Source organism: Oncorhynchus mykiss, chromosome 11 (genome assembly GCF_013265735.2).
Source record: "Oncorhynchus mykiss isolate Arlee chromosome 11, USDA_OmykA_1.1, whole genome shotgun sequence".
Taxonomy (NCBI): Eukaryota; Metazoa; Chordata; class Actinopteri; order Salmoniformes; family Salmonidae; genus Oncorhynchus; species Oncorhynchus mykiss.
The window spans coordinates 35,396,824-35,468,912 of record NC_048575.1 but is presented as its reverse complement, the minus strand read 5'-3'; the positions used below and the strand labels follow the sequence as shown (position 1 = coordinate 35,468,912).

The 72,089-nt window shown below is 43.3% G+C and overlaps 3 protein-coding genes across 3 annotated transcripts in view; 2 read left to right on the top strand and 1 right to left on the bottom strand.

Moving 5' to 3' along the window:
- Positions 1–24,814, top strand: part of LOC110535009 (collectin-12) — a 48,892-nt gene extending 24,078 nt beyond the window's left edge. Inside the window, exons 3-10 of the mRNA XM_036935355.1 lie at positions 9,017–9,139; positions 20,817–20,903; positions 21,134–22,177; positions 22,286–22,783; positions 22,913–23,049; positions 23,155–23,264; positions 23,415–23,560; positions 23,713–24,814. Of these exons, the coding sequence (XP_036791250.1) occupies positions 9,017–9,139; positions 20,817–20,903; positions 21,134–22,177; positions 22,286–22,783; positions 22,913–23,049; positions 23,155–23,264; positions 23,415–23,560; positions 23,713–23,732 (2,165 nt within the window). The 3' untranslated portion in view covers positions 23,733–24,814. The remainder of the gene's footprint in view (positions 1–9,016; positions 9,140–20,816; positions 20,904–21,133; positions 22,178–22,285; positions 22,784–22,912; positions 23,050–23,154; positions 23,265–23,414; positions 23,561–23,712) is intronic.
- A 1,862-nt stretch (positions 24,815–26,676) lies between these two features.
- LOC110535618 (very-long-chain (3R)-3-hydroxyacyl-CoA dehydratase 1) lies at positions 26,677–40,892 on the bottom strand. Its single transcript, XM_021620727.2, has 7 exons — positions 40,470–40,892; positions 34,693–34,810; positions 34,482–34,500; positions 33,838–33,926; positions 33,409–33,530; positions 27,422–27,600; positions 26,677–27,037 (listed from the first exon to the last, which is right to left on the bottom strand). Exons 1-7 carry the CDS (start codon positions 40,586–40,588, stop codon positions 26,955–26,957), a joined length of 729 nt encoding a protein of 242 aa, XP_021476402.1. The 5' UTR covers positions 40,589–40,892; the 3' UTR covers positions 26,677–26,954.
- A 3,376-nt stretch (positions 40,893–44,268) lies between these two features.
- On the top strand, positions 44,269–51,438 carry LOC110535008 (transmembrane protein 236-like). The gene is made up of 4 exons (XM_036936615.1): positions 44,269–45,213; positions 45,651–45,723; positions 48,971–49,094; positions 49,611–51,438. The coding sequence occupies exons 1-4, from the start codon at positions 44,804–44,806 to the stop codon at positions 50,357–50,359; spliced, it is 1,356 nt and encodes a 451-aa protein (XP_036792510.1). The 5' UTR covers positions 44,269–44,803; the 3' UTR covers positions 50,360–51,438.
- Positions 51,439–72,089: the final 20,651 nt, after the last annotated feature.

The following is a 72,089-nucleotide window of genomic DNA, read 5'->3' as shown; positions in this document are numbered from 1 at the left end:
TCTCGGTTCATTTTGATTGGCCCTTGAAGGACCCAGTACGAGATGAGACCCAGGGGGACGGAGACCAATGAGATGAGTCAATTTTAAAGAGGCAGAGACATAGACCCGGTTCCAAGCATTACAACAACACTAAGCGGAGCATAGAGACACTGCAGGAAGGCTTTGGAACTCAGCGTGCTGGTTACGAAAGAGAAGGGGAAAGAGAGACATTTCTGCCAAATATTACTGTTGAAAACGATGACTTTAAGTGGATCACTGATTCTCACTTTTTCAGATTGAGCTCTTTCTCTCTAGGCCTTTATTTAAGAAGATGCTGAATCAAGTGTGGACATACAGTATGCATTTGACTTTTGCTGTCGTTTAGCAGACGTCTTTTTAGACCACAGTTGTATGGCGACACATTTTTTTAGGCTCAGCCAAGGACTTCTTAACTTTCCTGTTGAAATTCATGGCAGGTTTCTGTGCGTCAGTCCATGTTACCTCTGGCTATGTATTATTATAGTCATCAACACCACTTCCACTCGTTCTTTCTGCTAATGTTAGGTATTTCTGCTTCTTAGAGAGTATGATATTAAGCTCCTACCAGTGATGGTGACAGGAGTTTAATATCGCAAGCACGCGCGCACACACACACACACACACACACACGCGCAGCATCAGGTCTTAAAAACCAAGTCGTTCCTTGGATCTCAAATCCCAAAGCTGAAGGGGCCTTTCCACCCCCCACTCCACACCTTTCTTGATAGTTTTATGGAAAGATGACCTGTTTTTGTAACTGCTGCAAAAAAAGTTGAGTCTGTACAGACCCAGGGAGGGCCTCTGATGAGGTTGGGGTGGGGAAGGGGTTAGCTAAGCAGGAACCCAGTATGTACTGCTGCCTGCCTCCCTTCCTCTCTGCCTGCCTGCCTCCTTTGCATGCCTTCCTGCTTGCCTGCCCTCCCTGCCTGCATGGCTTAATGAACTCATCTGAGAACCATTTTGTACATGTTTATTTACCTCTACTGGACAATGAGGCACGGTAAAGAGTGAAGAATTTGACCACCTTTATATCTACAGTAGAGGCACCATTTATGTTTCTCTCTCTCGTTCATTTTTTTTTCTGTGAGGGAGTTTGAGCAGCCCAGATATGTTTCTGTCCCCTACACTCCCTTTTCCTGTTTGACATTACTCAGGAGATCAGAGAAGGGTGTCTGAGAGATTGACAGATTATTGCAGCATGTAAAAGACATGTGCCTGACTCCCTTTATGAGAACAGAACCTGGGAAATAGCATGAGAGAATATAAGCTTGGCGTATGGGAACATGAAGTATGGTGGAATGTAGGCATTTGAATGATTGTGAGTATGTATTTTTTGGTCATATCCCAACATTTGAGGATCCTCTTAGAAAACCAGTAGAGACAGGTATATGCCGGTACGTGACCCATATAAATTAGTAAACCAGTACATGACCCATAGAGACCAGTAGGCAAACAGTAGAGACCAGAAGAGACCAATATGTGACCAGTAGAAACCAATAGAGACCATTAGATGACTAGTGGAGACCAGTAGAGACCAGTATAAACCAGTAAACCAGTATGTGACCAGTAGAGACCAGTAGGTAAACAGTAGAAACCAGAAGAGACCAGTAGTTGACCAGTAGAGACGAGTAGGTAAACAGTAGAGACCAGAAGAAACCAGTATGTGACCAGTAGAAACCAGTATAGACCAGTAGGTGACCAGTAGACCAGTAAAGACCAGTATATGACCAGTCTGAACCAGTAGAGACCATTAGACCAGTAGAGACCAGCATGTGACCAGTAGAGACCAGTAGACCAGTATGTGGCCAGTATGTGACCAGTAGAAACCAGTAGATATGTGATAGAATGGCTTTGTGTGTTGGTAGGAGAAGCAGTGGTTTCATCTATGGGGACGTGGCAGATCCCTGTCTCAGACTCTCCTAAGCTTTCTGTCACAGTGTCACACGTTGTCACGCTTCCTGCTTGGCTCCTCATACTGTCCTTTGGCGTGGCAGGAGTTACTGTCTGTGTTCTTTACTGTCACTGCTCCAGCCGCTCTGCTTTCTCTCCACCTCTCCCCATGTTCCCCCCACTCTGTTCCCCTCTATCCTCCCTCTCCACATTTCTCATTCCCCATTTCTCTCCCTGTCCAATTCTTTCTCTTCCCTCATCGTCTGTATGTCAATCCCTCCCTCCCTCCCTCCCTCCCTCCCTCCTCTCCTCTCCACACATAACCGCTCGCATCACGTCCGCCTGTCTCGTGTGGTGGATGCGAATGGTTTCCATCACATGCAATAAAAGAGATGGAGCCTAAATCAGGCCACACATGGTGTCAGAGGTGGTGTCAGTTTCCTAGAGGCCCCAAGAGACACCGCATGAACTCAGAGCCCCCTGGCCGCTTGGTTTCTCCACTCCCTATGTATTACGTCATTCACAGGTAGAAACTAAGTGAACACAGGGGGCATGTTTTGGATCACATTCAATCCAAGCTGTTAAAAGTCCGTCATTAGGCAGGCCGTACTGCCAGGACCTCCCCTGTAGTAGGGAGAGCTGGACTGAATTGTATTTTGAGCACATTAAGCTCATTTAGCTTGAAGGCTCAGTTTGGAGCCTGGGCATAAACCTAAGGCACGGTGGGTCACCTCCCCCTGCCCACAGAGCAGCATCCTGGTAATGGGAAGCAGAGCTGAGTCTCTGCTGTGCCAACCCCAGTGATACCTCCCAGTCAGTCACACACAGATACATTGGCTGAGTCTTTTATTGCATTTTCATTTCATGACAGGATTTCACATTGGTGTAAGCCATTTCTTCAGGTTTATTCATTCACACACAGATACATACGCATACTGTAAGCACGCACGCCCACTTGTACACACACACATGGACGGACACACACACTTTGTCTCCTGCTTCTGTACTACTTCGTTATGCTATTGAGGAAATCAGAGCTGCGTTTGAGTCATTCGTTGAGCCATCCTCCCCCTCCAAATTGTAAAAGGATCTTGGCTTGTTTTACAGGTATATCAAATGATCTTATTAAACTTCTCATCTCTATTTGGAGTAACGAGCCACAGATGGGCTGCAGGATGTCAGCTATTTTAAACCTGCTTTAAACAAGTCCAGCGTTTAGCATGATTTACAAAAACAAATGTAACATCCAACCATATTGTCCAGTTTTTTTAACGACACCATTTTGGTGTTTTTGGCACAACGAGGTTATCCATGACTGTCCAGTGTCTTCCTGAGTCTATCCTGAACGAGTCTGGTTGAGACACACCTCAACCATGGTTGACGAAATAGAGAACCAGAAATTCACTTTCACATGACAATGCAATGGTTTCTTTCCTGGAGCTGATTTGTGTTCATTCCAAGGGTTGAGTGTGTTTTAGGCAGGGCACAGTTCCAGAACACTCTCGGACTGACCTCAGCTCAGAGCACTCTGTTCTAATCGGTTAATATAGCTTCCTCCTCATATTTACTGTAAATAAACACTGTCTTCTAATGAGCAAGGCCGTATCAGTTCTGCTCGGACGTTTGCACCATGGACACCCGTTTGCCCTTCTGGGCAAGAATTAAAGGGGAAATCTGGGATTTGTAGATCCATTTTTGGACAGTTAAATTAATGATACCACCTGACCAGTTTGATGTTTTTAAAGTCCCGGAGTGCCCCTTTAATGGACAGTTTGAAGAAGAGAACAAGTTGATGAGGATACAGTTCCAGTATATGTACCAAACATTGGTCAAAGAGACTGGGACATAATAGCGTACTCCAGTGTGATCAAGGTAGACATGGTCAGGATGTCATATCAACTCAATAGCATTCGAAGAACAATAGCGTACATTGTTCATCCCAAATGTCCACGATCAGGAAGACCGCCTACTGTAGTTGTGAAAAGCGATGGTTGTTCATGGCTTGTTATGGAAAAGTTATCTGTGTTTGGAGCGACATTGTGTTTTGCTACGAGCAGTAAAAGTGTTTTTGTCAGCCTGTGGTCTCAGCATGGTCTCAGTATCTTAGATGTTGGTTGTTTTGGGGTTGTGGTTGGCCCAGGCTAAACTAGGTTGGACTTCGCAGCTGAGGGAAGTGATGGCCAACCCCTGTCCAGTTGAATGATCAGCAACCGGTCTGAAGGAACCATGAAACTCCACATATAGACAACACGTTGTCGTTAACGGAAATGTTTATAATCACAGACCAGTCAGTGAATGATTTTCACTGAGAAAATGGTTGGTTTATGTTAAGTCTTCAGTCCAGATATACATAGACTAGAAGACATTTAGCTGCAGTCCAGTACACCCAAACCTCAATGTCTAAATAGTATCAGCTATCCAGGTGGTTCTGTCCTCAGTGTTGCGGTCTGTTTTGAGGATTTGCTCCTGTGATCTGATATAAGAACAGACCGTTTATGTTTCACTTGGTTTGTTTGAATTGTCCAATGTCCATCTGTCAGATGGCTATTACTCTAATCAACCAGAGAATCTAAAGGCCTTGTATGTATCCCAGGCGCCTATAGTAGTAAACATACAGATGCTTTCCCAGTAATATAGAGCCCTATGGGTCTGTGTCTGTTGTCCTGTTGCTAGACCCCAGGGCCCATCCAGGAAGTCACCCACTGGGAGACAAACAACTAAGCCATGACATATGGATCATGACCGTGGACTGAGACGTTCTCTGGACTGAGAAAAAAACACAGGTCCAACAGAACAGCTGCTTCATCGGAAACCTCCGACCCAGTCTGCCCCCTTGACTCTAAATCTGACCATCAATGGGAGGGAGGGGGTGGCGGGTTTGCTTTGTCGTTGTATGTTGTTGGTGGCGGCCATGTTTGTGTTTTGACAGCTGTCCTCCATTTTGGATACTTGGACCGCTAACCCTGAGAGCTCAGTTGATCCTGTCGACATTCTCTAATGATGATAGGGTCTGAACGCCTTGTCTGTGTATTGTAAAACGTTCCTTTTTTATAGTGTTTTGACTTACTTTTAGCACAATAGATTTATAAAATATCTGTCAACATATTTGGATAGGTCTGCATCTTTTTGATTACTTAGAAGTGATGTATGTTGCCGTGTTCTTTTTTTTTTTAGCAGTGGAAGCCGGCATTGGGTTTGCACTCCAAAAACGCGTCAGTCGTTATGAATGTCCTTAAAGCTTTGAAATCCATTTTGTTTCGCCCTAACAGCTACAAACTGAATGACCATTGCCATGTTCTACAATGATCCATGCACGGAGGCAAATTGAAGAGGAGCTTTGTCACTGGCCAATACATCTCACCGGCCAATACTTTGGTCAGCTGCTATAAGGCCTGTCTGTGGTGATTCTGATTGACTGGCTGCACACGAAGAATCGGCACAGTGATTTTTAAGAGATATTCTTGGTAGCTCCGTGCCTCCACACTCCTTCCGGTAAATCTCCTTTTCACTTTGACTTGGCTGAGTGGACAGAATGCATCTTCCAGCTGGAAAGGGTGTTAAAACTGAGGTCTGCTCCCCAATGATCATTACAGGTCCCAGGACAGCTATAGAAAAGGAAGCCTGTTAACCTCGCTACCCTGGCCAAAGTCCCACTGCGGCCCTATAGCAGCAGAGCAACCTGACTAGCTGAATACTTCAGTATTTTCCAATTGGCTAAAGTTATCCCTCGCTAGCTATACTGCTCGTCAACTGCATGGGCGGTGACTCAAGTGCTCTGGCACTCAAGTGGTACCACATTTGTGGTGCCACATTTGGTGCCCGAGCACTGGTTCGGGTCTCTCATGGTGCCAGAGAACTTGAGTGCCAGAGTCTATTCTACACCAATACTTTTCTATAATGGAAATGATCAGGCTTTATACAACAGGTGGGTCTAATCCTGAATGCTGTTTGGTTAAAACCGCATTCCAGCCGGTGTCTATTCCACAAATTACCATCGGCTAAATCTATGACGTTGAAATGCCTATTTACTCTATTCCATCTGATACTGCACAATCCACTGTCTCTTCAGCTCAGCCAGGTAATTTATATACTAGATATACAATGGAAAAAGCATCTGGACCTTAACTACCATTTTGTTTAGACTAGCATTTGGTTTTCAACAGCTGAGATTTGCAACTGACATTTGCAATATTGTTTCAATATTGAAATTCGATCTCCAGCTGTCCTATGGTAATGAACCTGTCAGGAGTCGGGACGAGACAGACAGGCTGGCAGCTTTTCTCTGCCATGCGAAATCATGAATCAGCATAATTTTTATGGGATATATACAAAGAAATGTCAAAGGAAAACCACTAAATGCAGCTTCAGTTTGAAGTGATTATGTTAGCTGTGTGTCCTGGCGAGAGAGCAAATGTTCTATGCCAGGTGAAATCGCGCATCATTGGCTCATTGTTATGGATGTACCCCCCCAAAAAATCGCTAGGAAACAGCTTAAACAAATGCAAATGCAGCTCCTTTCACTGTTATTCTGACTGCACTGTTGGACGTGACTGTGTTTGCAAGCAAGGGATAAGAACATTGCCAGCTATCATGGCAAAGAAGCATTTAGAATGGATGACTGGGTGGCATCCATAGAATTAGAACAAAACGATTGGTTCGGGTCTCTGGCCAATGAACAGATAGAACGAACGACCAGCTGGCTTGGGTAGCGACCCTAGATCTCTTGGAAGGATGAAATAGTATGAATACATTCATCAAAGTAACATTTTTTTTAATGAAAATATGTCAATCATTATTTGAATATGTTGTTAATTGGGCCTAACAACACCCGTGCCAATATATCCTCCAAACAACGTCTTCTCGGGCATTATCACTTATATAATTCATTATCATAATCGTATTACATGAGACTGCAAGCCCTATAGGCATTTATTAACCATAGGTCAAGGAGTTTTAACACAAAGATTGCGTTGGCACAGGCCATCTTTGTGTTGCCATGGAAATGTTGGAAGTGGCTTTCCTTGAGCTGGGCATGCAAATCAGTTTCATTTCAGGTACATGAAAAGCAGGACCTTTTCTTTTTTTTCACCCACTTCCTGAATTCAAATGCAATACAGCTGTGTTCCCTTCAGCACTGTGGATCTCGGCACTCATCTGTCAGGAAAGATAACCTTGGAAAGAAATATTCCAGGAAAATGTAAGAGAATGCCAAATTCCTCCATGACTTTCCCCGCTGGTTGGAGGCACTTGAAGGTCCCTGGTTTGAATACATACTCCTACATACTGATGTTGATTATTGAATCCAGGAACTGTCTGTTTATGTTTCATTATGAGGAGTGACGTGTGTGTGTGTGTGTGTGTGTGTGTGTGTGTGTGTGTGTGTGTGTGTGTGTGTGTGTGTGTGTGATAGTGTCTGCCAAGTGAAGGCTTTCCCAGGAAAATAAGCCTGTGGCACAGTGTAAACAGTTTGGGGGGGTCTTGTTATGGTGTCCCTTGCCCCCTCACCACCCGGGGCCTCAGGGAACAACTGTGCCCTTTAATGTGGCCTCCAGGCTATTTGTACAGATGTGGGGATCTGGAGATTCAGACCCAGGGCCTGGGGAACCCCAGACCTCAGCCCACATAGGGCCAGCCAGGCCACGCTTTGACCAGGCTTTCTGCTGTCTCCACATAGCCGGACTCTGACATAGCCGGACTCTGACATAGCCGGACTCTGACATAGCCGGACTCTGACATAGCCGGACTCTGACATAGCCGGACTCTGACATAGCCGGACTCTGACATAGCCTGACTCTGACATAGCCGGACTCTGACATAGCCGGACTCTGACATAGCCGGACTCTGACATAGCCGGACTCTGACATAGTCGGACTCTGACATAGCCGGACTCTGAAATAGCCGGACTCTGACATAGCCGGACTCTGACATAGCCGGACTCTGACATAGCCGGACTCTGACATAGTCGGACTCTGACATAGCCGGACTCTGACATAGTCGGACTCTGACATAGCCGGACTCTGACATAGCCGGACTCTGACATAGCCGGACTCTGACATAGCCGGACTCTGACATAGCCGGACTCTGACATAGCCGGACTCTGACATAGCCGGACTCTGACATAGCCGGACTCTGACATAGCCGGACTCTGACATAGCCGGACTCTGACATAGCCGGACTCTGACATAGCCGGACTCTGACATAGTCGGACTCTGACAGAGCCTGACTCTGACATAGCCTGACTCTGTAGCCACCTGAGCCATAATATATTCAAATGCACCCTAATCTCTTATAGTGCCCTACTTTTGACGAGGGCCCATAGGGCTCATAGGACTCTGGTCAAAAGTAGTGCTCTTGCACTATATAGGGAATAGGTGCCATTTGGGACGCACCCCTAGGTAGAGTGCAGAGATGCAGGATATCCAGTCATAGGATATAATATATTGAATATACACTGAGTGTATAAAACATTAAGAACACCTTCCTAATATTGAGTTACACTCTACAGGGTGTAGAAAGCGTTCCACAGGGATGCTGGCACATGTTGACTCCAATGCTTCCCACTGTTGTGTCAAGTTGGCTGGATGTCCCTTGGGTGGTGGACCATTCTTGATACACACGGGAAACTTTTGAGCGTGAAAAACCCAGCATTGTTGCAGTTCTTGACACAAACCGGTGCGCCTGGCACCTGCTACCATACACCGTTTAAAAGGCACTTAAAATCCTTTCACTTCCTATGGCAGGGGTAGTCAACTAGATTCAGCCACAGGCTGTTTTTTGTTGGAGCGAATTATCTGGGGGCCGGAAAATAATGATTATAGTTTGTACACTGCAAATTGGCCACAACTGGCCACAATTCCAAAAATACATTGTATTTGAAAATAACAATAATTGTATACCTTGATTACGTTGAGACATGATCAAATATCTCTCTTTTTTTGTGGGAATACCTCCCCCACTTGGGGGCCTGTTTTTGTCGGCGGGCCACCTGTTGCGTGTGTGTGTGTGTGTGCATGGTTACAGTTTGAATAGTGTGAACAAACAAACTATGATGCTGTCGAGAACTCATTTTAACATGTTTTTACATGCACATTTTCTCTCCCTTGTGTAGGTATCCAGGAGGGTACCCAGTGTACTAAGTGTAAGAATGAGTGGGCACTGAAGACCTCCATAGCACTGCTCTACGTGCTGTGCACTCTACTCACCATTGCTGTTGCTGTCCTCGGGTATAAAGGTAAGCAAGGACACCTGTCAGTCAAAGTGCATGCTTCTGTAAACTGTATTTCTGACTGTAGATAGTTTACACTACCTCCACTGGTGTCTATGGACATAATATTGCTTTCAGAATAAAAGTCCCCAGGGTACAGACAATTACAATGACTCAATACATTATGCATAAAATAAAAGTCATAATACAACTAAGGCTATACTACTTGTAAGGTAGGGGGAGACATCTCTTCATGCTTGTGTATCTGCCAAAGTGGTTGCTACTTTAGAGACAAAGAATGGAAAGTCTAGCTATGTCACTGTGTAAGCTGACTGGGACCGTGGTGACCAGCATTGCTCAACCAAACCTTATTACGCCTTCACACTGAGAAAGTGAGTGTCCAAACTGTGCGTGAGGTCCTTCTCCACATCCTGCCAGGAAATAAGATCACCCCTGTTTGATCACCATGAGCACAGTGTGTTTGTTTGCTTTGGAGTGTGTGTGTGTGTGTGTGTGGGGGGGGGGGGGGGGGGGGGGTGTTTGGTGTGTGTGTGTGTGTGTGTGTGTGTGCTGTATGTGTGTGTGTGTGCTGTATGTGTGTGTGTGTATGTTGTGTGTGTGTGTGTGTGTGTTTGTGTGGGCTAATGTCCCCAGTGACTCCTAACGGTCTGCCCAAACATGACATAGATGCTGTTGGGCAATGTTTCATTGATCTTAATTCAGGCTAGTGGAAGAGTCATGGAAACTCTGAGCGATCCCACTGACTGTAAGACCATCACACTCTCTGAAACCAAAACAAGCCCTGTTCTCTCCAAAGTGACATTAACTCAGCCGCAACCCGCCCCCTTTTTTGCCTTTCTTTGAAATCCTCAGCGCTGTTGTATGTTCTCCCCCTTGCACCCTTCCTGCACCCCTGCACACCTCCGTTCCCCCTCTCTCGGGACCCAATGACTTACTCTCCGCTTATTTTACCAACACCCCCACACTCACACCTCAAGGAACCGACCCGCGGTTTTGTCGAGCTCCACTTCCTGGTCTGTGTTCTGATTTTCCCAGCTTTGGGAAAACTGTCCCGCAACGGTCCAAAGGCCGAACTTAGACTGTTCCTGTGATAATTACGCTAACCGATCTCATGTGTGCACAAATAACCGTTTTAACATCGCTCGTGGTTGTTGGGGATTTTCGACTAAATTAAAAGTGATGTCCTTTTACACTCACAATTGGGTTCAGTCAGTCAGTAGTCAATCCTCATCCTTGTTCCACACTGCACAGTTTCATGTAGCCCTAATTAAGACCAGATAAGCGGTAAACTCACTGCAACTCTAGCAAAACCCACTAAAATTGTTTTTTACTGGCAGAGCTGTAGTAGTGGGCTGTCCAGGGAACCACAGCTCCACAGCCTAACCATGCAGTCAGGTTTAGATGGTTATGTGAAGTAAGACTAGGGTTGTGGCGGTCACGAAAATACATCAGCCGGTGATTGTCAAGCAAATATCTGTTGGTCTCACGGTAATTGACGTTAATTAACATAAACACATTTAGCATCTCCTGCCTTCCACATACACTGATGCAGACCTTTGGAACATCTACATTTTAAAAAGTTGAATAAATACATGTAATATAGCCTACACCTTCACAAAATATCCATTATTTAAGTCTATTTCAGAAGAGCAGAATAGCATACTCCGAGTTGTCCTTATGTTAGGTCCTGATCTGTCCCTTGAATGAGTAGATGTTCTAAAACTTTGGACTGGTGGTGTATGTACTCCTATGTGCTTAATTAAGAGTTATTCATGTAACTTAAGTTGTTCTACAAACATGGTCTATATGTTTAGATTTTTAAGACATTGTAAGGCTGCATGATGCGACTCTAATGATGATTTGAAAAAAGTCGCTTGAAAGGCACAAGTTTTTTTGCGCAGGCTGCACACACTTTATCAGTCTCTCATTCACATTTTGGCAAGTACTTGATAATGCCTTTAATTTCACGGCGGAATCCCTTTGTGTGGCCGTAATGCACCCCCAAAAAAATCCATACTTTTTGCGGCCAGTGGCCGTTGTATCCTTGGACCGGAGTGCTGCTTTGTGCCCTTCTCCCTGAGTGCTGCATGCTCCAAAGCACCTCTCTCTCACATGGCTCTCCTTCGCGGGATTGGGTCTTTCTCACAGGCTACAAGTGAAGACAGTCACATCGGGGACACAACTGCGCGCATCCTTATCTAATCCCGAGGTACATAGTAAAGATATTGAAAGAACTGCCCACATTTACTTTTCGGCAGCCAGCAAGCTGAGTAAGCCTAACGAACAGCAAAAGCACTAGCCAATGTCAATCTACTATCCGCCATAGTACAAAAGTTGACCTATTCTGTGCGAGAAATAAATATTCCAAACATAGTCTGGGACAGTTGTGGGATGCGATAGATCCCAAATTAATACATACACTAGCATCCCCAAAATATTTTCACTCAATGTGGCTGACGCAGCAGATCAGAATGTTTAGCTGTAAATGTTGATCAACGATTACACTGTTTCATCACATCATAACGCAGCAATGCGCACATGGTAGTAGGCTATAAGCACAAATGTTCCATTAGCGGGAAAACACCATTATCAAAAGTCACCGTAAATGTGATTATACAGTCAATGCTTTTATTATAAAGGTGCATTTTAACGGTGAAAATGATCTTCCCCAAACTTGAAAGGTACTCGTTACTTATGTATGCCAGTTAGACTCTACACCTCTTGTAATTTTAAGTTTTTTGGCACTTTAGTTGTGATACAAACTTTATCAAAACATATAGGCCTATGGGCTTGGCTATATGAGGTGTGTGACTATAATTCTAAAAAGTCGCAAAAAAAGGCATAATTTCTTGCCTTATGTTGGGCATTGTTCACAAGTGATAATGTATAATTTACAAGTGATAGGCTAATATTGTCACCTATTCTTGATTTAATCTTGTCATTACATAAATTTGAAGTCAGAAGTTTACATACACATTTGTTGGAGTGATTAAAACTCGTTTTTTAACCACACCAAAAATTTCTTATTCAGAAACTATAGTTTTGTCAAGTCTGTTATGACATCTACTTTGTGCATTACACAAGTCATTTTTCCAACAATTGTTTACAGACAGATTATTTCACTTATAATTCACTGTATCACAATTCCAGTGGGTCAGAGGTTTACATACACTAAGTTGACTGTACCTTTAAACGGCTTGGAAAATTCCAGAAAATGATGTCATGGCTTTGGAAGCTTCTGTTAGGCTAATTGACATCATTTGAGTCAATTGGAGGTTTACCTATGGATGTATTTCAAGGCCTACCTTCAAACTCAGTGCCTCTTTGCTTGACATAATGGGAAAATCAAAAGAAATCAGCCAATGCCTCAGAAAAAATCAGTAGACCTCCACAAGTCTGGTTCATCCTTGGGAGCAATTTCCAAATGCCTGAAGGTACCATGTTCATCTGTACAAACAATAGAATGCAAGTATAAACACCATGGGACCACGCAGCCGTCATACCGCTCAGGAAGGAGATGCTTTCTGTCTCCTAGAGATTAACGTACCTTGGTGCAAAAAGTGTAAATCAATCCCAGAACAACAGCAAAGGACCTTGTGAAGATGCTGGAGGAAACGGGTACAAAAGTATCTATATCCACAGTAAAACGAGTCCTATATCGACATAACCTGAAAGGCCGCTCAGCAAGGAAGAAGCCACTGCTCCAAAACCTCCATAAAAAAGCCAGACTATGGTTTGCAACTGCACATGGGGACAAAGATCGTACTTTGTGGAGAAATGTCCTCTGGTCTGATGAAACAAAAATAGAACTGTTTGGCCATAATGACCATCATTATGTTTGGAGGAAAAAGAGGACGCTTGCAAGCCGAAGAATACCATCCCATCCGTGAAGCAAGAGGGTGCTTTGCTGTAGAAGGGACTGGTGCACATCACTAAATAGATGGCATCATTAGGCAGGAAAATGATGTGGATATATTGAAGCAACATCTCAAGACATCAGTTAAATCTTGGTTGCAAATGGGTCTTTCAAATGGACAATGACCACAATCATACTTCCAAAGTTGTGGCAAAATGGCTTAAGGACAACAAAGTCAAGGTATTGGAGTGGCCATCACAAAGCACTGACCTCAATCCTATAGAAAAGTTGTGGCAGAACTGAAAAAGATTGTGTGAACAAGGAGGCCTACAAACCTGACTCAGTTACACCAGCTCTGTCAGGAGGAATGGGCCAAAATTCACCTAACTTATTGTGGGAAGCTTGTGGAAGGCTACCTGAAATGTTTGACCCAAGTTGAACAATTTAAAGGCAATGCTACCAAATACTAATTGAGTGTATGTAAACTTCTGACCCACTGGGAATGTAGTGAAAGAAATAAAGCTGAAATAAATAATTCTCTCTACTATTATTCTGACATTCACATTCTTAAAATAAAGTGGTGATCCTAACTGACCTAAAACAGGGATTTTTTACTGGGATTAAATGTCAGGAAATATGAAAATCTTAGTTTAAATGTATTTGGCTACGGTGTATGTAAACTTCCGAATTCAACTGTATACCAAATAATATATGTGTGAAATTTGTTTTGATTTAGAATCGACCAGTATCATGCACCTGTCTCAAAACCGGGGCAGCGGGAAAAAATAAATGTCATCTATGCACTTAAATAGAGAATGGAGGACGCTTTTCCTGTGGTTCATTTTCAGGCCAGCCAGGTGTGCTGATTATTAGGAAAGTTGAGAAATAAATATAGTAGGCCTAACCTATAGAAAGCTGATGCGATCCTCCTTTTTTTAATAGAGGCCATCACTCTGTTTTCTCGCCAAATTGCATAGCCTATAGAAAGGTTGCGCAAGATGAGCTAATGGGCTCTCATGAAGTGTCTGATTAGATTTTTGATTACATTTGCATTGATGTCAGAGTGATTAGAGGGACAATAGAGTGCTGAGTACCAGGCAGTTAGCAAGTTTGATAGGCTACTAATGACCATCGGCAGCATCAGAGCTTGTAGAAGCCTAATTACAGTGACTAAACAGTCACATGGAATTTGACCGCCTTCATGACTCGGGACTGCCCTTGTGGCGGTAATACAGTCACCGCAACAGCCAGTAAGACCCCAGTGTTCTATTCACTTCACATACAGTGCCTTGCGAAAGTATTCGGCCCCTTGAACTTTGCGACCTTTTGCCACATTTCAGGCTTCAAACATAAAGATATAAAACTGTATTTTTTTGTGAAGAATCAACAACAAGTGGGACACAATCATGAAGTGGAAAGACATTTATTGGATATTTCAAACTTTTTTAACAAATCAAAAACTGAAAAATTGGGCGTGCAAATTTTTTCCCATTCCTCCTTGCAAAACAGCTCAAGCTCAGTGAGGTTGGATGGAGAGCATTTGTGAACAGCAGTTTTCAGTTCTTTCCACAGATTCTCGATTGGATTCAGGTCTGGACTTTGACTTGGCCATTCTAACACCTGGATATGTTTATTTTTGAACCATTCCATTGTAGATTTTGCTTTATGTTTTGGATCATTGTCTTGTTGGAAGACAAATCTCCGTCCCAGTCTCAGGTCTTTTGCAGACTCCATCAGGTTCTTCCAGAATGGTCCTGTATTTGGCTCCATCCATCTTCCCATCAATTTTAACCATCTTCCCTGTCCCTGCTGAAGAAAAGCAGGCCCAAACCATGATGCTGCCACCACCATGTTTGACAGTGGGGATGGTGTGTTCTGCTGTGTTGCTTTTACGCCAAACATAACGTTTTGCATTGTTGCCAAAAAGTTCAATTTTGGTTTCATCTGACCAGAGCACCTTCTTCCACATGTTTGGTGTGTCTCCCAGGTGGCTTGTGGCAAACTTTAAACGACACTTTTTATGGATATCTTTAAGAAATGGCTTTCTTCTTGCCACTCTTCCATAAAGGCCAGATTTGTGCAATATACGAATGATTGTTGTCCTATGGACAGAGTCTCCCACCTCAGCTGTAGATCTTTGCAGTTCATCCAGAGTGATCATGGGCCTCTTGGCTGCATCTCTGATCAGTCTTCTCCTTGTATGAGCTGAAAGTTTAGAGGGACGTCTAGGTCTTGGTAGATTTGCAGTGGTCTGATACTCCTTCCATTTCAATATTATCGCTTGCACAGTGCTCCTTGGGATGTTTAAAGCTTGGGAAATCTTTTTGTATCCAAATCCGGCTTTAAACTTCTTCACAACAGTATCTCGGACCTGCCTGGTGTGTTCCTTGTTCTTCATGATGCTCTCTGCGCTTTTAACGGACCTCTGAGACTATCACAGTGCAGGTGCATTTATACGGAGCCTTGATTACACACAGGTGGATTGTATTTATCATCATTAGTCATTTAGGTCAACATTGGATCATTCAGAGATCCTCACTGAACTTCTGGAGAGAGTTTGCTGCACTGAAAGTAAAGGGGCTGAATAATTTTGCACGCCCAATTTTTCAGTTTTTGACATGTTAAAAAAGTTTGAAATATCCAATAAATGTCGTTCCACTTCATGATTGTGTCCCACTTGTTGTTGATTCTTCACAAAAAAAATACAGTTTTATATCTTTATGTTTGAAGCCTGAAATGTGGCAAAAGGTCGCAAAGTTCAAGGGGGCCGAATACTTTCGCAAGGCACTGTATGTATTCTGTACTGTAGGATGCAGTGTGGCCAGATATCTTAACATCGAGCTGACCCTACGCTCTCTACTCTCACCCATAGCAATGTCCTTGCTTCGTCACCTGATCTCTTTATGGTGCGTATGTGATCTCCACTGAGCTACAGTATAGAACCTCCATGGTAGGCTGTGAAAACCTCTTCTCCAGCTCTCAGACATTGTCCTGGCAGGAAAGACTAGGGTTGCGTCCCCTATGGGGGCCCTGGACAAAAGTAGCGCACTGTATAGGGAATAGGGTATCATTTGAGACACGACCCAGGCTATATGAGGGAGGGATTAGATACAGGTGAATATGAGGAGGGAGAGGAATCAGAGAAGAGAATAAGAGGGTGTAGGGGGAGTCTCGCCCTCTCTTTGGCCTCACTCAGCACATATGCTGCGTTCTCCCTCTCTCTCCCTCTGCTTCAGCTGTGTACATGGAATCTGTCACTACATTCTGAGCTATAATATTGAGCTTTAGCAAAAATAAGCAGAGGTGTCAGGGTGTGTGTGTGTGTGTGTGTGAGTTTGTCGTGTGCTTGCGTGTGTTGTGTGTATTGTGAGGAAGGGATGACACCCAGAAACCACAGCTGCAGCACAGCTGGCCTAGGGCATAGCTCTGGGGACCAGATATTATACAGTGTGTGTGCGTACGTGCGTGCATACGCGTGTTTATATGTGTGTGTGATCATGTGTGTGTGTGTGCATGTGTGTGTGAGTGCATGTGTGTATGTGCATGCGTATGCTTCTATCAACACAGTATTAAAGATATTTAAATATATATTTATGATAAAATGGATTCCAACCACGAAGAGCATCCGTGTGTGTGTGTGTGTGTGTGTGTACTCACCCTGTGATTCTCCAGCGTTCAGCTAAACCATGTAAAGCATGACTGTCGTTCCAGAGTAGCAGTCTAGCAGCGTATGTGGGCCATTTAGGATGCTAATTGTTTCATAACTTGGAAGAGAGTTTCCCAAAGTTGTGTTTTTAATCCACAGCGTTCTGCATTAACGTCTATTTGAATCCAACATCTAGACAGAGAGGAAGTAATACATTAGTACAGAGAGCATCACACCGAAGTGATTAAAGTTTAACAGAGAGGATGAGTGCAATTAAAAACATGTCCCTATGTCCCCCAGACATAGAAAGAAGTCAAAACAAACAACAGATAAACTGTATGTGTGTGTGTGTGTGTGTGTGTGTGTGTGTGTGTGTGCGTGTGTGTGTGTTTCTCTCTATAACAATTACAATGTGCAGTAGGTGTACGGTTTGGTCTGCAGACCTGAGCTGAATGCGTCTTTTGTGCTCTGTGTGGTACAGTAGTTTGTGGTGTCTGGAAATGTGTCTCGTTTAGTTTGCAGTGGAACGTTTAATTTCAGACTGGCCATGCCTCTCCACTCTGAGCTAATACTACTCTTTCAATCGAGAGGGCATTTTTCTAGTTCATATGTTTGTTTTGTTTTTTTAGAGAGTATTTGAGGGGCGGATAGTCATCTATGAGGGTAAACATTTGAAACATATTTCCACCATGAAAAGACTACTGTACATCCCTAGTGGCATTTGTTTTCCGTATACAGGCAACTTGAGTTTCCCAAAACATTAGGACGTCGACTCTGTACAAAACCATTTTCCATCAGAATTATATTCTCTCTGTTTCAAGTCTGGATACATCTCTTTGAATGGTAGGGAATGTTGTTTTGATTCCTTGTTTCCTGTACTGCAAAGAGAGGGATGGTGGGAGAATTAGACGTTCAGTGAGTGTATGTAGTAAACGGTTTCTCAAACATGTGGAAGCACTTACTCCGGCGTTCCACACACACTACTACACACGTCTATGAGGCTACCCATACCAGGCCCATATTCAGAAAGCGTCTCAGAGTAGGAATGCTGATCTAGGATCAGTTTTGCCTTAAATCATTATGAACAAGATCAGCACTGCTACTCTGAGCCTCCGGTCAACGCTATCAGCTACAGTAGGAGTGATTCTAACACAGGACACTCACCTGAAACATATTCCATCTAAATGTACAGACTGTACTGTTGGGATGAATTCCCTGCTGTGCATGCAAGCGAATATGGCACAAATGTTTGTTTACCATAATTACAGATGGAACACATGCAAGTCATTAAAAGCTTGCATGAAACTTCTGCGTTTCTATTTTCAGAAGGCATTTTTTTTCTATTGTTTGTTGACAATGAGAAAAGTACACTCATCCTCGGCGGTTTGAAGAATGTTTCTCTGTCTCTCGTCTCTCATTTCCAGTCAAAGTTGCCTTTCATTGTCAGTTAGACGTTCTATCATCACTAGTCTTCCTTAATTACGGGGCCCTCTTCTACGTTGTTGTGGCCATCACAACGTTTAACTTGCAATGTTGAAGCATATTTATTTTCTCCTTTATTACAACTGTGCCGTAGAAACATGTAAGATTCAGTGGTTATTTTAGCATGTAAATCTTGTTGGGGCAAACTTTTTTTAGATGCATGCCAGCAAAGCCACTACACAACACAACACCAAACAATAAATGAATTGGACTATAACGGTGACAAACGGTGCCCACAAACTGTTAGGGCCAACATAAAGCTGTCTCAACAGCAGAGTCCCAACAACAGTCCTAACATCTTACCACTGCTAAACCTGGTTATCAGGTTTAGCAGTTCAACGAAACAGTTCATTCAGCCTCATTTACTGCCTTTAAAAAAATACATGGCTTATATGGCTGACTAGCTGAAACAAATGTGGTTTCTACCAAATTATTAGGGTGAGGCACATGATCTACTAACAGCTTACTACACAACATACACTTAGTATTATTTTCTTGGCTACAAGTATACATGCAGTATCACCCTGGCATATTACATCATTTATGTAGCAGCATACAAGATATTTTTGGACTCACCTTGTTGTGCTGTGTTCACTTAAACAGGAAGGTGGCGCGACGGTCCTTCTTTTGGGCTCTAGAAAGAGGACCAAAATCACTACTTGAAATGTCGGAACTTCGATTTCCCAGTTCCGAGCATGGCCAATGTATTCAAACTTTTCTGGCCCATTGCGTTACCCTTTTTTTCGTAATATCCAATTGGTAGTTACAATCTTGTTTTATCGTTGCAACTCTCCTACGGACTTGGAGAAGGTCGAGAGCCTCACTAGTTCTTGCTTAACCCGGAAGCAAGCCGCACCAATGTGTCAGAGGAAACACGCACCCGGCCCGCCAAAAGGAGTCACTAGAGCACGATGAGACAAGGACATCTCGGCCGGCCAAACCCTTCCCTAACCCAGATGACGCTGGGCCAAATGTGCGTCGCCTCATGGGTCTCCCGGTCACAGCCGGCTGTAACACGGCCTGGGATCGAACCCATGGCTGCAGTGGCGCCTTAGCACTCATTTTTGAATTAGCGATTTCCAACTTGTTGTGTGATGTTTATGTCCAATGGCCGATGAGCACAGATACGTTTTATCTATCATTTCTCTTCATATGACAATGATTGAAAAGGATTTGCCAGTAGATGGTTGACTTCATGCATGAAGACGACTGCTTGTCTAGCTTGCTAGCTAAAATTTTGAAAGTATGATGTTGACATGATCAGTCCAATCAAAGCTACGGTAGATATAACGTGATTTGATGTAATTTTATCTGTGGCCAATGGCCTTGAGCCTTCATGGATGGGCACTTCTAATGTAAGTCTATGGCAGCACCCAGGGGGCTTGAATGTTCAAGCTCTACCCATACATTTTGCAGTCCCCATGAGTGACAGAACACTGAGCCAATTACGGCACAACTAAAGAACACTACCAACCCCTAAGCTCCGTATTTTCCTCTGGCTGCCCCACCACCACAGAAAGCACTGAGCTTGGCTGAAACGCCTCCATTTGGAGATGCTTTACTCAAGAAAGCAAAAAAAGAGATTGTGTTTGTTTGCGGCTTTATTAACTCAAAGATGATTATAATATTTTTTTTACATTGTTTGCAAACTGATTTGCGATATGTATTAATGGCAAAATAACATGAAAAACAGGACTCTGCTGGACAGCTTCCTCACCCCTCACTGTCTGAGACTGGCATACGGTAGATGTAAAGTACTCTGCAACTACACCTTACACATTCAAAGCTACGAAGATCACAAGCACATACAGCATGACCAGGGAGATACACCCAGTCATAACAGTGGGATCTATCTATCCATGTCCTCCCGTGCTCTCAGTCAGAGGGAGGGAATGAGGTGGTGCTAAATCTTCTCATCCTGTGTCTTTACGATGATTTGGCCCTAGAATAAAATAGATGATTATACCCATTTAAAGGTTGAGCTTGGTGGGGTCTTTGAGCTTGATGGTTTGGTTGGTCTTTACCTGTGGAGGATAGAAATGACAGAAATAGCATGGTGTGCAGTTTTCACCACTGGTTTGAACCTCTGTGGTCTCCAATTAGATGGTTAGAGATGCCTCCATAGCCTGTGGTGGTGGTGGGATGATTCCCAGACACATTCCATAGGAAATGAAGGGTCCTGTCGCCTGTGGGGGCGTAAAGACCCTGCCTGACACAGCGTCTGTTTCCTTAGGGTACACTTTGAACCCCCTGTTTACTGAGGACCCCCACTTGGGTTGCTTCCTGTCCCCCAGGGTCCCCCTGTCTCTGTCCCACTTTGATCATCTCCAGATCCTACTCCCTCTGACCACCCACCCCTCTGCACTCATCTTCCAGTGTCTTCAGTGTCTCATGCACAGTCTTCATGGACGCACCAAGTCATTGAGACATTATTGTGTATTACATGACCATTTCCTAATCTTAGAGCTTGTGATTGCTGAGGCAACCATTATTACATACCCACCAGATAAATATACATCTTATATGATATCTTATATATTGTGTCTGAGTGAGTTGTGTCCTGTGTCCTGTCTGATCCCTTTTGTATAGTTTCAGGCTATTCTGCCCATCCTTCTCAGACTGTTAATATTAACCACTGTGCTGAAGACCTAACCCTGATATTTTCTGTGTTGTGCTGTGTTGTTTTGTTTGTTTTGCAGTGGTGCAAAAGGTTGACAATGTTTCCGAAGGTATCGAGAGCTATGGGGGGAAGATCATTGCTGTGGAAACAGACTTGAAAAAACTAGGTGAGTTTCACCCCTACCTACCACATGGTCACAGCAGTATGGAACATATACGCTAGGCAGTTGACCATACAGTATCCCTTGTACTATGGGTTACTATGTACTATGCATTATCTTGAATATATCAAATGAATCAGAATAGCTGTTTTTAGAAACATTCATCATTGAGAGAAGTGTAACTTCATCCAACTCTCAGTTACAAAGTCCAAGTCAATTTCATCCCATGTTCCCAGATGACCAGACTGGCGAGAAGTCGGAGAACACCACCACAGAAATCCAGGCCTTTAAGAACAACATCTTGGCTCTGCAGAGGCAGCTGTCTGAGGTGGCTGAAAGGAGCAGTAGTAACCGGGCAGCCCTAGGTCGTCTGCAGGATGCTGGCCAGGACATGCAAGGCAGCCAGGGCTCCATCCAGGGTCTGCTGGATGCCAACACAGCCATGCTGAGGTCCGTCAACGGCACCTTGCGGGCCTACGGCGGCACCATGGAGGGTCTTCAGGACGACACGGCTCGGCTGCAGACGGAGCTTCAGGAGCAGGTTCGGCAGCAGGGCCAGGCCCTGTTCAGCATCGGGAATCTCAACCTCACCCAGGCCCAACAAAGGGGCCTGATCTTGGCTTTGCAGAGGTCAGTGGACGACACCAGCCAGGCAATCCAGAAGATCCGCAATGACTTCCAGAGCATAGAGCAGACAGCCAGGCAGACTAAGTCGGACGCTGATTGGCTGCGGGAGAAGGTGCAGAACCTCCAGGTGCTGGCCTCCAACGCCTCTGTCCTGGCCAAGGCCAACAACGACATTCTGGAGGACGTGGGTTCTCAGCTGGCCTCGCTGTCCGGACAGCTGCAGAACACCTCCAGCCTGGCGGAGAACCACGACCAGACCCTCAGGGAGATCATGGACCAGCAGAGGGACCATGACAACCTCACCTCCTCCAAGTTCGACCAGCTGGAGATACGCCTGGACGAGTCGGAGGGGAGCATCGACCGTGTCACGGGCAACATCAGCTTTACAACCCAACTCCTGGGCGCCATCAATCTCAACCTCAACGAGCTGCGCACCTGCGCTGAAACGGTAGGACGCCACTCCGACTACCTGGCTGACCTGAACTCCACGGTTTTGGAAGTGAGGTTGGACACCACCACACTAAGGTTGCAGCAGGACGACCTGGCGGCCCGCCTCGACAAAGAGGTCACCAGCCTCTCCATAGTCATGGAGGAGATGAAACTGGTGGACAGCAAGCACTCACAGCTAATCACCAACTTCACCATTCTCCAGGGTGAGGGCACACACTAAATAGTAGCTTTTTATTTCGTTCACGTAGAAGTGTGTTGTAAACAGTTGAACAGACACGTTTCAAAAGAAAACATAATGTTTCTTGTTTCAGGTCCACCTGGTCCCAGAGGCCCGCGGGGAGACAAAGGACCCCAGGGAGTGGCAGGTCAGGCCGGTCAGAAGGGAGAAAAAGGGGATAAAGGTGGGCCTGGGGTGCAGGGGCTCCGTGGAGAGAAGGGATCTCCAGGACCACTGGGACTAACAGGTTCCAGAGGTCAACAAGGCTCACGGGGCAACCCAGGTTCAAAGGGCTCCCGAGGGTCAGGCGGCAGGGCAGGACCTCCGGGTGCGAAGGGTGAGCCAGGAACGGCTGGGCTCCTTGGGAGAGATGGACAGCCCGGTCCTCAGGGGCCCCAGGGCCCGCCGGGAGACCTAGGACAGGTGGGGCCGGCTGGGGTACAGGGACCCAGGGGAGTGATGGGGCCTGTGGGGGCCCCAGGGCCACCTGGACTACCAGGACATCCTGCCCGACCTGCAGCAGTAGCAGCAGTGCCTTTGGCCTCTGCCTCTCTGAAGAGTGACTCCCCCACCCCTACAGTGTTGTCCCCAGGTAAGACTCACTCATAATACTCTTTATACACCATTCATATCTCTGTATCACTCTGTCAACACCATCTATGAGTTGACAGGACATGAGTTAATTGGTGATAGTTTGACAATATAACCAAATTAACTTCAGGTTGTCCTCATGAGTGGGTTGGCTTCAGAGACAAATGCTACCACTTCTCCAGGGAGCTGCACAACTTTGACGATGCAAAGAAAAGCTGTGATGCCCAGACTGCGTCAATGGTGATCATTAACGATATAGCTGAACAGGTGACAGTCCTTCTTATAAGCCTTTCGTAATACAATGCGCATCTGTTTGAATAGTCATAAAATGAGTGACATTACTGACGTCATGTTTTCTTTTTTCCCCCTCAGAAATGGCTGCAGAAGCAGACCTCTGGAAAGGGCTATTTCTGGATGGGTCTGACAGATAGGGAGAAGGAGAATGTTTGGCACTGGCTGGATGGAACCGAACCTGCCTTCACGTGAGTATAGTACCTCAGTGACAAGACTGATCCCTTGTGAGACCTCACATTGACATCAGGTGTCTGAAGTTAGGTTTCAGTCCTCACTGAATTCGTTTCTATAGTTGGAAGGAATTCAGTGTGTGAGTGCCCTCTGCTGTGTGATTGTAGGAAGTGGAAGCCGGGCCAGCCAGACAACTGGAGCCACGGGCATGAGAGAGGAGAGGACTGCGCAGGCCTCATCCACGAGGGACTGTGGAATGATTTCTTCTGTGAAGATCTCATCAGCTACATCTGTGAGAAAGCCATGGAGAGCTGTGAGTATCTGTCTGTCTGTCTCTCTTTGTGTGTCTGTTTGTCTGTCTCTGAAGTTTTCTATCTGCATCGGATTTTTCTGTCTAAGTCATAGTTCTATTGTTTGCATTAAAAAAAGATGTGTATAATCTATCAGTAATATCATTTTCTACAGCAAAAACTCCAGGGTTATAGCACCCTCTGGGGAAGAAGAAAAAGAAGCACAGTTGAGTCAGAGGCGGTGTGGTGAGCAGCATTATGTTCCACCCACAAGTGTAACTAGCCCTCTGACACACTTTTGCATGGATATGCTGTATGGAGAGAGACGAGGGACAAACTGCACATGCCTGAATCGGGAATAAGGCTGCATTCACTGAGCTTTCCCCCTCTAGTGGCCAGATTCAGCTATCCTCCAAAGTGATTCCAGACCATTACTTCCAGCATTTGCATTCCAACAACATGACAATCAAGAGTTGAGAAGGATCCATATTGTTTTTTAAAATAATGACCCAAGTAATTGACTCATAGATTGGTCTCATTGTTTTTAATGCTGTTTTTTTTGTACGACTTTAGTCCATTTATATCCGATTATCTGAATGTATATTTTCATATTGCAGTTCTTCTCAATGTAGATCATTATTTCAGCAGTGCCAATGGGAATCACCACAGTGCCCTTTTCACGGTTTAAAGTCTAGTTCCACAATGATGTAAGGTGCAAAATGATGCGCAAAAAAAAAGCTAAGAAATGTCGCTGATATGCTATCCTTGAGGAACACCCGTCCTTTCTCAAACCTCAAGAACTGTCTAGCTATATATATATATATAAAACTATGTTATTATACACATGCATTTGAATAAATGATGTATTTACACACAACAGTCAGAAGGTCTGCTTGGTTGTAAGTCAAGATTGCACAAGTGTACATGTTAGTGTTTCTTGACGGTACTGTATTTTGGCTTATGGTGCCTGTATTGTTGTATGAGTGTGAACTTTCCACAAAGTAGCAATAGTCTGTGGTCACGTTCCAGGCTGACTACATTGCAAACGTTGCATTACATCAACCAATGGTTGCGAGCGACGCCCCCCCCCCCCTCTCCCCCCCCTATGTGCAGCAGCAGCACACATAGAAATAGGAAGAATAGAACGGGCTTGGAACCTTTAACCCTGGCAATTTGACTGATGAACTCACAGGTAAACGCGCAATGGCTGCCTGGTATTGTGATGCAATAATTGTCATGGTAATTTATAATGTTTATTCAAATGATGTTAACTGATGTGGCTCATGCAATGGAATGTCTTTTTTGTAACGTCAGTTGAGTTTGAATCAACAAGTCACAGCACATCCTGCTTCTACTTCCTGCTTTGCACACTCACAATGGCCGCCAGTCCACCCGTTATGCCATCATTGACTTGATTTAAGACACCCGTTCTAGTCATTCTATTTATATGGCAGCACATGTGATCAGGAGTAACAAAGGAGAGGATAAAATGTGGGTTTAAAACAATGTAATAAAAATGTTTTTGCTATTCTAATGTTTATAACGGAGACCGTGGTCATTTGCCTGGCCATTACAGCATCCAAACGTCCATGACCATCACAACCCTACTGGTCGTGTTCTAGGATGACTACATTGCAGGCGCTGCGTTTACATCAACCAATGCCACATCATCGACTGAGCAGTCAGGCATCAGATTGCTATATCACATGATGTGGCTGCTGAACACCTATCCAGGGGTTGTGAGTTCTGGCAGTGCAATGCAGTCCGCCTGGAACGCAGCACGTCTGTTTTACCGGAGCTCTTACCAGAGGCCTCATTTGCCTTTATGGTGCCAGGAAGTTGATTCCATCCTCGGATCCATGGTACTGTCTCTTCACACGTACATTTGTGACTGGACAAACAATAAGAGTCCAGTGATTTTTGACATTGAATTTTATTGTTTCATTCTTTCTTTCTTTCTTGTCTAGCCCTGATTCATAGCATGATGTTGATTCATTCAGCACACTGTAGCACAGGGCTAGGTATCGCAGTGCATACAATTAGATGACCCCAATCCCAATCTATCCTTCAGCTGCACAGAAGATTGAAACGACCTGACAGAGTAGCACCTTTTAGTAGAGGGAATCTAACGCTAACTACCAGTCCATTACCAACAAGGACAATGGATCCCGAACACAGATTTTTAAAACATAAAAGAACAAAACAGTGACTAACTGAAGACTGTGAGTGCTCAGATATAAATGTATTATCTCGTATCTTCTCTGCGTGTCTCCTATGTTGGCTTGAACTTTCAAAAAGAGAGCGCTTTTCTGCAAAGATTCAACCTTGTTTTTAAGATGTACACTTGTAAATACATTTGACTGAGCTCTTGGTAAACATGAAAACAACATGGAGAGAACATTAGAGCTGAGCAAAGCAACAACAAAAACATTTGTTTAGTCTAAGCTACACCTAAAGCACTAATAACATTCAATACAAGTGTTTTACTGTTAAAAACCATAGAATTGCCAACCATGTGATATGTGAATAAATTAAGTAACTCTTCAAATGATCCGATCTGTGCATAAAATAACCTAACGGTGGCGTTTCACATTTCATTGTTTACAGATAAAGTACAACGCGCAGACTCCGAGGAAGCAGCATATTTATTGTCGAGGTATAATACGTCTATGCAGAACTTGTTCTCTTTTTTTTTGAGCTTCTGTCTAGTCATTGTTGCAACATGCTATTTATGTATAAAATCACTGTGGTGGAAAACGTTTAAAAATGCTTAAAAAATGTATTTCCAATTTAAAAGAAAAAAACCCCAGCTCAGGAGCCTCATCCCTCCTTTCATACATGTCACCCGTCCCTGGTTCCCTCGAACTCCCTGTGTGTTGCACTGATGGTGGGTTCAGTATGTATCTGCTGTGTGGTTGACCCAATGCACAGCAAGCACCTTCCAATATTGTACTGTTGCAGTTGAGAGCAGGTAATCAGTGCAGTATGCTATCAGGTTGCAGAGGTTTAGGACAGCATGATGTGGCCATGCTGGCTAGTGGATTCAGTGCTCTCTCTCTCTCTAGGGATCTAGCTATCTGCACTGGGACAGTGTTCCAGTTTTGCGATGATTATTCAAGCTATAGATTGTACTTATTCCTTTTTCCATATTAATGACTATTCCGCTGACTACTCCTGTTCTGTAATGATTCTTCTGGTTGACTGATGTCTGTTGTGGATGATTCTGATGAAGGTTATTCCTGTTGGGTAATGATTTATCTTGTATTTAATCCAGTTGGGTTATTGCGGTGAATGACAAAATCCTGTTTCCACGATTATTACTTGGTTAATCCCGTTATGTCTGACTCTCCCGGTCGCTTGCGTTGCAGTGTGGAGAACTTCCAAAACGAACGCCAGGTGCTGGACTGTGAGGCGGCTCTACTCATCCTTCTCCACTATGATCTCCCCAAGAAGCACCTTTCTCCTCTGACGGAGCATGTGGAAAAAGAGCTGTGGGAACACTAGGAGAGAGACAGAGATTTTACCCAACAATCTAAACAGTTATCCAGTCCAGATCAATATTTTAACAAAACGCCTTCAAAGGGTGAAAGGCACTTAACCATCAAACACTGGGTCCTACTAATTATCCAAAACAAACCAAACCATCCCCAAAGTACCCCAAAACAGCCACCACAAACAACCCAAATTAACAACAGCCACCACAAACGTAACCCAAACAACCCAAATGACAGCTATCACAAACTACCCCAAAACCCCAAATTAACAACAGCCATCACAATCTACTGAACAATTCTGCTGGTCAAAACAAGAGACAATCACACCCATGAGTAACTAACGCCCACCTATAGGCTGAACATACAAACATGCTGTACGTAGCTGCTTACATGGGATGTAGGAGAGCATGACGATGATGAGGAAGTAGTAGTAGTCGAAGGAGATGTTGTACTTGTTGGGGAGCCTCATGGACAACATTCCGGTTTTGCGAACGAACGGCAGAGCAGCGTAAATAGTCAGGAGTTCTCCGGCCACTCCGAGAGGGTACATGATGATAAACATATTGTATCTGACAGGGAGAGAGGATAGTCATCAGTAACACAAACACACAGAGGCATGCACACGCGCACACACACACACACACTTCAGCTTAAGGGCCGTGCAGTAAAGAACGACAAAAAAACTCAACTTCACACTACATTGGAATGCATACCCTGCAAAAGGAAGGGGAAAAATGTATGCCATCTTGATAGTGTCTTGTAGCATTTGCCAATGAATTAGGCCACTAAATGGCTGATTACCATAGTGACGGCTGACATGTTTTTAGTATATATTCTTGTTCTGAGAAATGAAGGCTATTCCATGCGAGAAATTGCCAAGAAACTGAAGATCTCGTACAACCCTGTGTACTACTTCCTTCACAGAACAGCGCAAACTGGCCCTAACCAGAATAGAAAGAAGAGTGGGGAGGCCCTGGTGCACATCTGTTCAATAGGACAAGTACATTAGAGTGTCTAGTTTGAGAAACGGACGCCTCACAAGTCCTCAACTGGCAGCTTCATTAAATAGTACCCGCAAAACACCAGTCTCAACGTCAACAGTGAAGAGGCGACTCCGGGATGCTGGCCTTCTAGGCAGAGTTGCAAAGAAAAAGCCATATCTCAGATTGGCCAATAAGATGGGCAAAAGAACACAGACACTGGACAGAGGAACTCTGCCTAGAAGGCCAACATCCCAGAGTCGCCTCTTCACTGTTGACGTTGAGACTGGTGTTTTGCGGGTACTATTTAATGAAGCTGCCAGTTGAGGACTTGTGAGGCATCTGTTTCTCAAACTAGACACTCTAATGTACTTGTCCTCTTACTCAGTTGTGCACCAGGGCCTCCCACTCCTCTTTCAATTCTGGTTAGAGACAGTTTGCGCTGTTCTGTAAAGGGACTAGTACACAGCGTTGTACGAGATCATCAGTTTCTTGGCAATTTCTCACATGGAATAGCCTTCATTTCTCAGAACAAGAATAGACAGACAAGTTTCAGAAGAAAGTTCTTTGTTTCTGGACATTTTGAACGTGTAATCGAACCCGCAAATGCTGATGCTCGAGATATTCAACTAGTTTGAAGGCGGCCCGTTTTATTGCTTCTTTAATCAGGACAACAGTTTTAAGCTGTGCTAACATAATTGCAAAGGGGTTTTCTAATGATCATTAGCCTTTTTTTAAATGATAAACTTGGATTAGCTAACACAACGTGCCATTGGAACACATGGTTGCTGATTATGGGCCTCTGTACACCTATGTAGATATTCCATTAAAAATCTGCAGTTTCCAGCTACAATAGTCATTTACAGCATTAACCATGTCTACTTTGTATTTTTGATCAATTTTATGTTATTTTAATGGAGAAAAAAAACAAGGACATTTCGAAGTGACCCCAAACGTTTGAAAGGTAGTGTATAACAAATCAAATCAACCTTTATTTATACAGCACATTTCAGACATGGAATGCAACGCAATGTGCTTTACAGGAAAAAACAAATAAAAAAAACAATGAAAATAAAAGCTGAAAATGTACTACACAACAAACATAAGATAAAAAAAAAAAAGAATGAAACAAACTGAACAACTAAAAAGCACCCTGAGGAATAGCAAAGCTAAAAAGATGTGTTTTAACATCTCTTCTAAACATGCCCACATTTTCGCCCTCCCCCCCAGGTTCTCTGGCAGGCTATTCCAGAGGACGGGGGCATTATAACTAAAGGCTGCCTCTCCATGCCTCTTGGTCCTAGGCTTTAGGGGTAGTTAAAAGGCCAGTAACCAGAGGAACTGAGGGACCTACTGGGTACATAACTTAAAAGCATCTGAAATGTATTGGGGTGCACAATCGTGGATTGATTTAAAAACCAATAGAATAATCTTAAAACAAATTCAAAAACTCACAGGCAGCTAGTGAAGAGAACTTAAACCCGGTGTAATGTGTGCTCTCTGTCTGGTCTTGGTCAGTACCTGTGCTGCAGCATTCTGTATGTTTTGCAGTTGACATATGGCTTTCTTGGGTAGACCAGATAGGAGAGCATTACAGAAGTCAAACCTTGTAATAAAAGCATGGATAAGTCTCTCCGTTTCAGCCTGAGAGAGAAACTTTGCCCCCACCATGGCAATGTTCCTCAGGTGATAAAAAACTATTTTGATCACATTCCTAATGTGTGATTCGGAAGTTGAGTTAAGAATCTAAAATAACACTTAGGTTTTTTTTACCTGGTGTTTTATCTTTATTGCCTGTGAATTATAATGTGCGGCTAGATTCACTCTCTGTGCTTTGGCTGCAACAATAAGTACCTTGGTCTTGTCTTGATTTAGCCAGAGGAAGTTGTGAGCCATCCAAGTAATTAAATACTAATACAGTTTAATAATTTATCCAAGGAGCTAAAATCCTCTGATGACATAGAGATGTAAAGTTGTGTATCGTCTGCATAGCAGCTACTGTGCTTTCTGATAATGCTGCCAAGGGGTAACACACATAAGTTGATCAGTACCAGACCCAAAATTGAAACTTGTGGAACGCCACATGTGATATGTATTTTCTCTGAGTTATGTTCACCAAGGGTGACAAAAAAAAACAACTCTCGACCGGTTAAATAGATCCTAAACCAATTTAGAACTGTACCGGAGAGGCCAACCCAATTCTCCAAGTCTGTCCAGAAGGAAATCATGGTCAACAGTGTTGACTGCAGCACTTAAATCTAAGAGTACAAGGAGAGAGAGCTGTTTGGCATCTGTGTTGGCTCTAAGATAATTTATCACTCTAGCTAAGGCTGTCTCTGTGCTGGGCATTAAAACCAAATTGGAATTTAAAAAAAATACAGTTGGCACTTAAAAAAGGATTTAGCTGTTTGAACACCAACAGGTCTGAATGCCCCCAAATGATCAGCTTAATTAACCATTTTCTAAGTGTTTTAACATTACTGGATTTCTGCACATCATTATTCAAAATGTACAGGTTATACCTAGCCCTGGACTAAAAAGCACTTTCAATGGAGATTCTCCATTGAGCTTGGTTTTCAGTCCAGAACTAGGCTTAATCAGTGTCCAGGAAACCGTGCCACAATGTTTAATATTGGTTAATAAACAACCCAGAAAGGAAGGATTAATATACCGATAATTACACTACTGTATTCCATTTCAAAAGTGAACAAAAATGTATGGGGGATTAAAACGAGTCGGTTATGAAAGGAGAGGGATCTATATATGTGGTGATGTTGGTGCATAAGAATCCCTCATTTACTCAAGAACGTGGCGGCGGCTCGGGGGAGCATTTTGGCGGATGTGAGTGAAATGTTGGCCGAGCATTCCATTCCCGAAACAGATGGTCTTAAAAACAGGAGCAGCTGAACATGAGCCACTCTTCCCTCCCACTGCGGGGACCTGGCTGCGCCCCTCCCCTTCCTGCTTAAAGGAACCCTTGAGATCACTCAGAGGGGGACCGGGAATGGGGGTAGAACAGGGAGTGGAGGAGAACAGGGGTAACACTGACCGATCAAGACCAGCGAAGCAAACCCGCAAAACCCAAGAGATTTGTCGTACATGTAAAACAAACATATTGAATGTACAGTACTGTGGTTATGGGAACAAGATTGTCACTCACTGTCACCCACACTCATAGCCACCGCACAGCCATGCAACAAAAAAAAAATGGGGTCGGTCGCTAATCTGATTTATAGACGTTCAGATTTTGAACGGAAAGCAGCAAGCTCTTAGCCATAGGATCCCAGGACTCTAGGTTGGTCAGATTGCTCCCCAAGTGTGTAGTAGGCATTCTTCACCGGTACTCACATTTCATCTGAGGGCCTTCATATGAGAGCCAGACAGTTACACTTCACGAGTGTTCTTGATAGTCCCACGTTATGTCACTGGTCTGCTGACAGCGGTGGTAAGTAGAGTGTTTGTGTATAATGATGAGCGTTGTGTCTGATGATATACACATAAGAAATAGGTATTTTTACTACAGCACTGCTTAGCTGTTGGACTGGGGGGGGGGGGGTACCACCGACACCTAACCCCCTGTCACCATCAGCTAATGCCATGTGTTACAGTAGTTGTGTATGTCTGAGACTGTGAATTGCAGACCTGGGTTCAGATACCATTTGAAAGCGTTCAAATGCTTGTGGCGTTTGCTTAAGCTTGCTTTGCGTGCCAGATAGGTGGGGTTTGCAGCTTTGGGACTATTCCATTGGAAGTCAGGGAAGCTTAATCAAGCACAGATAAAGTATTTGAAATGACTTAAAATAGTATTTGAACCCAGGTCTGGTGCAGTGTATGAAAGACTCAAAATCAGTGGCGCTATGGCCCACACAAGCTGTGAGTCTGCATCAAAGAGGCGTGAAGGAATGTTGAAAGTATGAGAGAAAAGATGACACCATCCTTATGTCATCCACATCTGGAAAGACAATAACAGCTTGACTCAGAGCTGAATATGAGGAGAAACCTTATTATCTCAGAGTATGAATGCTGATCTAGGATCACGTCCCCTGTCTATGTATTCTTATTCATTGTTGTTCTTATTCATCAATCCTACTCTGAGATGCTTCATACATATGGCCCGAGAATAAATCCCAATCCCTGCACTGATGGTGTCACCACCTTTTCTCCAGACTCTGATCCGTATGCTTATCAATGCCTGATCGCTTAGTATGTAATCCATTGGTTACCCACAACTGTCCTAGCCCATAAATCAAAGTGATAATGCCAGAGTACTAAGTGTTAGCAGTTAGGTCAGCCAACATCCATATTGAACGGGCTAATCAATAAACACAACACACTCATTCTGATCAGGCTGTCGGGCTGTATCACCGCCTGGTACGGCAACTGCTCCGCCCACAACCGTAAGGCTCTCCAGAGGGTAGTGAGGTCTGCACAACGCATCACCGGGGGCAAACTACCTGCCCTCCAGGACACCTACACCACCCGATGTCACAGGAAGGCCATAAAGATAATCAAGGACAACAACCACCCAAGCCACTGCCTGTTCACCCCGCTATCATCCAGAAGGTGAGGTCAGTACAGGTGCATCAAAGCTGGGACCGAGAGACTGAAAAACAGCTTCTATCTCAAGGCCATCAAACTGTTAAACAGCCACCACTAACATTGAGTGGCTGCTGCCAACACACTGACTCAACTCCAGCCACTTTAATAATGGGAAATATATCACTAGCCACTTTAAACAATGCTACCTAATATAATGTTTACATACCCTACATTATTCATCTCATATGTATATACTGTACTCTATATCATCTACTGCATCTTTATGTAATACATGTATCACTAGCCACTTTAACTATGCCACTTTGTTTACATACTCATCTCATATGTATATACTGTACTCTATACCATCTACTGTATCTTGCCTATGCCGCTCTGTACCATCACTCATTCATATATCTTTATGTACATATTCTTTATCCCCTTACACTTGTGTCTGTCTATAAGGTAGCAGTTTTGGAATTGTTAGCTAGATTACTTGTTGGTTATTACTGCATTGTCGGAACTAGAAGCACAAGCATTTCGCTACACTCGCATTAACATCTGCTAACCATGTGTATGTAACAAATAAGATTTGATTTGATTTGATTTGCTGCCTGGCTATGAGCCAAGAGATACCTTATGCATGGCGATAGGCTAATACTGGGAAGCATGCCAGGGGAAATGCCAATCAAACCAAACCGACATGCACAGAACTGTAACAGCGATGCAAAACCTAGCTCTTGTCCAGGGCGTTTACGTGCAGCTTTCTGATGCTGAGAAGGCTCTGCATCAGCAAGCCGCATGTAAACGCACAGAACCAGAACTACCCAAACCCGGCCCTCCCATCCCCATCTCCACCTGGCCCATTTGATGAAGTATGGCAGGTGGTTGAGCAGATTGAATGTATAAAATGAATATCTGGTAATCTCTGTCAACGTCCAAACGACCAGGAAGAGGATTACACTTTCTTCGTTCTGGATCTTCCAAAAAGTCAACATGGATAGGAACAAAACAAAGGCAGAGAAGATAGTTAACAGTTAATGGGGTCCATGTTGTAGAGTAGGATATTACTACAGTTGCGCTCCGGGGAGAAGTTTCCCCTACGTACAGACCTAGGATCAGCTTCCCGTCCCCCAATCCTAAACTTAACCATTGGTGGGGAAAATGCTAAACTGATCCAAGATCAGTGTCTAGGGGCAACTTAACCTCACCCACTCCAAGGCATCTTAATGTAGATGGTAACCAGGGTTACAAAACACCTCTTTGGTGATAAATCATGATAGTCACCTGTTTGATGCTGTTGGTGATGAACCACACCATGAAGATTCGTGAACACACTTGAACCCCGGTCACAATTACAGAGGTCCTCACGATTCCTACAGGGTCAGAACCGGGGAAATAAACATTGCTGTCAGAGCTAGGAGATATTCACATGATATGTTTGATTGTTTTTTTGTACTTTTACCCATTTTTCTCCCCAATTTCGTGATATCCAATTAGTGGTTACATTAGTGGTCTTGTCCCATCGCTGCAACTCCCCGATGGACTCGGGAGAGGCGAAGGTCGAGAGCCATGTGTCCTCCGAAACACAACTCTGCCAAGCCGCACTGCTTCTTAACACATTGCTCGCTTAACCCGGAAGCCAGCAGCACCAATGTGTCAGAGGAAACACCGTCCATATGGCGACTGAGGTCGCCACAAGGAGTCGCTAGAGCGTGATGGGACAAGAAAATCCCAGCCGGCCAAACCCTCCCCTAACCCGGACGACGCTGGGCCAATTGTGCGTCGCCTCATGGGTCTCCCAGTCACGGCCGGCTGTGACACAGCCTGGGATCGAACCCGAGTCTGTGGTGACGCCTCAAGCACCTTAGACCGCTGCGCCACTTGGGAGGCCGTCACATTACATGGTCGTTAATCAAGACAATACGTACCGATTGCACAGTGCCCCACCTGAAAGAAGATAACATATCAGAGTCAGTGAATCGCCTCTCCTCACTTCTTCTCCGCATCAAAGTATTTAAAGCACACAGAGGGGTCTTAGCAGTAATTTCAACATTTGCCTATTTTCCCCAACTGTCTTCGTTGAATACTTTGTTTGAATACGGCTGTATAGAGAACTATGCCAATATCCCAGAAACTCACCTCAACTAACGCAACTGTCTGGAAGAACTTGAGTGTCCTTGCTATACTTTTGTACAGACCCTTGTGTGTGGCCTTCTGGAGGTAAAAGCGCATCATTGCCATAGCCAAAACCAGCCACCTGGAAAAGAAGATAAAATATTTAGAACATCTGAATAACTGTTTTTTACATTAGAGTGTGCACGAGAAGGGGAAACGCCAATCATGTTCTGTTATAATCTCCACCCGGCACAGCCAGAAGAGGACTGGCCACCCCACATAGCCTGCCTGGTTCCTCTCTAGGTTTCTTCCTAGGTTTTGGCCTTTCTAGGGAGTTTTTCCTAGCCACCGTGCTTCTACACCTGCATTGCTTGCTGTTTGGGGTTTTAGGCTGGGTTTCTGTACAACACTTTGAGATATCAGCTGATGTACAAATGGCTATATAAATACATTTGATTTGACATACAGTAGATTACCGAATAGATACCACTTTAGAGTTACAGTATAAAAGTACACAGTACAATCACTGTCTCCATAGCATGTTTTCACATGCTCAAATTTGTAGTTTCACGTTAACGTCACGTCACATAAGATCACGTGATCACATACTGCCACATGAAATGAATGTTTATTTTTTTCAGTAAGGCTTTTACAGTACTATCGTAAGCAAAAGCAGAATGGACACCAACTAAACTTGTATGCCTCCTCATCAGCCACGATTAAGTCCCAAATGCTCCCTATTCCTCACATAGTGCACTACTTTTGACCAGGGCTCTAGTCAAAAGTAGTGTACTACGTAGAGAAAAGGGTGCTATTTGGGACACAAAGACAGTGTCAGTTGGTGAAACAGGGAGTACCAAGTCATTTCTACAGAGGAGATAATTGTCTCTAGCACACACTAATCTGGCTATACATCAGTCACTACAGCACAGCTACAGTGCCTTGCGAAAGTATTCGGCCCCCTTGAACTTTGCGACCTTTTGCCACATTTCAGGCTTCAAACATAAAGATATAAAACTGTATTGTTTTGTGAAGAATCAACAACAAGTGGGACACAATCATGAAGTGGAACGACATTTATTGGATATTTCAAACTTTTTTAACAAATCAAAAACGGAAAAATTGGGCGTGCAAAATTATTCAGCCCCCTTAAATTAATACTTTGTAGCGCCACCTTTTGCTACGATTACAGCTGTAAGTCGCTTGGGGTATGTTTCTATCAGTTTTGCACATCGAGAGACTGAAATTCTTTCCCATTCCTCCTTGCAAAACAGCTCGAGCTCAGTGAGGTTGGATGGAGAGCATTTGTGAACAGCAGTTTTCAGTTCTTTCCACAGATTCTCGATTGGATTCAGGTCTGGACTTTGACTTGGCCATTCTAACACCTGGATATGTTTATTTTTGAACCATTCCATTGTAGATTTTGCTTTATGTTTTGGATCATTGTCTTGTTGGAAGACAAATCTCCGTCCCAGTCTCAAGTCTTTTGCAGACTCCATCAGGTTCTTCCAGAATGGTCCTGTATTTGGCTCCATCCATCTTCCCATCAATTTTAACCATCTTCCCTGTCCCTGCTGAAGAAAAGCAGGCCCAAACCATGATGCTGCCACCACCATGTTTGACAGTGGGGATGGAGTGTTCAGCTGTGTTGCTTTTACGCCAAACATAACGTTTTGCATTGTTGCCAAAAAGTTCAATTTTGGTTTCATCTGACCAGAGCACCTTCTTCCACATGTTTGGTGTGTCTCCCAGGTGGCTTGTGGCAAACTTTAAACAACACTTTTTATGGATATCTTTAAGAAATGGCTTTCTTCTTGCCACTCTTCCATAAAGGCCAGATTTGTCCAATATACGACTGATTGTTGTCCTATGGACAGAGTCTCCCACCTCAGCTGTAGATCTCTGCAGTTCATCCAGAGTGATCATGGGCCTCTTGGCTGCATCTCTGATCAGTCTTCTCCTTGTATGAGCTGAAAGTTTAGAGGGATGGCCAGGTCTTGGTAGATTTGCAGTGGTATGATACTCCTTCCATTTCAATATTATCGCTTGCACAGTGCTCCTTGGGATGTTTAAAGCTTGGGAAATCTTTTTGTATCAAAATCCGGCTTTAAACTTCTTCACAACAGTATCTCGGACCTGCCTGGTGTGTTCCTTGTTCTTCATGATGCTTTCTGCGCTTTTAACGGACCTCTGAGACTATCACAGTGCAGGTGCATTTATACAGACTTGATTACACACAGGTGGATTGTATTTATCATCATTAGTCATTTAGGTCAACATTGGATCATTCAGAGATCCTCACTGAACTTCTGGAGAGAGTTTGCTGCACTGAAAGTAAAGGGGCTGAATAATTTTGCACGCCCAATTTTTCAGTTTTTGATTTGTTAAAAAAGTTTGAAATATCCAATAAATGTCGTTCCACTTCATGATTGTGTCCCACTTGTTGTTGATTCTTGACAAAAAAATACAGTTTTATATCTTTGTGTTTGAAGCCTGAAATGTGGCAAAAGGTCGCAAAGTTCAAGGAGGCTGAATACTTTCGCAAGGCACTGTATATGCCAGGCAGAATGTAAACACAGAATTCTTGGAAAAACTGTTCAGCTTGTCATCTCTCTGAACTAGCAGCAACCCTGCTACTGCCAAAACTACATTCAGGAGGAACTAAAGATCAATTTGTTTAAATCAAGCAAACCCCTGAACCATCACGTGCAGACACCATTCGTAGAGCACTATACTAACACAATACAATCTTTATTGGTCCATTACACACAGGATACAACAAAAAACATGTACGTTTTTGCTATCACAGTAATAGGCCTAATTGGGCCTTGTGACCTTAATATGTTTGAATTAAAATCAATACTACATGTTTTACTATTTAAATGCAGATCCATTTTGAGGATTTAAAGCTAATTCTCTGTGGCTTTAGTCAAGTCAAAGATCAGGTTAAACAACAGAAAGGTGTGAGAGTTCTTGTACAGAACTTACACAGAAGATCGGGGGCCGTATGGGTCAAGAGTCTCAGAGTAGGAGTGCTGATCTAGGATCAGGTCCTGCCTGTCCATGTAATCTTATTCAATGTGATCTAAAAAGGCAAAACTGAACCTAAATCGGCACTCCTTTACTCTGAGAAGCTTGTTAAACACCGCCCCTGGTATTCACCATTTGCTTTTTAAACTACGCATGACCTTATGGAAATGAGCTGTGTTGCCTTTACATTCACACGTCTACTAGGTCAGCAGTGTTACGGATCTCTGTGAAGGTGTCTTTGTGGGTGTTGGCATTCAGCTGTTCTCTTTTCCTCTAAAACGTGTAACTTAAAAAAAAATGTTTGTCATAGGATCACAAATACGTACAGTATTAGTAATGAGGCAGGCCAAAGTTGCATAGTTTCCTCAACCATATTCCATATTCCACTAAATTGAGATAACTAGTATTTTACAGTCAAAAAAATCCCCATTAGATCACACTTGGTCCCTTGATTCTGTATTCATGGCTAAATGGGCTCGTAGCAGGATTAGGCCCTGGACATTACACCGACATCATCTAAGTGCCCATGAGATACAGTACCAGTCAAAAGTTTGGACACACCTACTCATTCTAGAGTTTTTCTTTCTTTTTTCTACATTTTAGAATAATAGTGAAGACATCAAAACTGTGAAATCACACACCCTGGAATCATGTAGGAACCAAAAAAGTGTTAAACAAATCAAAATATATTTTATATTTGAGATTCTTCAAAGTAGACACCTTTTGTCTTGATGACAGCTTTGTACACTCTTGGCAATCTCTCAACCATCTTCATGAGGTCAGTCACCTGGAATGCATTTCAATGAACAGGTGTGCCTTGTTAAAAGTTCATTTCTGGAATGTATTTTCTTCTTAATGCGTTTGAGCCAATCAGTTGTGCTGTGACAAGGTAGGGGTGGTATAGAAAAGATAGCCCTATTTGGTAAAAGACCAAGTCCAACAGCTTAAATAAGCTAAATTAAACAACAGTCCATCATTACTTTAAGACTTGAAGGTCAGTCAATAAGGAACATTTCAAGAACTTTGAAAGTTTCTTCAATTGCAGTCGCAAAAACCATCAAGCGCTATGATGAAACTGGCTCTCATGAGGACCGCCACAGGAAAGGAAAACCCAGAGTTACCTCTGTTGCAGAGGAAAAGTTCATTAGCGTTAACTGCACCTCAGATTGCAGCCCAAATAAATGCTTCACAGAGTTCAAGTAACACACACATCTCAACATCAACTGTTCAGAGGAGACTGTGTGAATCAGGCCTTCATGGTCAAATTGCTGCAAAGAAACCACTACTAAAGGACACCAATAAGAAGAAGAGACTTGCTTGGGCCAAGAAACACGAGCAATGGACATTAGACCGGTGGAAATCTGTCCTTTGGTCTAACGAGTCCAAATTTTTGATTTTTGGTTTTGACTGACATTTCTTTGTGAGCCGCACAGTAGGTGAACAGATGATCTCCTCATGTGTGCTTCACACCGTGAAGCATGGAGGAGAAAGTGTGATGGTGTGGTGATGCTTTGCTGGTGACACTGTTGTGATTTATTTCAAATTCAAGGCACACTTCACCAGCATGGCTACCACAGCATTATGCAGCAATTCGCCATCCCATCTGGTTTGCGCTTAGTGGGACTATAATTTGTTTTTCAACAGGAGAATGACCCAAAACACACCTCCAGGCTGTGTAAGGGCTATTTGACCAAGGAGAGTGATTGAGTGCTGCATCAGATGACCTGGCCTTCACAATCCCTCGACCTCAACCCAATTGAGATGGTTTGGGATGAGTCAAGGAAAAGCAGCCAACAAGTGCTCAGCATTTGTGGGAACTCCTTCAATGCTTGGAAAAGCATTCCTCGTGAAGCTGGTTGAGAGAAGCTGGTTGAGTCAATATTTTAACAGCTCTTTGGATGTTTGAATCAAAAGTCTGGTATCTGTTTCCTCTGTATGAGGGTGATCAGGTACAGGCGCTTATAACCAACCACCTCTTGGTCATTGGGAACAAAAGTCTAGACAACTGAACCTAGTTTTCACACCTTCATGTAATTCCAAAATAGCCATTATGTGTAGAACAGACAATAAACTACATTGAGTGGAAGTGGATCCAAGATATCCTTAAAATGCGCATTGTATGCATATCTCCAAAAAGGCGCACTCCTCGTTAAAGTGGCTCAGACCAATGCAAATTCATGTAAGAGACCATCAACAGATTAATACATTATTGAAAACTTAGCAACCAATAGAGTAAGTTCGTTTAGTGAGTTCACTAAAATAACTAAGAACACTTGAGTAAAATAATTGCGTAGTCGCGCCAGCGCGGTTTGAAGCGCATACAATTGCAGTTATAAAATATGCCAATTGCGCATTTCATTCTCCGAGATCGGAGCTCCAGTGTCAGCGTTCCGGCTATACTTATCACTGCGACTGTGGAGGTAAGGCTGGGTAATGACGCTGACGTCGTGTAATCGACCGTATTTGGACAGGTTGAACCCGCGCCTGGGGCCGCACTTCCACCGCCGTTATTTAAAAATGTTTTAACGATAGACAATTCTCAAATAATCAATGTGACTTCTTGGACCCCTTTCATATCAAGTCCCTTACTTTTATTTTGCTGACTGCAACTGAATGGGACACTTGCAGTGTCAGAGACACCACGGACCTATAAACAGCAACACACGCTTGCTCACAGCAACACACGCTTGCTCACAGCGCTGTGGTGCATAGCGAAGTGTCCAGGGAGTGGCTACTTTATAAACAGCTATAGGGTAGAATAATCCACATACCCGGCCGTCATGGCGATGTTGTAAAATGTAAGCCATGCGACAGCGATTGCACTTTTCGTTCTCTTCTTGTTGTTGTTATCCTTCTCCTCAACCGAGCCGTCCTCCTCCATGGACGCCATGGTACCGGGGACAGAGTGGGGAAAGTCAGAAACGGTGCACGAGCGCAGCTGACAGCTGGGACTGGGAGCAGCAGGGTCATCCGTCAATGTACCCACGGCAGCCCTCTCGCGGGACTATTCCTGCAACAAGTGCGTGGTGGCAAGTCCCTAAGAAAAGTCCCGCCGTTAATGAGTCATTCAATCAAGCATTTGCCCCGGTAGTGGCACTGCCTTCATTAGAACAATTTAATGTAACTGTAACTGTTCATAAATTGCTGACTGTAATAATTTAACTTGGATATTAGTGTATATAATAGTTATAAAAGTAGTTTTGTACCCTGAAGAACAATGGTGGTCTACATTGATAGCCATGCATACGATGTGATCCTAATCCTCTATGCCTTTAATATTAGGGTGCTCTAAACTATAAATACCCACCATTTTAAATAGCTCCAGCTTATTTTAAGTGTGCATAAATACAAAATAGCCAATTTGGGCATTCAACATCTTTAAGGCCTCAACTTCACTAACCAGTGCTTGACTTGGGCAGGAAATCAGTACTGGCGCCTAAAATGTTCTACTGCTTGAGCTCCTGTTCCTCTTATAGAATATTAGCTCAAACATATTTTGGAGCTCCTGCCCCTAAATTTAAACAGTACCGGCACCCAACATGAGTACCGACACCTATTCCAGTCCAAGTCGCTAACCCAAATGGTCTCCACTTGATGTTTAATTGTATTTCAGAGCTCTTTCCAATTCCTTTGATCTCTTTCAGATTTACAGTAGGGTACTGCCCTCTGCCTGCAGGGGCTGGAAGGAGTTGCATTCAAAACGCAAAGCTTCGACTATCCTGCTTTGAAAAGTGTTTGGACTGGGTTAAAGGGGGGGGGGGGGGGGTTGTCCCAAGTTAAAGAGACAGTGTTGACCGGGGTTAAAAGGGGCAGGGTTGGACTGGGTTAAAATAACAATGTCGTTTTGGGTTAGTGGGACAGTGTTGGACTTTCTTAAAGGGGCAGTGTTGTAAGATTAGGTAGGGGGGTCGGTAGTTAGCGGGGCAGTGGTGGGCTAGACTAGGTGGGCAGCGTTGGCGTGGGTTGGGGTGGCAGTGTTGTGCTGGGCTGGGTAAGGGGGCAGTGTTGGGCTGGGTAAGGGGGCAGTGTTGTGTTGGGCTGGGTAATGGGGCAGTGTTGGGCTGGGTAAGGGGACAGTGTTGGGCTGGGTAAGGGGACAGTGCTGGGCTGGGTAAGGGGGCAGTGTTGGGATAAGTAGGGGGGCAGTGTTTGGACTAGAGCCCTGTACTCAGTATTGGAGGCACAGCTTGAGAAAGTGCATCACTGTAGGATCTAAAATTAGCTCCTCTCGTAGTACCCAGCATAAATGTGTGTAAACTAAAGACACCACCAAATATAGTGCAGGCCTCATAATCCGGATCCAGTTACAAGTGTTCAAATGGCTGTGTCTCAGGGTCGGACTCAACAATGACTACCTGAAAGAGGGTTACGGTGTGTGTCTGTGTGTGTGCCTGCGTGCACACACGTGAGTGTGTGTTCATGTCGCAATCCTTTCTATACTACTCCCTGTGTCTGAACAATGTGGAGATCGCGGGCATCATTCACACGTCAGTGTTTGAATCACACACATCTCATCCCCTTCTTGGAGTAATCTGTTGCCAAGTGTGTTCTCATGTTCAAAGAATGCACCTGACCTGATGAGGAGGGGAGGCTATCATCAACATCTGAAACTGATAGCCAGCATGCATGCTCAGCAGAATATAACCAGGGGGGTAATTAACGTTTGATTCATACGGTGTATTTGTGTTTTAGCTGTAGTGAATTGGCACGAGGAACATAGTGACATGCTTATTATTCCGAGCAGTGTGTCTTCACACGGCTAGCGAATACCTCACAGCCAGTAAAGGGTCACTGGAGAGTAACCCAATGCACGTAAATGCAATTGGGACCCGGGCCATAATTGCCAATGTTTGTGTTAAAGTCTGCCCAGTGCATGTCTCATTATAAACTCAGCAAAAGAAGAAACGTCCTCTCACTGTCAACTGTGTTTATTTTCAGCAAACAATACATGTGTATATTTTTGTATGAACATAACAAGATTCAACACCTGAGATATAAACTGAACAAGTTCCATAGACATGTGACCAACAGAAATTGAATAATGTGTCCCTGAACAAAGGGGGGGTCAAATCAAAAGTAACAGTCAGTATCTGCTGTGGCCACCAGCTGCAGTAAGTACTGCAGTGCATCTCCTCCTCATGGACTGCACCAGGTTTGCCAGTTCTTGCTGTGAGATGTTACACCACTCTTCCACCAAGGCACCTGCAAGTTCCCGGACATTTCTGAGGGGTATGGCCCTAGCCCTCACCCTCCAATCCAACAGGTCCCAGACGTGCTCAATGGGATTGAGATCCGGGTTCTTCGCTGGCCATGGCAGAACACTGACATTCCTATCTTTCAGGAAATCATGCACAGAACCAGCAGTATGGCTGGTGGCATTGTCATGCTGGAGGGTCATGTCAGGATGAGCCTGCAGGAAGGGTACCACATGAGGGAGGAGGATGTCTTCCATGTAACGCACAGCATTGAGATTGCCTACAATAACAACAAGCTCAGTCCAATGATGCTGTGACACACTGCACCAGACCATGACGGACCCTCCACCTCCAAATCGATCCCTCTCCAGAGTACAGGCCTCAGTGTAACCATCACCCCTGGTGAGACAAAACCACGACTCGTCAGTGAAGAGCACTTTTTGCCAGTCCCGCCTGGTCCAGCGACTAGGGGTTTGTGCCCATAGGTGATGTTTTTGCCGGTGATGTCTGATGAGGACCTGCCTTACAACAGGCCTACAAGCCCTCAGTCCAGCCTCTCTCAGCCTATTGTGGACAGTCTGAGCACTGATAGAGGGGTTGTGCGTTCCTCGTGTCACTTCGGCAGTTGTTGTTGCCATCCTGTACCTGTCCCGCAGGTGTGATATTTGAATGTGTACCGATCCTGTGCAGGTGTTACACATGGTCTGCCACTGCTAGGACGATCAGCTGTCCGTTCCTGTCTCCCTGTAGCATGTAGGTGTCTCACAGTACGGACATCGCAATTTATTGCCCTGGCCACATCTTCAGTCCTCATGCCTCCTTGCAGCATGCCTAAGGCACATTCACGCAGATGAGCAGGGACCCTGGGCATCTTTCTTTTGGTATTTTTCAGAGTCAGTAGAAAGGCCTCTTTAGTGTGCTAAGTTTTCATAACTGTGACCTTAATTGCATACTGTCTGTAAGCTGTTAGTGTCTTAACGACTGTTCCACGGGTGCATGTTCATTAATTGTTTATGGTTCATTGAACAAGCATGGGAAACCGTGTTTAAACCCTTTACAATGGAGATCTGTGAAGTTATTTGGATTTTTACGAATTATCTTTGAAATACATGGCCCTGAAAAAGGGACGTTTCTTTTTTTGCTGAGTTTAGTAGGTTCATTTGCATGGTTAGGTTCACGACTCCAGATTGTCTATCGGATTATCGCTCTCATAACCTCTTCTCAGTCAAATAAGAGTTACTCTTTATTATGATTTTATTTGAAATCTAATAATCTGCATTTATTAATAATATAACTCAATTTCTCATCGGTAACACTTGATTGAGCTTGTCTTAAAAGTGTATTATCTCTCCTCTCTCTTCTCCCAGGCGTTCTATTCCTCCCTCCTTCCCTTTTTCTTCTCTTCATGTCTCCCCTACACTCATTTCTGTCTGGTCTGGAAGGGGATACATCATCTCTACATCTGCTTTATGGCTTTTGGTTGCAGTCCAACACTGTTGTGCCACACTGCTGGCAGAGTGTTGCAGAGGACCACTAGATGGGGATGTGTAGTCATGGCAGAATAAACATGCAACTCACAGGACAGCCAAATGAAAAGAGTGTGCTCTCTCCACTGCTCCTTTAAATAACATGGGACTGCAAGTGTTTGGCGTGGTCCTTGACGATTCTGCTCCATAGGTATATTTTCTCTAGGTTTCACATCTCTTCCCAGGAGTCACACTCTTTCTGAAATATAGTACCCTTGAAGGGCCAGAGAGAGAGAGAGACAAATTGTTTGCAACAGTCATATATAAAGAGGTTAGCGGGGCAGTCACATCACACCGTCATGACTGCGGCGATAAAGGTACACAATGCCTAGTGCAGTGTAAGCAAACGGCAGAACAGCGAGCGGGAGCTGTGGCGTGTGGAAAATGCTAGTGGACACGGACAATGCAACAGGCTCAGGCCTGACTAGCCCTCAGAGGGACAGGGGTCGCCTCACTGCGGACAACAGCCCCCTCTCTCCCTCCCTCCCTCTGAGGGCTAGCCAGCGCAGGGGCTGCCACAGCATGGCCTCGGGGAGGACGCTGAAGTTCGCCCTGTGCGAGGTTCTGCAGTTTGTAGGCCTGTGCGTGCCGCTCTTCATCGTCATGCAAAGGTTCGCCCTCATCGTGGCGCGGGTCAAGAGCATGGCGCAGCCGCCTGGCGACGCCAGCACCGCCTACTGGCTCATCGTGGCCTCCTCTATCGCCTATGTCACCTCCACAGCCCTGCTGGTCTGGGTGCCCATGAAGTACATGGTGTTCACAAATAAGAAGTTTCTTGTCGGCAGGAAGAAGTGGTGAGTGTCTTTCTGGTCTATCTGGTTTGTTTGTTCTGCGGCCTGGCTTGAAATCTATGCTAAGAGCTGTGTCTGAGCTGTAGCTGTATTTTTTGTAAGCATTTCCACTGTAAGGTCTACTACATCTGTTGCATTCGGCGTATGTGACAAATAAAATGTGATTTGATTTTAAATATAACAGCACAGTGTTTTCTGGTCCTGAGCCTTGCGGTGTAGTAATGGTTGTCTGGTCTGTGTGGCATGAACCTGACCGGTAGCTGTGCTGTGTCTGACTCGACTGGCCTGCAATTGGTTTGGCAGTAGCTGTGCAACGTCTATCATGCCAACATTGAGCATTTCCAAATGCATTGATATTTTCCTTTTTCATAACCTCTAGCCTATAACTATTGCTCCTTTCTCTCTTTCATTCTCCCTCTCTCTCTGTCTCTCTCTCTCAGGAGGCCAGTGGCACTGGTCTATGTGATCCTCTCCACATTACCCTGCTTTGCCTTTCTCATCGCCAGCTCAGAGGTAAACCATGTGACCCTGGTGTTATGCATCATTTGTTTATGCTCGTCTCAGTGTGTCCAAGTTTCCGTGACCTTTGACTTAGATTCACCGTTGTAGGTGACCTTTGACACTCAACCTGTTGGTTACCTCTGAAATGAAAGTGACACTTACAGAGAGACATTCTAACTCAGAGGTATTCACATCCAGGCCTTCAGGTCTACATTATTGCTTGTTTCCTGGTACCCCTGGTACCCCTGGTAGTTAATTAATAGATTAATTATGCTTTTGATTAGTTCCAGAGTCCACTCACCTGATGTACCAGTTCCGAATCAGTCTAGATGATTCCATGCATATCGAACCCTACTGAGCACGATGCAGACTATTGTCTACACTCTTAGAATTAAGGGTGCAATATTGTTCCCTGGAGTGTAAGTAGATCAAAATACACTTAATGTACCTTCAGAGGTACACATACAGTATGATCTTACAAGGTATTTTACGGTAACTTTTAGGGTACTGCGTGATAAAGAGCATAATGGTAAATTTTTTGTACCCAATATTTTGAACATACAATGGGTCAAAAAAGTATTTAGTTAGCTTAAAAAGATGAGAGAGGCCTGTAATTTTAATCATAGGTACACTTAAACAATGACAGACAAAATGAGAAAAACAAATCTAGAAAATCACATTGTAGGATTTTTAATGAATTTATTTGCAAATTATAGTGGAAAATAAGTATTTGGTCAATAACAAAAGTGTCTCAATACTTTGTTATATACCATTTGTTGGCAATGACAGAGGTCAAGCGTTTTCTGTACACACTGTTGCTGGTATTTTGGCCCATTCCTACATACAGATCTCCTCTAGAGCAGTGATGTTTTGGGGCTGTTGCTGTGCAACATGGACTTTCAACTCCCTCCAAAGATTTTCTATGCGGTTGAGATCTGGAGACTGGCTAGGCCACTCCAGGACCTTGAAATGCTTCTTACGAAGCCACTCCTTCGTTGCCCGGGTGGTGTGTTTGGGATCATTGTCATGCTGAAAGACCCAGCCATGTTTCATCTTCAATGCCCTTGCTGATGGAAGGAGGTTTTCACTCAAAATCTCACGATACATGGCCCCATTCATTCTTTCCTTTACACGGATCAGTCGTCCTGGTCCCTTTGCAGGAAAACAGCCCCAAAGCATGATGTTTCCACCCCCATGCTTCACAGTAGGTATGGTGTTCTTTGGATGCAACTCAGCATTCTTTGTCCTCCAAACACGACAAGTTGAGTTTTTCCCAAAAAGTTATATTTTGGTTTCATCTGACCATATGACATTCTCCCAATCTTCTTCTGGATCATCCAAATGCTCTCTAGCAAACTTCAGACGGGCCTGGACATGTACTGGCTTAAGCAGGGGGACACGTCTGGCACTGCAGGATTTGAGTCCCTGGCGGCATAATGTGTTACTGATGGTAGGCTTTGTTACTTTGGTCCCAGCTCTCTGCAGGTCATTCACTAGGTCCCCCCTGTGTGGTTCTGGGATTTTCTGTTTCCCAGGGTACAAACGTATTTTGTGTACCCTTAACTCTTGGATGGTACTGATCTGTACCTTTGCTTACCATAAAAGCAATGTATTGAAGAAAAGTACATATTTGTACCCACCATGTGGCATGTAAGCTATGCGGTTCACACCACTGTATAAAGAGTCAAATTAGTTTAATTTTAATGATGACATTGATCTTGGAACTCACTTGGTGAAGGTCACAGGACTAAAAATGAATGAATCATGTCTCTGTTACTAACAAATACAGTCATGGGTGGTAACTTTACCATTCACTCGAAAAGGCAAGGCACACCAGTACATTTTATTGGAGGCATGGCTTAGTGGGAGCGTGGTTTTCAGTTAGTTATTTTTTGGCTACCCGTGAGTGGAAGTGTTGTACCAGTTTAAGTGGTCTATGGTAGAGGTACACTTTTGCTACTTTAAAGGAACAATTGGCTGTGTTACTGTGGTGGTTCCCTATCAAGGCCTATTTTTCCTTTTCTAAAAGCATGTTTTTGTGTCTATGGACTGTATGTAAGAAAAGTATGAACTGGGGTACAATTATGTATCTTTAACTAAAGGTACAAAGGGCGTACTACAGGGTACCACCCCAGTGACAAGCATTTGTACCCCTTTAGGGACAAATCTACGAGATAAAAACCTGAGTGTACCATCATGACACAACCACGAGATAATGAAGTTATTTGAAGTGCGGTGTCCTAGCGGGGGTCTTATGAGAGAGGAGGGGGTAAAATTGATGAGTTGAGAGTAGCGATAGTATGTTTGATCCCGGATCTCCGAGGCATACATCGAAATTGCTAAGCAATGTACTTCGAAGCAGTGTGCCGACTCCTGTATTACTTTATCAGAAGCACGTGATTAATGACGTCCGGAGCATCGTTTCATCGAACAACCATTGGTTTGGTAGAAGACAAAAAGCCTGCTACATACAGGCTACACAGGATGTGGGACGTTGTAAATAATCATTTAGCTGCTCTAAATTATTTTTACCAGCAGGTGCCACTAGTGTACACTGTGTTGATCACAGCCTAGGGTAATGAACCTATTTTTGACGCTATTGTCTAGAAAACCTAGTTGAGAGGAACATGTAGGTTCTCAGAGGAGCAATCTACAGCCCTATGACCAAGGGGCCACTGATAAGCAGCTGAGTTCCTCTTCCTGTCCCAGCCGCCCTGGTCACATCAGCTGTCCATCTGGCACTTTCCCACTTCCTGTCTGTGAAGAGCCCACCTCCTATGAGCCCACATTCTAGAGGTTCCTGAAGATCCAGGGGTGACCTCAGGTCCTTGGCTTATCTACTCTCTTTCACATAAGAGAAGCCATAAATTAAGCTCAGATGACTCCCAGTCTCTTTTGTTCTGTGTCCTGTAGGCAAGTAGTCCTGGGTTAAGCACATACCAGAGCTAAGTGATTAGCCCACTAATCCAGTATCACAGAGTGTATATAGCACTCATAGGGTGCCATGTAGCATTTGGAGAAGGTTTGGAGGGGAAGACTGGCACATGACCATTTCATTAGATCACAATCAGGGCTAGAAATTGTAATGAAAGCTACTTTATTGAGGAAGATTTTTCTTACTATGACTGATGTGGTTGTCCCACCTAGCTATTGTAAGATAAATGCACTAACTGTAAGTTGCTCTGGATAAGAGTCTGCTAAAATGTCAACGTCATCTGATTCAAATCACAGATTGGTTTTGATCATTGTTTTCTCTCAGGTGCAGATCAATAACAGTATAAGGCAGGACACGTTCGCAGAGCTCCCCGTGTCGCTGATGCTCTTCTCCCTCATCTGCATCGATATCCTGGAGAGGATCCGCCACTGTCGACTCACTGGACATGGTGAGAGTGCAAAAAGCTCTGTGTTCTGCACACACGTTTAACTGAACGCTAGCTAGCTACTGTAGTCTGAATACTGCCTGATCCTCTGCCAACTCACAACTAATTTCATTAAGACAACAATAGTGTACACTATCGGAGGATATGTTCTATATAGAGATACAGTATGTATCTCAGGAAATGAACAGGAAATTCTCTGTACAACCCCCCCAATTGATTTTTGGTAACACAGTGTTGAATTGGCAAAAACCATTACCTGTTCTAAGGACGGCTGTCACTTTCTTGGAATCCCTTTATTAGAGGAAATAACCAGATCCTGTCATTTTCCACTGATCAGAAATGCTATTGTATTATGGTAAAATATAGTGCCCATAGAGCCCAGAGAGATCGTCGCTGTATTGTCCTGTGTTCTACACTTTTGGGCTGTGCGGTGTGCATGTTTGTGCCATAATGAGATGTTCTGATCTGCGTCATTCAGTCACGGCTAACATACTCATGTGCTGTTGTCTTTCCGTCCAGCTAATGAATTGGACCGAGATGCTGAGATCCCTTCCAATGTCCTCACACACGTGGAGCACCTACGTGGAACCCCAGTGACACCAGTAAACCCAGCAAACCCTGCGTCACCCGTAACGCCAGCTGTGCCCGGGCAACCTGCACAACCAGGGCAACCTGGTGGTCCAAATGGGCAGGACCAGAACGGGGCGGGCTCACGACCAGAGGCCAATGGGACTTTCCAGGGGATGTCAGGTAACCAGATACCAGGGAGACAGTTTAGCATTTCAGGCCTGAGCTCACGCTCGGCACGCTCAGCACGTTCGGCACGCTCTGCACACTCTGTCAGCACGTCGGTGGACCGTGGAGTCTCACCAAATGCGTACACAGGGCCGCTGCACTTCCTGTGTGCCAGCGATGCCCGAGCCGAGGTATTTGTGGACAGCTTTCTGTTCTGGATGGACACAGTGGAGATGGTGAGGGTGGCTGGGCACCCAGCGGTCTACTACTCGGGCTGGGTGTTCCCTATCTACATCTTTAGCTACCTGTCGTGCCTGCGGCTGGTTGTCATGCCCCACAGTCCCCTGCTATCATCACTAGGCGTGGCCCTGCAGGATTTGCCCTTCCTGTTTGTGCGTATCGGCCTCATCGCCTTCTTCGGCTTTGTCACTCCCCTCCTCTACCTGATGAAGAACCTGCTCGTCTGCCTGGCCTTCATCTACTTCAACTTTATGACCAAGCTGAGGGTCTTCAACACCGAGAGGATGTTCTGATCTGAGTCGCCAGCCAAGGATGAGAAAAAAACAATGGACAACAACCCACTGGGTTTCCACAAAACTGGTTTCCACATCATTTCAATCCCCCCCAAAACTGTAAGGGAATTTATTTATTTGTTTTTACATTTTTTTTTTTTTAACCTAAATCCAATGTCATGGTGATATTTTTTGTTCATTTCACATTGTATTCACAACTCAACCAAATGTAAATCAAAACTAGACGTTGAAATTACGTCTGTGCCCAGTGGAAATGGAGTTCATAACAGAGACACCAAACCAAAACAACAACTGACTCACGCAGCGATGAGAAGAGATGGAGCGGATTCCTGTGTTCGGCACAGCAAAGAGAGATTGATCCATTTCATAATGATGATTCTGATTAAAGGAGGGACAGGATGACAATTGTGGAGCTTTTTGCAGGCTAAAAGGGAACTCTTTGGCAATGTGTTCCCGTAAAGGGGATGGAGGACATTGACTGTCAGAGGACTATGTGTTGTCTTGGTGTTATCTTATTTCCTATTTGTTCAACGTTGTTTTTTACCCCGCAACTCTCCTTGCCCCCTTGTCCCCAACCTGAACCATGGCACTTTGAGAATGTAAAGAACCTGTCATGTCACTTACAGATTTGATAACAGATAATATATGATGTTTCTATTCTATTACCATAAAGTGCAGTGAATTGTGTAAGAATATACATCCATGTTGTTATACATCCCAGATTTTCTTCCCTTGCTAGGTTATCATATCCACACATTTAAAACAAAGCGTGAGTTTGTACAAATGAAACATATTTTTGGGTGTAAAAATGTATAAAGACAAATAGAAAATCGGAGAGAAAAAAAATACATCTGTTTTATGATATGATTTCACGTGAGCATGAACTGTGTATGACTGCATTTATATGCGTGTGTTACCGGCCTCAGTCTGTAGGTGGCCTGTAATAGTAAAAAGAACGGACACACGTTTACGTTTGCCAAGATCTGTCGCTTTCTATATTATGACGATTTTTTTTGTCTTCTACAATTGTCTTTTTTCTTGTACGTACACTACCGGCCAAAAGTTTTAGAACACCTACTAATTCAAGGGTTTTTGTTTATTTTTATTGTTTTCTACATTGTAGAATAATAGTGAACACATCAAAACTATGAAATAACACATATGGTATCATATAGCAACCAAAAAAAGTGTTAAACAAATCAAAATATATTTTATATTTGAGATTCTTCAAATAGCCACCTTTGCCTTGATGACAGCTTTAAACACTCTTGGCATTCTCTCAACCAGCTTCACCTGGAATGCTTTTCCAACAGTCTTGAAGGAGTTCTCACATATGCTGTGCACTTGTTGTCTGCTTTTCCTTCACTCTGCGGTCCGACTCATCATAAACCATCTCAATTTGGTTGATGTCGGGGGATTGTGGAGGCCTGATCATCTGATGCAGCACTCCATCACTCTTCTTCTTGGTCAAATAGCCCTTACACAGCCTGGAGGTGTGTTGGGCCATTGTCACCAGCAAAGCACCCCCACACCATCACACATCCTCCTACATGATTCCATATGTGTTATTTCATAGTTTTGATGTCTTCACTATTATTCTACAATGTAGAAAATAGTAAAAATAAAGAAAAATCCTGGAATGAGTAGGTGTGTCCAAACCTTTGACTGGTACTGAATATACAGTGGCAAGAAAAAGTATGTGAACCTTTTGGAATTACCTGGATTTCTGCTTAAATTGGTCACAACAATAGACAAACACAGTCTGCTTAAACTAATAACACACAAAAAATTATATGTTTTCATGTCTTTATTGAGCACACCTTGTAAACATTCACAGTGCAGGGTGGAAAAAGTATGTGACCCTTGGATGTAATAACTTGTTGACCCTCCTTTGGAAGCAATAACCTCAACCAAACATTTGATGTAGTTGCGGATCAGACCTGCACAGCGGTCAGGAGGAATTTTGGACCATTCTTCTTTACAAAACTGTTTCAGTTCTGCAATATTCTTGTGTTGTCTGGTGTGAACCGCTCTCTTGAGGTCATGCCACTGCATCTCAATCGAGTTGAGGTCAGGACTCTGACTGGGCCACTGCAGAAGGCGTATTTTCTTCTGTTGAAGCCATCCTGTTGTTGATTTACTTCTGTGTTTTGGGTCGTTGTCCTGTTGCATCACCCAATTTATGTTGACCTTGAATTGGCGGACATTCTCCTGCAAAAAGTCTTGATAAACTTGGGAATTCATTTTTCCATCGATGATAGCAAGCTGTCCAGGTCCTGAGGCAGCATAGCAGCCCCAAACCATGATGCTCCATCCACCATACTTTACAGTTGGGATGAGGTTTTGATGTTGGTGTGCTATGCCTTTTTTCTCTACATACTGTAGTGTTATGTGTTCCTTCCAAACAACTCAACTTAGGTCTAATCTGTCCACAGAATATTTTGCCAGCCACGCTGTGGAACATCTAGGTGCACTTTTGCAAACTTCAGACGTGCAGAAATGTTTTTTTTTGGACAGCCGTGGCTTATTTCGTTTTGTCCTCACATGCACACCATTCTTGTTTAGTGTTTTATGTGTCGTAGACTCATCAACAGAGATGTTAACATGTTCCAGAGATTTATGTAAGTCTTTAGCTGACACTGTAGGATTCTGCTTAACCTCATTGAGCATTATGTGCTGTGCTCTTGTAGTCATCTTTGCAGGACGGCCAGTCCTAGGGAGTGTAGCAACAGTGCTGAACTTTCTCCAGTTATAGACAATTTGTCTTACCGTGGACTGATGAACATCAAGGCTTTTAAAGATACTTTTGTAACCCTTCCCTGCTTTATGCAAGTGAACTATTCTTAATCTTAGGTCTTCTGAGATCTCCTTTTTTCGAGGCATGATTCACATCAGGCAATGCTTCTTGTGAATAGCAAATTCACATTTTGTGAGTGTTTTTTATAGGGCAGGGCAACTCTAACCAACATCACCAATCTCATCTCATTGATTGGACTCTAGGTTAGCTGGCTCCTGACTCCAATGATCTTTAGGAGAAATCCTTAGCCTAGTGTTTTACATAATTTTTCCAACCTACACTGTGAATTTTTTAATTATGTATTCAATATAGATGAGAAAAATACTATATTTTGTGTGTTATTAGTTTAACCTGTTGAGTGTAGGGGGCAGTATTTTGATGTTTGGATGAAAAACGTACCCAAATGAAACTGCCTATTTCTCAGGTCCAGAATCTAGAATATGCATATACTGTCAGATTAGGATAGAAAACACTCTAAAGTTTCCAAAACTGTAAAAATATTGTCTGTGAGTATAACAGAACTGATATTGCAGGTGAAAACCTGAGGAAAATCCAACCCGGAAGTGCTGTTTTTCCTGAAAGTTCTCTGTTCCATTGCCTGCCTTTGCTCCATTTAAAAGGTTTATCAACCAGATTCCCTTTCCTATGGCTTCCCCATGGTGTGAACAGTCTTTAGACATAGTTTCAGGCTTTTATTTTGAAAATGAGCGAAAAAGATCACATCGCGTCATTGTATGGCTGGGTGCCAGCAGCGTTTTGCATGTGCAACAGCTTGGAGCAGACATTTTCTCTCTCTCTCCTATTGAAAAAGCTACAGTCCCGGTTGAAATATTATTGATTATATATTGTAAAAACAACCCGAGGATTGATTATAAAAAAACGTTTGACATGTTTCTATGAACTTTACGGATACTATTTGGAATTTCTGTCTGCCCGGTCGTGACCGCTCGAGCCTGTGGATTTCTGAACATAACACGCCAACCAAATGGAGGTATTTTGGATATAAAAATAATCTTTATGGAACAAAAGGAACATTTATTGTGTCCGAAGATCATCAAAGGTAAGCAATTCATTTTATTGCTTTTCTGACTTTCGTGACCGATCTACTTGGCTGCTAGCTGTTTGTAATGTTTTGTCTGCTGAGAGAGATGTCCTTACATAAATGCTTGGTATGCTTTCGCCGAAAAGCTTTTTTGAAATCTGACACGAGAGGTGGATTAACAACAAGCTAAGCTGTGGTTTTCTATATTGCACTTGTGATTTCATGAAAATTAAATATTTTTTGTAATTTAATTTGAATTTGGCGCTCTGCAATTCAGTGGATGTTGACCAAAATGATCCCGGTAATGGGATGGGTGCATCAAGAAGTTAAGCACACTGTGTGTGTCTATTGTTGTGACTTGGATGAAGGTCAGATCAAATTTGATGACCAATTTATGCAGAAATCCAGGTAAATCCAAAGGGATCACATACTTTTTTTACCACAGTATATATAATTATATACACAGTTGAAGTCAAAAGTTTACATACACCTTAGACAAATACATTTAAACTCAGCTTTTCACAATTCCTGACATTTAATCCTAGTAAAAAATTCCCTGTTTGAGGTCAGTTAGGATCACCACTTTATTTTAAGAATGTGAAATGTCAGAATAATAGTAGAGAGAATGATTTATTTCAGCTTTTATTTATTTGGTGTAACTGAGTCAGGTTTGTAGGCCACCTTGCTCACACACACTTTTCAGTTCTGCCCACAAATTTTCTATAGGATTGAGGTCAGGGCTTTGTGATGGCCACTCCAATAACTTGATTTTGTTGTTCTTTTCAATGCATTGAAAGTATAGGAAATGTTGCTTTCTTCAGTGTGACTGGCGAACAGAGGTTACCCACCTATTTTTTTTTACCACTACATCACAGGATGAAGACTGCCATGACCAATGTAATACCTTGAATTTGTCGCCCTTAATTCATTTTTCCACCGCTTTGGAAGTATGCTTGGGGTCGTTGTCCAGTTGGACCCATTTGCGACCAAGCTTTAACTTCCTGACTGATGTCTTGAGATGTTGCTTCAATATATACACGTCATTTTCCCGCCTCATGATGCCATCTATTTTGTGAAGTGCACCAGTCCCTCCGACAGCAAAGCACCCCAACAACATGATGCTGCCACCCCCGTAGTTCACGGTTGGGATTGTGTTCTTCGGCTTGCAAGCTTTCCCTTTTTTCCTCCAAATATAATGATGGTCATTATGTCCAAACATTTCTAATTTTTTTTCATCGGACCAGAGGACATTTCTCCAAAAAGTACAATCTTTGTCCCCATGTGCAGTTGCAAACCGTAGTCTGGCTTTTTTATGGCGGTTTTGGAGCAGTGGCTATTTCCTTGCTGAGCGGCCTTTCAGGTAATGTTGTTATAGGACTCGTTTTACTGTGGATATAGATACTTTTGTACCCGTTTCCTCCAGCATCTTCACAAGGTCCTTTGCTGTTGTTCTGGGATTGATTTGCACTTTTCGCACCAAAGTACGTTCATCTCTAGGAGACAGAACGCATCTCCTTCCTGAGCGGTATGACAGCTGCATGGTCCCATGGTCTTTATACTTGCGTACTATTGTTTGTACAGATGAACGTGGTACCTTCAAGTGTTTGGAAATTGCTCCCAAGGATGAACCAGACTTGTGAAGGTCTACAATTTTTTTTCTGAGGTCTTGGCTGATTTATTTTGAGTTTCCCATGATGTCAAGCAAAGAGGCACTGAGTTTAAAGGTAGGCCTTGAAATACATCCACAGGTACACCTTCATCAGAATTGTCTAAAGCCATGACATAATTTTCTGGAATTTTCCAAGCTGTTTAAAGGCACAGTCAACTTAGTGTATGTAACACTAGTGTGCATGAAATTGTGATACAGTGAATTATAAGTGAAATATATCTGTCTGTAAACAATTGTTGGAAAATTGACTTCCTGACTTCCCAAAACTATAGTTAGTTAACAAGAAATTTGTGGAGTGGTTGAAAATGACTCCAACCTAAGTGTATGTAAACTTCCGACTTCAACTGTATGTATATATATATATATATATATATATATATATATGTGTGTGTTTTACTTTACTTCTTTACATTTTAAGTACATTAAAGTTGGTTTTAACCAAATCAAGTTGAGGAAGAAAGAATTTGAACTCCACACCCCCCTCCCCCTTGTACCTTGCCAAACTTGACCTTCACTAAACAGATACATGGAGAAGAGGGATAGAAAGGGGCCCTGAGATGTACCTACATGTCCCAAAGTTCATCGTCATTGCTACAGGTTATAGGAAGGAGCAGAAGCTCTGAACTCTCTGTTTAGAACCAGGTCCTACCTAGAGGTTATGGAAAATGTTCCCTTTTAGTATTTCTCCAATTGGTTTCCTTAAGGAGGAAGACCCCCATTTCTATGTCAAAGACAATAAAACTAAAACACTTTAGTAAATACTACAGTAATGTACCCAAAAATAGTACAGTAAATAATACAGTACACTATACTAAGACAGTATACTACAGTATACAGTTCACAAAAATACTACAGTAATTACTAGAGTGTATATACTACTCTTTTTTTCATACAGTATGTATACTATAGTAAACTTTAAATACTACAGTAAATACTTCTGTAAACACTGTAGTCTGCAAAAAACACTACAGTGAATACTATAGTATTTTCTTATGTAGTTTTTTATGTTGGTATATAGGGAATGGGGTGCCATTTGGGACATACCTAATGTTTTCAATTGAATGCACATGAACTCATGAATTGAATGAAAAACATTCAAAGTGATTTATGGTGATGATGATGAATATGAGAAATATGAGCATGATTCTCTGACAACAGGAGCATCCCTGGTGAGTATCGAGGATTCCTTAGAGGCCAGCTTCATCCAGGAGAACCTTAAGCTACTGCAGGACGGATCCAAGTCCTTCTGGATCTGCATGTACAAGAGCCACGAAGGTCAGTACCTATGGTTCCAAAATTCTGGTAACTTTCCCAAAAAGGATTTCTGGAAAACCAGGGATTTTTTTTAATTACCAGAATTTTGCAACCCAATCAGTACCTCTTACTGACAACCCATAACATTAAGCAGGCTACTTAAGCAAAAACCCTGTGCCTTCGAATATGAAACATTTTTAACTAGCAAAATCACTTTCAGTGAACAAAGTGCATGCACCTGTCTCTTGCAATTCAAAGATGATGTCCCAATTTCAGAACCATGTTTATCTATTTATAGTTGTTCAATGACAATGAATCCCCCCTATCAAAGGATATTGGTTTGACCCCAGTGGCGGTCGGTGCCGTTTGAGATGAGGGAGGACAATCTTTTTTTTAGGAGCTTTATTTCTATTACAGCATGTTGGATGACTGTTATTGATGTTACATTGAACTGGGTGAATGGAATATAAATACGTTTAGGCTACTACATTATACTCAAATGTTCCCTATACCCATCATGAGGTTGCTAGAACCTAGCCTACGAATGAAAGTTTACAACGTAGGTGCATAGGTTGGGAGAAATTCTGCCTGCATTTAGCTGATCTAGGGTGTAATCATTAGTCCAACAGTTGCAAACGTGAGTTTCTATTTGACAAATTCAGGTATGTTTATCCCCATTTCGTTATGTTTGCTTCCATTTAAGAAACAATTTTCAACAGAATTGGTGGAATGAATACACCCCTGATCGCACACAAACTTCACTTTCATAGCTGCCACATACAAATAGCATGTAATTCCTTCTTACATCTACGAGCTCTCCACCTCTCACCTTTTCCCTTCACTTGTGGACTTCCATGCACAACACATCAGTTGTCTGTGACTAGGCCAAAAGCCTTTCCAATCCAAACCTTTACATCATAACCGCTACACACAGCCTACATTGTTGGGTGAGTTCGTAAATTCACTCTCGCTATCTACTCTGATTTCAGAGCACTCTCGTCTGAGTGTGCCAGAGCACAGAATAACTGATTTACAAACGTGCAACACCCATTGAATATGACCGGGGTCATAAACCGCGGCAAAGAAAATTATTCAATTGTTGACAGCAGCACAGTTACAGTCACCAATGCTGTAGATAACATGAAAACAACTTAACCAGCTCCGCTAGGGTGAGTAAAGTGGTCCGAGTGAGATGTTCTCTCATTTGTGACTGGAAGTAGCTAGCCAACTTTACCCTGTTAGCTTGGATGCTTGACTGCTGTTGTGAGGTCAGAATGCTCATAACCCTACTCCTCACTTGCTAAGAGCAATCAGAGCCCACTCTGGCACTCCAGAGTGAATTTATGAACACACCTGTTGTCACTATATTAGCTAATGTCATAGTCAACATAGCTACGAGAACTAACACATTAGTAAACCTGCTACAATCATGCAGTACAGTGTACAGTCAGCAAGTAGTTTAGCAGTTACACCGACGGGCCCCAGTGGCAATACATTTATAAAGGCAAAAGCTTACCTTGACACGGAAGAGTTACAGTGTTGGATAGCCATAGCCATCTAGCTAACATAGTATCCCTCTCTGTTTGAGCCTGGTGTTTGAGTAGGCTAAAATAGCTAGCTAAGTAAGCTAAAGTGAAAAAAATTACAACAAAATATACAGTGGGGCAAAAAAGTATTTAGTCAGCCACCAATTGTGCAAGTTCTCCCACTTAAAAAGATGAGAGAGGCCTGTAATTTTCATCATAGGTACACTTCAACTATGACAGACAAAATGAGGGAAAAAATCCAGAAAATCACATTGTAAGAATTTTAATGACTTCATTTGCAAATGATGGTGGAAAATAAGTATTTGGTCAATAACAAAAGTTTATCTCAATACTTTGTTATATACCCTTTGTTGGCAATGACAGAGGTCAAACGTTTTCTGTAAGTCTTCACAAGGTTTTCACACACTGTTATGGATGCAACTCAGCATTCTTTCTCCTTCAAACACGACGAGTTGAGTTTTTACCAAAAAGTTTTATTTTGGTTTCATCTGACCATATGACATTCTCCCAATCTTCTTCTGGATCATCCAAATGCTCTCTAGCAAACTTCAGATGGGCCTGGACATGTACTGGCTTAAGCAGGGGGACACGCCTGGCACTGCAGGATTTGAGTCCCTGGCGGCGTAGTGTGTTACTGATGGTAGGCTTTGTTACTTTGGTCCCAGCTCTCTGCAGGTCATTCACTAGGTCCCCCCGTGTGGTTCTGGGATTTTTGCTCACCGTTCTTGTGATCATTTTGACCCCACGGGGTGAGATCTTGCGTGGAGCCCCAGATCGAGGGAGATTATCAGTGGTCTTGTATGTCATCCTTTTCCTAATAATGGCTCCCACAGTTGATTTCTTCAAACCAAGCTGCTTACCTATTGCAGATTTAGTCTTCCCAGCCTGGTGCAGGTCTACAATTTTGTTTCTGGTGTCCTTTGACAGCTCTTTGGTCTTGGCCATAGTGGAGTTTGGAGTGTGACTGTTTGAGGTTGTGGACAGGTGTCTTTTATACTGATAACAAGTTCAAACAGGTGCCATTAATACAGGTAACGAGTGGAGGACAGAGGAGCCTCTTAAAGAAGAAGTTACAGGTCTGTGAGAACCAGAAATCTTGCTTGTTAGTAGGTGACCAAATACTTATTTTCCACCATAATTTGCAAATTAATTCATAAAAAATCCTACAATGTGATTTTCAGAATTTTTTTTCTCATTTTGTCTGTCATAGTTGAAGTGTACCTATGATGAAAATTACAGGCCTCTCTCATCTTTTTAAGTGGGAGAACTTGCACAATTGGAGGCTGACAATACTTTTTTGCCCCACTGTAGCTATCTCGCTTCTCCTTCATTTTGTAAGAAATGTATTTGGTCAAAACTATTCAACTATTGTCTTTCTCTCTCTTTGAGCCAACAACTCACCACATTTTATGCGCTGCAGTGCTAGCTTCCTGTAGCCTATGCTTACAATGCTAGATTTATTATCTGATCCTTTGCTTGGGTGGACAACATGTCAGTTCATTCTGCAAGAGCTCTGACAGGTTGGAGGACGTGTAAGTCTATAGAAGGGGGTGAGAACCATGAGCCTCTTAGGTTTTGTTTTGAAGTCAATGCACCCAGAGGGAGGACGGAAACTAGCTGTCCTCCAGCTACACATATAGAGTGCTGTTGAGGCTACTGGTAGACCTTCATTGCAAAACAATGTGTTTTAATCAATTATTTGGTGACGTGAATATATTTATAGTTCTATCTAAAAAATTATAACTTTACTAATGTTTCACTATTTAAATTGTTCTGAAATTCACAGTGGAGGATGGTCCTCCCCTTACTTCTCTGAGGAGACTGTTTGACCAGTTGTTCTTGTCTCAGGTGACTGGATGTGGATCGACAACAGTGTGGTGGACTATGCTATATGCCATCTTGCCATCTTGTAATGAGAATTTTCAATCCCAATGATGATAACTCAACAGTCACTATAGCTTTGACCAATTCCCAGAGGTTGTAAGGCCCTGGTTAACCTTTCTGGTCTCCCCATCCCGGATCCGGGATCGTGAATACAGACTCAAGCTCATTACCATAACGCAACGTTAACTATTCATGAAAATCGCAAATGAAATGAAATAAATATGCTAGCTCTCAAGCTTAGCCTTTTGTTAACAACACTGTCATCTCAGATTTTCAAAATATGCTTCTCAACCATTGCAAAACAAGCATTTGTGTAACAGTATTGATGGCTAACGTAGCATTTAGCATTAGCATTCAGCTGGCAACATTTACACAAAAAAACAGAAAAGCATTCAAATAAAATCATTTACCTTTGAAGAACTTCAGATGTTTTCAATGAGGAGACTCTCAGATAGCAAATGTTCAGTTTTTCCTGAAAGATTATTTGTTTAGGACAAATCGCTCCGTTTTCTGCGTCACGTTTAGCTATGAAAAAACCCCTGTATCCAGGATTGTGTAAATCTATCAGCAAGCTCATTAGCATAACACAACGTTAACTATTCATGAAAATCGCAAATGAAATGAAATAAATATGCCATCTCTCAAGCTTGCCTTTTGTAAACAACACTGTCATCTCAGATTTTCAAAATATGCTTCTCAACCATAGGAAAACAATCATTTGTGTAAAAGTAGCTAGCTAGCGTTAGCATTTAGCGTTAGCATTAGCGTTAGCATTAGCGTTAGCATCCAGCACGAAACATTTCAACAAAAACATAAAAGCCTTCAAATAAAATCATTTACCTTTGAAGAACTTCTGATGTTTTCAATGAGGATACTCTCAGTTAGATAGCAGATGCTCAGTTTTTCCAAAAAGATTCTTTGTGTATTAGAAATAGCTCCGTTTTATTTGGCTACCAAAAAAAATCCGAAAATTCAGTCCTCAAAACGCGAACTTTTTTCCAAATGAACTCCATAATATCGACTGAAAACATGGCAAACGTTGTTTAGAATCAATCATCAAGGTGTTTTTCACATATCTCTTCATTGATACATCGTTCTTGGACACATGGTTTCTCCCCTATATCAAATGGTAAAGTACGAGCAGCTGGCAATTGCGCACCGAATTCCACGCAGGACACCAGGCGGACACTTGGAAAATGTAGTCTCTTATGGTCAATCTTCCAATGATATGCCTACAAATACGTCACAATGCTGCTAAGACCTTGGGCGAACGACAGAAAGTGTAGGCTCATTCCTTGCGCAATCACAGCCATATAAGGAGACAATGGAAAACAGAGCTTCAGAAATTCTGCTAATTCCTGGTTGATGCATCATCTTGGTTTCGCCTGTAGAATGAGTTCTGGGGCACTTACAGACAAAATCTTTGCAGATTCTGAAACTTCAGAGTGTTTTCTTTCCAAAACTGAATATGCATAGTCGAGCATCTTTTCGTGACAAAATATCGCGCTTAAAACGGGAACGTTTTTTATCCAAAAATGAAATAGCGCCCCTAGAGATCTAACAGGTTAATAGAAGAATTTAGACAAAGTCCCAGTCTACGATAGATCAATACTTTATTTAGAGAGCGTTCTGACTTCAAAATGAGAAGACAATCTTTTTATAACTCACACACACACACACAGACACTCACACATGAACTCACATCAGTAGAAACTCCACCTCTCTTAATTAAGGCGGGCTGTATTTTTCCACAATGCTAACACATAGTTTCTCATTATCTTCTGCAAGCATAGCCATTCCTAACAGTTACTCCCCTACCTAAGTTGGGGAGGCCTCTTTCCTGTTATTGGTATCAGAGTTATCACAAGTCGGCAGTTCAGTTGGCCTTGAATGTCTCAACTATACCCAGCTCATATTTCGAAATAGTAACACAATGGCCTAGTCACACACATTATTGAATTATGACTCTAACACATTTCATACGATTATATGGTTTCAGGGTGGAATACTTTAGTCATTACTTTAAACATATAAATCTGCAAAACAGCCAAAGCTGAGTCGGACTCAGCAGATAGACTCGGGAATTTAAATGGGATGATATCAGTCATTATTCAAATTATTCTGTGTTGATGTTTGCTTAGAATTATCTTGCATTTATGTTTTCTGTACATCTTTATATCTTTCTTTTGCAGTCATCACACCAAAAGAGAAGCAACAAGTTGCTGGTGAGTGTCACATAGCAGATATAAATTGGCTAGAGTAAAGCGTGATCAATTCTATAGTTGTGACAATCAAATCAATCATTTTCTGGCTCTTGGGTACAGAGCCCCCCCCCCCCCCCCCCCCCCCCCCCCCCCCCCCCCATTACTGGGGAAAATGCTAAACGAACCCAAGATCAGCATCTAGGGGCAAATTCACCCTATTCCGTTTTTCTGTACATACATAAATAAACCAATCCCACCAACAATTCACCCAATAACACTGGGATTTTCTGACTGTCCTCCAGCTCTCCTAGTGGAGAAAGCTCCCCATGGTTATGATGACATCGCTGTGGCCGTCGTCTTGGTGATAATCATCGTGGTAGGACTCGGTGCCGTCCTACTCCGCAAACGGGAGAGTGTATGTTCCGCAACACCTTGTACTTCAACAACCCCACCCACCAAACAACCACAGTGGACATAAAGGGCCTGGTGGCCAACATAGAGCAGAACGAAACAGCCATGATAGAAGACCAAGAACCACCAACAGGTGAAAACATTGTTGAGACGAGCTTTGGTATGAAACAAACTGTGGAGCACAACAAGAACAACAAGCATGGTGCTGTGGTCTAGGCCTACCAACTCTGACCAACTCTAACCCAAACTGAGAGACTGCAACTAAATCTGAAAGCATGCATGTCTTTGTTCAATTTCTTGTTCTGTGAATAATGGGTGAACACGTGCATATCAGCATCATTTGTCAAGCATACAGTCCAGATTTACAGCTAAAATTGCTCTGATGCAACCTCTGCACAAAATGTAGAATCAACGACATTACAATATAAAACAAACCCTTTCTGTAATTCAGTTTAGTTTAATTGAGTCCTGTACAGATCGGTTTGGTGTGTAAAACGGAAGATCAAAATACAATCAATGTAATTTGCTTTGTTTTTGCAAAATTATAGTGTAAATAGATGTCCAAAAAGAGAGAGAAATACAGTTTTGAATTATACTCTTACTCACACTTCTGACTTACAGTGCATGCTAAATCAATACATACTGAATCAACAGGTTTTTAATGGGTTAATGGAAATAAAATGGTCAGGTAGGGGTTTAATATGACACACAGTATTAAGAACTATATAATTGGACCTCAACAATAATGAAACACAGCTCCATCACTACACAAAAAAGGGTTCTACCTTGAACAAAAAATGGTTCTCCTATGGGGACAGACCCTTTTTTCTAAGCGTGTACGAGGCAGATTGAAGAGGCTACTACACATACTGTATTTACTAGAACAGGAAGAGATGGAGAATGGTCAAATGAATGTTACCATGACCAGCACGAAGAGTCTCAGAAAGGAGAGCAGTGTGGAATTGAATGTGTGCCCTTTAGGCTGTCTAAGGAGTGCAGTGTAGAGCGCAAGCTGTCCACGCCTGTCCACCCTGTCCAACAACATAAAAGAAACATGGTGCCTCAAAACCCACTCAGTCATTACTGTCAGCAGGTCCTAAACTACACACACCAGTTATGGTAACAACCTCTGAGAATATGAACAAACTTTATATCAAACACAGTCAGTCAGTCTGTCATTCAATCAATCAGTCACTGGCTCACTTACTCAGTCAGTCTATCTGTCTGTCAGTCAATCAGTCAGTCGCTTAGTCAGTCAGTCACTCAGTTACATTCAGTTACATGCAAAGCAAGTTCATCTGCAAATAAAATGTAGTACTGCATTACATAACAGCGGACTGCTGTGTATTCAGTGTGCCTACTGATTGCTCTGTGGCTCATAGGGGGCTCCGGCTTGCAGGAATGAGCAGTTCTCAGAACAGTGCTCTCTCAGGTGTCAATCATTCAACCAGATCACCTCCAACCCTCCACTCTCCTCTGCCTACCCCTCCTTCAACCCTCTCCCTCTCTCTCGCCCAACCCCAGCTTGTGGTGTGCTGCTCCCAGTGCCCTCATATTTGAAAGGAGGCAAGTATCTCCATGGCAACCGGAGCCATTTAAGGCAGTGGCACTGGCAGCTAATCCTCAAGATATTACACAATTCTTACTTCTTCTCAATAAGAGGGTTTTATCAATGCCCAATAATTCTCTCCCAAACAACATCAACCCTTCCTCTCTATCTACCGGAAAAAGGAAAAAGAAAACAGCAGGTCTAGATACTACAGCTGCTGAAAGTTGGAGAGGGAACAACTGTAGGTAGGTCTCTTCATGTTCCATTTATTTTCAATTGTAGTTTTGGACGGGTATACAGTTTTATATCATTTGAGTTTTACAGAAGTGTGTATTTGTCTGACATGCATGGTACATGGTGTGTGGGAGGATGTTGGAAAGACATTGGAGTCTTGTGCAAGTGTTCAGAGGTAGCGTTGGCGTGCATGCACTTGTGCGTTTCATCTGTGGTGACTCAGGGATCATACAGCATAAACACTTTGTATGTTGATGTCTGGGGAGCTGCTATACAGGCCTCTGGGACTGTTACACAGCATGCGGCTTCCTGTATTAGAAATCCTCCTATGCTCATGTTGTGGGATTCATGTGTAGCTATTCTGTAGCTATTATTATTGTTTAGATGTTTGGTGGTAATCTGACTCATTGGTGGGCAGGTGGACATCCAGTGAGATTTTCATAAAAATAAAAAAAAATGTACTTAAACTTCAATTTCTATACAGTAAGTGTGCATGTGTTCATGAAACTCGGGCTCCCGAGTGGAGCTGCGGACTGAGGCACTGCATCTCAGTGCTAGAGGCATCACTACAGACACCCTGGTTCAATTCCAGGCTGTATCACAACCAGCTGTTATTGGGAGTCCCATAGGCCGTAATTGTAAATAAGGATTTGTTCTTAACTGACTTTCCTAGTTAAATAATAATAAAAAAGGGAGGTATAGCCTCTGTGTTCCTATTATATGGCTTAACTATCTAATCTGCAACATTCTCTGTAGCCATCTGAGGAATGTTGTTAATCAGATGTGAAGCCAGAAGTTTCTAAAAATCTGTCTGTCTGATCCTTAGTTAATAGCTCACACAGAGGGACGCTTTCCCCAAAATATTACACAAGTTACTGCTTTGGGTATCCACTCAAGCAAGTTTCTCCGGCCATGTTGCACTTGTATCATTACCAACATACTCAAGCAGGCTCTGTCCATATGGACTAATTACTGTATTCAAACTCAAAGCCCTTCCCTCCATGCTCTCACCCCCTATCCCCCTCTTTTTCTCCCCCTCTCAACCCCTATCCCTGTCCCCAGTTCTCTCTAACTTGCTTGCGTTAATTCCTTTGTTGTGGAGGACTGGGGGGCCAGAGCTCTAGGCTGACTGGTCACCCCTGTGTGGTGGTGGATAGTTTGGGTGAATGGTGCCCTGCCAGCCCTCCTGCCGGCCATCCTGAACTAGATTAGGCAGGTGGGCCCATTATTAACGCCTCCCTCAGCCTGGACACATTCTTTCTCCTTGCTTCTGGCCTCGCTAGGTGCACTCATTTCTTTCGCTCTCTCTTTCTCTGTCTGTCTTTCTGGCTCCTACTATCACTGCCTGTTAAAACATCTCTCTTCCTCTCTGTCTTTCTTGAACTCTTCGCTGCACTCTCTCCTTCGCACTGCTTTCCTCTCGTCAGCTGGGGGGGCTCAGCTGGGGCCATACACTTCTGGGGCCATCACCTTGCTCCTTCTACACCTGTGTAACTGACAATAAACCTGTAAGTCTATGTCGTTGTTTTTTGTTTGAATTGTTTACGTGTTCGCTATGCGGGGGAAATGATAAGACAAGCGGAACTACGTGGCTAATAACTGTTGTAACGGGGCTGATTATCGTAGCAACACACCTTTGGAGTGAAGGCAATCCCGCGCTGTGTTAGCTAAGTTTTTATGTCTTCGGGTGTAGTTCGTAAAGGCTGAAGTGTGTATGTTAGGATGGTAACTTTATAATAATTAAGGAAGAAGTGTGAATTCATGCCAGGAATAATAATTGTGAAGTTTTGATTTCTTCCCTTCTGTAATAAGCAGCCAATTAGGTATTTTTCCTTTATTCATGTGTTTAATCTGATACTGTTATAGCTCCGGCTAAACTGTTTATGTATGTAAGCACTTTATTGTTATATCAAGCTAATAAGTCACTCGTAAGACAAGAAGGTTGTAAGAGTGTGCTTAACTGTATTTTCATTTACTTTATAGTTCTCACGGGAGGTGATAATTCTGATTAGAACTACAGAATAAAGCCGCCAGTTAAAATGAAGGAACGGTTGTGCTCGTGGTTACTGGAGGGAGCTACAACCTGTGTCTGCTGGGGAGGATTGTGGAGGGCCAGGCCCAGGAACAGAGCCAGGAGGGGGCGGACAAAATGAACCTACCCCAGCTCCAGAGGAACCAGACAAGGGTTCTACTCTCCACTATCCTCCATGCTGTGCACTGTGAAGAGTGGACTGGGGGATCGCAGGAGCTCTGTGACAGGGTAAGGCCTGGAATTTTTTTGGACCTCAAACTGTTACTATCTGTTAAGGGTTTATATGCATAACCTACTAATTAGGAAAATATGTAATAAGTAACATCATAACTTCTCTAAATCTTTAAAATAACGGATTGATTTACACTTTCAGGTGCAAAGCTTGGAAAAGAGACCCGTAAACCGAGAATTGGGACCACACACGCATTCCACTGAATAGTAGGCTAGGGATTGCTTTGCGATGCTTGCAGTTAGCCACTGATTCCTTCTAAACCACTCATTGTTGAATTTGCGATTTCCAACTTGTTGTGTAATGTTTATGTCCAATGGCCGATGAGCACCGATACGTTTTATCTATTATTTCTCTTCATATGACAAGGATTAAAAAGGATTTGCCAGTAGATTGTCAACTTGATTCTTGATGATGACTGTAGCTAAGATTTTGAAAATATGACATGATCAATAACTCTATGGCAGCACCCAAGAGACTTAAGTTTTTGAGCTCTACCCTTAGATTTGGCAGTGATGTAGTGTCCCTATGAGTGACGGAACACTGAGACAATCACGGCACAACTAAAGAACATTACCAACCCCTTCACTCTGTATTTTCCGCTGGCTACCCCAGTACCACAGAAAGCACTGAGCTAGGCTGAAACACCTGCATTTAGGAGCTGCCTTACTCAAGAAAGCAAAAAAGAGACCATGTTTTTATGGAGGCTTTAATAACTCAATTTTTTTTTACATTGTTTGCAAACTGATATGTGACACGTATTAATGCCAAAATAACATGCAAAACAATTCATTTTATTTTATTTGGGGCGGGGGGTTGCTAAACAAATTTGGGGCTCAAAACAGGCTCTGCCCTGAATAATGGGTCGCCACTGGATTACATATATGCCCATGTTTGCCAATGATGACTAGCTGCCCAGAGACAACACATTGTGGTCAGCCTCCAGCTATCATGAGGACATTTGTTATCAAGTCTGCATATGGGTGCAGAGCACACACATTTCACTCTGCAAATTGGAGTGAAAATAGGCTTCCATAAAGTTGTTGAACAATCTTGAACAGATTGCCAGGATATGGATTTCATCTGACTAATTTCTACTTGGGCTGTGAACCGTCAAACCTGAAGCTGGTGTGTTGTTGGTAAGTAGCTAAGTTTTGTTTGCTGCTAGCTAGCTACATGTCATTATTTGAAAGGCTACATTGCTATGATGCAAGGCTATGGAACACCGTTTGGGTCTTTTACATGTCAAAAAGATACACGTCAAATAACACTCCGATGCGTCAAATAACACAATTATATTATAGAATGTTATGTGTGATGAATTTGCACGTGCAAGCCAAGCGCCACCACTACTATCAGTAGCACTGTCAAAGCTGTACAAAAAGTCTGCAAACAAGCACACACTGGCCACGAACGATGTGTTTACAATACCGCGTTGGTAATAAGGCATTATTTGTTCGACCACAACTTCTGGGGTACCTAGCTAGCAACAATACAACCAGCCTGAAAACAATGACCAGTAGAAACTGCAGACTCTGAATTGAGCCATATTTATTGTCAACCTATGTGTATTGGGGCGACAGGTAGCCTAGTGGTTGGAGCGTTGGGCCAGTAACCGAAAGGTTGCTGGATCGAATCCCTGAGCTGCCTATTGTAAGATCCCTGCTAAATAATCAAGCAAACTAGCTAACCCCGAAAAAGACATCAACAATATTATTGTGTACAGTATTTTCTGGGCCAAAAAAAGAAGACATATCACCAAATAAGGAGGCAGTGGTCAGACACCAGTCCTGTTTCAGAGTAATGGAGCACATAACCACCATTGGAAATGTCATCAGTGATGTCTTGTATGTTGTAAGGAGATTCCCCCCGTCTATGGACTACTTCTGGGCCAGGGTGAGTAATGCCAAACAGTCAGTGCCATGCTGGAACATGTCCCTTGTGAATTAGCTGTGATTCATAATCTCTGATTGGCTATGTTGAACCATGTATTTTTGTTGGCTTCCATGACTGTATGGTGACAGTCTTTCTCTCTCTCCCTCTCTTGTTCTGTGATTGGAGCTGGGTTGGAGCCGTATGTCAGGCTCCTTCATGACCAGTGTCTGTGACGAGGGGGGCCTGGAGCTGATCTACCAGCGCTGGCGAAGATTGCTCAACAACTTTATGGAAGCCTATTTTCGCTCCAATTTGCAGAGTGAAATGTGTGTGCTCTGCACCCATATGCAGACTTGATAACACATGTCCTCATGATAGCTGGAGGCTGACCACAATGTGTTGTCTCTGGGCAGCTAGTAATCCAGTGGCGACCCATCATTCAGGGCAGAGCCTGTTTTGAGCCCCAAATTTGTTTAGCAACCCCCCGCCCCAAATAAAATAAAATGAATTGTTTTGCATGTTATTTTGGCATTAATACGTGTCACATATCAGTTTGCAAACAATGTAAAAAAAAATTGAGTTATTAAAGCCTCCATAAAAACATGGTCTCTTTTTTGCTTTCTTGAGTAAGGCAGCTCCTAAATGCAGGTGTTTCAGCCTAGCTCAGTGCTTTCTGTGGTACTGGGGTAGCCAGCGGAAAATACAGAGTGAAGGGGTTGGTAATGTTCTTTAGTTGTGCCGTGATTGTCTCAGTGTTCCGTCACTCATAGGGACACTACATCACTGCCAAATTCAACAATGAGTGGTTTAGAAGGAATCAGTGGCTAACTGCAAGCATCGCAAAGCAATCACTAGCCTACTATTCAGTGGAATGGGTGTGTGGTCCCAATTCTCGGTTTACGGGTCTCTTTTCCAAGCTTTGCACCTGAAAGTGTAAATCAATCCGTTATTTTAAAGATTTAGAGAAGTTATGATGTTACTTATTACATATTTTCACTAATTAGTAGGTTATGCATATAAACCCTTAACAGATAGTAACAGTTTGAGGTCCAAAAAAATTCCAGGCCTTACCCTGTCACAGAGCTCCTGCGATCCCCCAGTCCACTCTTCACAGTGCACAGCATGGAGGATAGTGGAGAGTAGAACCCTTGTCTGGTTCCTCCGGAGCTGGGGTAGGTTCATTTTGTCCGCCCCCTCCTGGCTCTGTTCCTGGGCCTGGCCCTCCACAATCCTCCCCAGCAGACACAGGTTGTAGCTCCCTCCAGTAACCACGAGCACAACCGTTCCTTCATTTTAACTGGCGGCTTTATTCTGTAGTTCTAATCAGAATTATCACCTCCCGTGAGAACTATAAAGTAAATGAAAATACAGTTAAGCACACTCTTACAACCTTCTTGTCTTACGAGTGACTTATTAGCTTGATATAACAATAAAGTGCTTACATACATAAACAGTTTAGCCGGAGCTATAACAGTATCAGATTAAACACATGAATAAAGGAAAAATACCTAATTGGCTGCTTATTACAGAAGGGAAGAAATCAAAACTTCACAATTATTATTCCTGGCATGAATTCACACTTCTTCCTTAATTATTATAAAGTACCCATCCTAACATACACACTTCAGCCTTTACGAACTACACCCGAAGACATAAAAACTTAGCTAACACAGCGCGGGATTGCCTTCACTCCAAAGGTGTGTTGCTACGATAATCAGCCCCGTTACAACAGTTATTAGCCACATAGTTTTGCTTGTCTTATCATTTCCCCCGCATAGCGAACACGTAAACAATTCAAACAAAAAACAATGACATAGACTTACAGGTTTATTGTCAGTTACACAGGTGTAGAAGGAGCAAGGTGATGGCCCCAGAAGTGTATGGCCCCAGCTGAGCCCCCCCAGCTGACGAGAGGAAAGCAGTGCGAAGGAGAGAGTGCAGCGAAGAGTTCAAGAAAGACAGAGAGGAAGAGAGATGTTTTAACAGGCAGTGATAGTAGGAGCCAGAAAGACAGACAGAGAAAGACAGAGCGAAAGAAATGAGTGCACCTAGCGAGGCCAGAAGCAAGGAGAAAGAATGTGTCCAGGCTGAGGGAGGCGTTAATAATGGGCCCACCTGCCTAATCTAGTTCAGGATGGCCGGCAGGAGGGCTGGCAGGGCACCATTCACCCAAACTATCCACCACCACACAGGGGTGACCAGTCAGCCTAGAGCTCTGGCCCCCCAGTCCTCCACAACAAAGGAATTAACGCAAGCAAGTTAGAGAGAACTGGGGACAGGGATAGGGGGTGAGAGGGGGAGAAAAAGAGGGGGATAGGGGGTGAGAGCATGGAGGGAAGGGCTTTGAGTTTGAATACAGTAATTAGTCCATATGGACAGAGCCTGCTTGAGTATGTTGGTAATGATACAAGTGCAACATGGCCGGAGAAACTTGCTTGAGTGGATACCCAAAGCAGTAACTTGTGTAATATTTTGGGGAAAGCGTCCCTCTGTGTGAGCTATTAACTAAGGATCAGACAGACAGATTTTTAGAAACTTCTGGCTTCACATCTGAGCAACAACATTCCTCAGATGGCTACAGAGAATGTTGCAGATTAGATAGTTAAGCCATATAATAGGAACACAGAGGCTATACCTCCTTTTTTTATTATTATTTAACCAGGAAAGTCAGTTAAGAACAAATCCTTATTTACAATTACGGCCTATGGGACTCCCAATAACAGCTGGTTGTGATACAGCCTGGAATTGAACCAGGGTGTCTGTAGTGATGCCTCTAGCACTGAGATGCAGTGCCTCAGTCCGCAGCTCCACTCGGGAGCCCGAGTTTCATGAACACATGCACACTTACTGTATAGAAATTGAAGTTTAAGTACATTTTTTTATTTTTATGAAAATCTCACTGGATGTCCACCTGCCCACCAATGAGTCAGATTACCACCAAACATCTAAACAATAATAATAGCTACAGAATAGCTACAGATGAATCCCACAACATGAGCATAG

Bases quoted from the DNA above. Each gene is read 5' to 3' on its own strand.
- LOC110535008 (XM_036936615.1), top strand. From the start codon at position 44,804: ATGCTAGTGGACACGGACAATGCAACAGGCTCAGGCCTGACTAGCCCT. The intron at 45,214-45,650 runs GTGAGTGTCTTT...TCTCTCTCTCAG, and splicing joins CTTGTCGGCAGGAAGAAGTG to GAGGCCAGTGGCACTGGTCT. The intron at 45,724-48,970 runs GTAAACCATGTG...GTTTTCTCTCAG, and splicing joins TTCTCATCGCCAGCTCAGAG to GTGCAGATCAATAACAGTAT.
- LOC110535618 (XM_021620727.2), bottom strand. From the start codon at position 40,588: ATGGCGTCCATGGAGGAGGACGGCTCGGTTGAGGAGAAGGATAACAAC. The intron at 33,531-33,837 runs GTGACTATCATG...ACTTTTTGGAAG, and splicing joins TCACCAACAGCATCAAACAG to ATCCAGAACGAAGAAAGTGT. The intron at 27,038-27,421 runs GTAAGCAGCTAC...TCTCTCTCCTAG, and splicing joins CATGCTCTCCTACATCCCAT to TGTTCCCACAGCTCTTTTTC.